This window comes from Perca flavescens, chromosome 1 (genome assembly GCF_004354835.1).
Source record: "Perca flavescens isolate YP-PL-M2 chromosome 1, PFLA_1.0, whole genome shotgun sequence".
NCBI classification, from domain to species: Eukaryota; Metazoa; Chordata; class Actinopteri; order Perciformes; family Percidae; genus Perca; species Perca flavescens.
In genome coordinates, this window is record NC_041331.1 from 34,670,576 (window position 1) to 34,742,664 (window position 72,089).

A 72,089-nucleotide genomic window follows, 5' to 3' on the forward strand; every position below is an offset into this window, starting at 1 on the left:
ATTTTTCCTATCCATGTACATTTGGTAACTGTATAGTTTTGATGGCTGTCTTCTAATTAAATAATATTTTACACAGTAAGTAGTGTAATACAACAGTGCACAATAGTGATTTAGATGCATTTACTTACTTACTATTGTAATGTATACACATGTATTGTATGTTTAAAAGCTTTACTCATTCATTAACTCAGTGTGCCAGGATGTATTTTTGTTTTGACCCTTTTTCCTCTTACAGAGTGTTGTGTTAATTTAACACAAATTAAACATAAAACTCAAAAAACCTGAGGAAATCTGAAATTATTAAAAGAAAACTGAAGCATATAATGTAATTAGCTCCCGGATTTAAGTGAACGTCAATCAAGGGCATATCTTGGAATTGCTTAATGGGATATTGAAATCCATTCCAGCATGTGGCACGGAAGGCAAACGCTAATTAGTATGAATGACGAGTGCTAAGATGACTAATGCTGCTGAGGACAGGTTTTAATTGAGAATAATATAATGAAGTGTCCTGCAGATTTGTCAGTATGCAGTCCTTGTTCCTTATTGGTCCACACAGGCCTAAGACTTGTAATAAAACAGCCAGCAGCAACAAAAAGTTAGTTTTTTCTTTACTTAGTACACATGTGTCCATTATTACACAAGCAAATCAATTTATTTTGTGTGCAACTCTTGGGGAGGGTAATCATATTTTATTTACTGACTAAATTGAACATGCGTATTGTCATGTTTCAATTCAACATAATATGAATATTAAACAGGAAGGGAGAAACTACAATACATATTACATTTGGTACAGTATACCTACCAGCAGTCTCAGAATATAACAATATGTCCATGAATTCAAAACAAACAGCAGCTGGTATTAATTGTATTACACATGTTCAGATATGATTCAACAGTGAGAATGATACCGCAATTCCAGTAAGAATAAAATGAATGTAGTTTACCTTTAATGCCTAATCTCCCTCATCATTACTGAGAAGTGTAATATAGGTAATGGCCCCTAAGGGCTTAACATAAAATGCAAACACAGTGGTTGGAAAGAGGGAATAAGGATGAGGTTAAGTGGTGGGGGCTATAACCATTGCAGGATGAGATATTATAAGATGACAGCTGCTGTATATGTAGCATGCAGAGGACTGTCAAATCCAGCAGTGTCTCAGGTTGCAATTATCACTGGTGAAGCCAGAAGAGTGGCCAGTACCCTGCTATTTGAATGGGCAACAATTCTAACCAGTGTTGGGAAGGCTACTTTCAAAACGTATTCCGTTACAGAATACAGAATACATGCCCAAAAATGTAATTTGTAACATATTCTGTTACATTACTCAATCTGAGTAACATATTCTGAATACTTGGATTACTTCCGCATTGAATTGTAGGAATTCGGCCATCAAATTCTTACTAAACAGGCCTATTCTGGTTTGTTCTTCTGTTCCAACTGGCTGAATGTGTTAGGCCCAAGTCTCCCTGAAAATGCAATATATTATAATTTGCTGTAGAGGAACAAAGACTATAAGGTTATATTTATGCAAAAGATGTTTTGCTTGGTTAAAAAAGAGAAGAATTTACCAATTTTTCTAATTTTTCCAAGCTACCACAAGCTAGTTTTAGCTAATGTTAGCTAGCATGTCAAACAGGGCTAGTCAGTCTTTCAATGGCTCTGGGGCTAGTAAATCAGCACATAGGAGAATGTAAAGTCGCACGTCAACTAAGCAGGTAGCTACCTGATACAACTATAAAATAGCAAGGTGACCAGTAAAATTACAGCAGACGACTACCCCTGGCTAATTAAAAAATAATAACTTACTTTAAGATGCTTCTTCAGGTTGGAGATGGAGTCTTTGGACGTTGAAAGGGGGTTGGTTGCTGGTTATATTTTGTTCTCCCTTCTCTTTCTTTAATGTGAAATGCTGTTTGAATTTCCAAGATAAAAACGCATTCTGGCCCTGGCTCTGTTGTGCCGGTTCCAGCTCCATCTCTACCTCTATCTCCTGCTGTTCCTCTTCCGACTCCATTGTGACTGATCACGCAAATAGCTCATTTTTTCGTTTTCATATTGGGGCTTCTGGGAAATGCTTGGAATTGCCTTAATTTATTTAGAGAGTGAATACACTCATGAAACAGAGAAGTATCGTAATGTAATCCATTGATTTCAACAATGTAACTGTATTTTAAATACGAACTATTTAAATTGTAACTGTAACGGAATACAGTTACTTATCATGTATTCCGTTACTCCCTAACACTGATTCTGACCTAGACTTTAAACTATTCAGATCTACTGCCTTGTTTTTAAAATAGAAAAGGAAATTTTGGCCACTACTGTATTGTTAGCTAGCTACCAGCAGAACAGCCCCTTTAGCAGGTTTGTTTTAGCCTCCAGAGGCAGCACAGCAGTCAGTGGCTGGACTGTGCAGTAATGGCGTCTACATTGTTTGTTATATTTGTCTTTTAAAGCAGTATTAATACATCTTTGGCTACTTGGGCAAGATGGACAAGCTGTAAATACTAGGGTTGGGGAAAAGATCGATACAATTTGAAATTGGGAAACATTTGAAGTTGGAAAAAAGGTAATAAATTGCAATATATCGCAGAACATTGTACATGACATAAGTATCGTGATGCTATCGTATCTCTGGTTTTTCCCACTCCTGGTAAATACAACATTGAAATAACATTAGTTGATAAAGCGAACATATTAGCAAATAGTTACTTATTTGCACAACCAGCAGACACAGATCAGATCTTTTTAGCTCTGTTTTACTCTCCACCAACTCCTGAAGGCAAATATATAGTTCTAAAGCTGCTAAATGCTCCACTATGTTTACTAGATAGTAGCTAACTTTGTCTGTAAGCCATTTGGTGCTAGGTAGGTAGCATACAGTGGGTTTATCAGAACATTTTCCACAAAAAAAATAGCCTGCTTTGTTGTTGATGAGAGCTGAGAGTAAAGTTTCAGGCAGTTAAACTGAAATGATCGGCTAATAGATGCTAAAATGCTCCATAGAATTGAGGGAGCAGCAGAGTCAGTTCTACTGAATATCTGTTTGAGTTCTATGTAAGTTCATCACTATGAGGGACATCTTTCATTTCACTTTCACTTAGTCATTTTCTATAATATTTATTTAATATTAATACAAGGCATTTATTATATTATTAGCTAATACTGTTTCATACAGCATATGCATACTGATACTGTATAGGTGACCCTGATTCAGCTCGCACAACTGGCCTGAACAATTTAATTGATCACATTTTGTTTCATTCTTGTGATCTATTAAAAAATATGATTCAGCTTATCACAATCTAAAATGTAACATATTTGTAAGTGAATGTCTTCAGCTATATATATATATATATATATATATACATATATAAACATTCTTATAGCTACATGGTGTATTAGACTGAGACATATCTTGGAGCAAAACTCTTCTTATAAATAGCAGAGGTCCTCTTCATGATCAAATTGTAGCTATTATCATCACCTAGGCAATCTATCCAAGAGTGCAACAGAAGGATAGAACTGATGTGTAATGGCGTAAGGCCTAAAACCCATTCTCTACAGAAAGACATGTTCTCTGAGCTACTAAACAGATTATCACACCATTGATTAGGTTTTATTGCTTTTTTCCCTTTCAACCTCACAGCCTTTAAAGATTTTCAATAAAATATGGATAATAACCGAAGAGCATAATTATTATCATATTTTATATGGGGCATGTATTCAGAACAGTGATGGAAGTTGAAAGTGAGTAGTGTCATGGTTTGCTGTGAGGTTTGGAGTGTGTTATCCCCACATGTTTTCAGTGTATCGCTGCAGGCCACTGTCTATCTCTGAGAGGGTGTCAGACTTAAATTTGTTAGTGATGAGTGTGTGTGTGTGTGTGTGTGTGTGTGTGTGTGTGTGTGTATGTGTGTGTTGTATGTCTCAGTGGAGTGGCTGTTCTCTAACACTCCACAGAAACAGCCTTGCAGTCTTGCAACTATGCCCCGTTTTTATTCTAATGGTGTGTATGATGGGGTTTTTTTTCTAAGAAGAAAACACTTCATGCTTTGAATTCAGTAACAGTTGTCTCTGTCTTGGTTATATCGTGCTTCTTGTAAGAAAAGCTTTTTTGCAATGTTTTTCTGTGGAACAAAAAAGGTAGTTAATTAACCCTTTTACATGGTTGACTGAGTAACAATAATAAGTGAATGTGCAGGGACACTGCAAGTCAAGGTAAAGTCAACTCATGTTGTCAGCAGTGCCTGAGTTGGACCAAAAAAGGTGCCAGTACCCTAATTCAGTAGTTGCATGACATGATGATTGCATGTGTGTCTTGGATATATTTATATTCATACATATATCTTGAAGGGATGACCCCAAATCGTCGACAATTCGATGATTTGATCTAAGAGTTGCCTGATCTCACAGTTAAGTCTTTGGAGTGTCTGAAAATGTGAAACATTTGTGTATGAAACAAAGGATCATTCCATTCGGGCTATATGGGGGTGCTGATATGCTGCAGAGGAGGGTCGGTCGAGTCCACACTGCATTCCGGGATAGGAGAAAAACATGCTCTGGTTTATTGGCATTTCTTTAAACCAATCACAATCATCTTGGGCGGTGCTATCCCCGGACACTATGACAGTGGCTCTGCAAAATAGTATTGTAAAGGAACTTGTTTTTGTGGAACATGTGCCCGTTCAAAAGTTGTTTTAGTTGTGCAACAGAAAACTCAGATTGGACAGATAGTCTAGCTAGTCGTCTCGATTTACCCTGCAGAGATCTGAGGAGCAGTTAATCATAGTCCTCATAAATCCACCGAAGCTTAGAATGCCAACACAAAGAAGGTAATGGACATCCGGCCTAAAAAGAGGGACATCTGGTGGAATTTCCGGCGGCACTGGAGTGTTGTCGATGTAGACTACCGTGCACGGGCGGTGCGCGATCATGTAGGATTGGGTCATATGGATGCGCCGATAGTTTTGTTGTCATTACTTAGAATTCCTCATGGGGGCGACAGAAACTACACACCATAGCTTTAACTAGTTTCAACTGCTTTCATTTCTTAGTTTCCAACTGCCAATACAACTACTTTTAGTGGTTACGCCAACGTCCACTGCTTTGCTCTCTTATTGTTTAACTGAGAGTTCATCTGCTTTCAGTGATTACACTTTAGCTGACACTCTCAGCTCAATTGATCTTGATTTCAGCTCCTGTCAGAGCTTGAACTTCAACTGAATCTTAAATTCCTTTCAGCACTTTTACCTGATACTTGACACAGCGTTTACGTTTAAATTATTACATCAACTTTATTCAGGTCTTACACTTCAACTTCAACTTCTTTCAACATGTCCTTTTTCACTTCTATTTCATCTTTTTTCACATTGTGAAATCTGTCAGCATTTCCATTATTTCAAACATTCTGGCTGCAAGCACACTTTTTTCTCCAGAGAATTTAGCCCATTCCAGTTCGAAATTGTTTATTAACCTACTTTCAATTTAACTTTATTCTACTGGCTATGGAAAACCAAATACTACACAATTAACCACTATTTGAATCCCTTCCTATATGCTTGTTGTTGTTTTTAGTAACATCACGCTACTTACTGATAACTGGGTTCAGCTTGATGTATGCATGTCACTGTCTCAATAAGTGTCTGCCCATAAATTAAACACCACTTTAAGCTGTAGCAGGCATATTTTCTCCATGGGTGCTGGTGATAGTAATTATAATAGCTCTGAGCATGACAAGTACCTGTGCAATAAATCAAACATGATTTAAAAACACAAAATTATCTTCAGTGGAACTTCAGTGACAAACATCAGACTGCCGCAATTTGTGAAGGTGCCGCACAGAATCACACTTAACATGAAGGGGATCGTACAGTAAATAAAGATTATTAGGTTAATTCATTATTTTGCATTTATTACTCTTTTGTACCTCCATATAATTACTCTGCACCACTTTAATTGAATCTGCAGGAGCAGGAGCCAGCAGAAGATAATTTGTTTTCACGTTACCAAATGGTTCCAGTGTTGCCTGTTGGCTGAGGGGAAATGACATATGGTAGAAAAGCATAATTCATCTGGCTGAGACACTGAGATCCAACCATCAGAAAAGAAATTAATTCCGCTCCCTGGCTGCACAGCCAAACAACATTACAAACAGGAATAAATACCAACAACAGCAACCGAAATACACACAGCACACTCGTGTCATATTGAAAACCAAACATCCAATAACCAGGCTGAATTGGGAATGTAGAAGAGCTTGCTTATCTGATATGTGGTGTGTGGGAGACTGTGTGGGTTTTTTATGTGTCTGCATGTGCAAGAGTGAATGAGATTTGATTGGGTGGGCGTATCAGTGTGTGTAGTATGTGAAGGCACTGCTTCGTTATGCATGCAAGAGCCACTATCAAACAGGAACATGACGACAAATGGTTTGCATATGCATCAATGTGTCCATAATTACAAAGTAGATTTCTTGGCGACTATCATGGATTGTTGACCATCTTTAAGCAAGCACTGGAGAGCGTTCAAATGAGGATTATCTCCTCCAGCACAGCACAGCAGAGTTTAGCACTGTATGTCATTGATTAAGCTTGTGTATTACATGCCAACACATATCCCACTTGCATAGTGTTTTCTTCTCTCTCATAACAAGTGCTTAAAAGCACCCTCATCTAGGAGAAATGTGCATATTATCTGAAAAAATAAAGTATGATTTATTTTATATAAAGAGAATATTATTTATATTATATATAGTATAAAAATCCATGAATTAGTATAAAAGTATAATTCATAATTATCTGGCACATGTGACATTTCTTTTGTGTCTGCTGACTTTGCATAATAATTCCCAGAGGGCAGGGTTAATTTGACCCTAAAGAAGACATATTATATACATTTTCAGGTTCATACTTGTATTTTTTGTTTCTACCAGAACATGTTTACATGATTTAATGTTCAAAAAACACTTTATTTTTCTCATACTGTCAATGGCTGTTGCACTCTGTCTGAGACGCTCTGTTGGAGCGCCTGTCTCTTTAAGCCCCCCTCCTGAAAAGCCCAGACTGCTCTGATTGGCCGGCATTCCGCATCTCCGCATCTGTGCTCTGCTGTTGCTGTCTCTCTATAGTCCATTGCAGCCGGAGACTGACTGCAACTGAGTATATAGCAGCAAAAAATCACCAATAAAGGCTTCTAAACCAAACACTACAAAACTGGACATGTTCCAGCATAAATGTGACCCGCAATTTGGTAGAAATTAAAATTTGCAGCGAAGATTACAGCTTTCCCTGGCATAGCATGTAGCTACATTTGGCAGGGTATGTAATGCAAACACTGCAGTAGATACCTGCATGGAGGCAAATTTACGAATCCCACTATGGCCACGCCAAGACCCGCCCTACGAAGCAGCTTGATTGGTTGGAGTTAGGCATTTGACCTTGAGTGGTTAAGGTTAGGATAGCCGATTGGTCAGGGAATAGGACCTGTACAAATGGGGTTACGTTACCTTGCGTAAGCATGGATGCCTGGCCACGATATTTATTTTCCCACTATGGCCACGCCAAGACCCGCCCTTCAATAGCATTCACACACTACTATTGGCCAGGCGTCTATGCTTGCATGTACAGGTCCTATCCCCAACCTTAACCACTCAAGGTCAAATGCCTAACCCCAACCAATTAAGCTGCTTTGTAGGGCGGGTCTTGGCACGGCCATGGTGGGATTCGTAATTTTGCCGCCTGGCTCAGAGTTTGTTAAACCTCCTTCCTGAAACGGACCCCTTCACATTTGAACTTTCACGAAACAGTGTGCTTGCATTACAGAGCAGGAGGTACAAAGTAATATCAAAAGCAGTCTGCCAACTGTATCCAATTAAAAAGAAGTTATTATTTTAAACCATAGACCCTGGTACTTCCTGCTGACAGTGAAGAAGAGGTGACACCGAAGTTGTAACATCACAGATTATTTTAGTGGGAGAATATATATGATTAATCAGTATGTGGGTGTTCACTTCAACGGAATGTACCGTCTTAGATTATAGCAAAAAACACATTTTGAAATATTTCAAAGCAGATGTGGAATGTTAAATAAAGAAAATCTGACATTTGCAGACAAATATGACACAACTGCAAAGCTTTGCTTATGTATTCTCAGGGCCGGTAGCATTGATTTTCATGTTTATTCTGACCTCTTATTTTCTCTCTGGAGAGCTGAATGTGACATGTTAATGAAAATACTCTTTTTGTGTGCTTACCGCACAACCAGGGGTACGGTAAGCATCAAATCCACCAATTCTCCATTTATTCATCTCTTTATTTGTGAAATTCTGGTTTCTGGCTATTTTGTATTGATAGTACAGTTGGTGTTAGAAATCAACTGTGTGCTTGGTAATAATAATGGGCCTTTTTTATTCCATTTCATTTTGACATATAGCAGGGAAAGCACATGTGTAATTAATAGCATTATGGTTATATGTTCCATTCAAGGTTGCATGTTCCAAGGTATTGGCATTGTGCATGTTGTTTCACTAACATGGCTAACTGGTAGAGCTGCTCGATTATGGAAAAAATCCCAATCACAATTATTGTGGTCAATATTACAATCACTATTATTTAACATGATTACTCATTGACTTTTGGAAATATGTTACATTTATTGAACTTAAAAAACATTGAAACAGTTAAACAAATCAAAAGTGAAAACACCTTGAACTGTGAAATTTCCATTAATACATTTCCTGTTGAACTTTTTTGAATTGCTCTTCAGACACAAGACAAAATAAGAGTTTATTTGCAAAATAATTGTTTTTCTTGATTACATTGTTTTTGTGATCATTAAGAGCCGAAAATGCTGTAAAAAGAGTTATACTATAGATTTTGGGATTTTTTTTTATAAGAAACATTCCCCACTTTAAAGGAGATTTGTTTAAAGTTCAACTAATCATCGCGTCTGGTATTCACAGTGAATGTCTTATTACAATACAAACTTGTGTACTAATTAATTTAAGTACAATTTACAATAAAAACAACTTGCTATTTCTTGGTTATGTTTCTTAAATGTAACCAGTAACATATTTCCTTCAACACTATTTCAATGTTTTTCTGCAGCCAGTTTTACTTTCTATTTTATGACTTGCTTTTTACACAAACCTTTCACCAGTAAACCATAAACTACTGTTACTTGTTTTGTTTTTTTCCCCACGCATACAATACGTCTACCTATTATCTGATCAGATAGTCTTATGGTGGACTTGGATCTGCGGTGTACACCTATTCCCCCCAGTGCTGTGAAGTAGTTCTACTCAAAAATAATATGTCTGAGTTGCTTGTCTAGAAATAATTTGCAGTCGCTGCATAAAACGTAACACTTCTACAATCTTGTTTTTGACCCAGAAACTGAGAAGAAATCGGAGAACTGTATTAGCAGAATTTTACACAGACTGCATGCACACAGTAAGCCTTTGCAGTATTAGTGGTAAAGTGCACATGTATAGCAAGTGGCCAGGGATACAAAAAAAAAAATGATGGTGGGATACTCTAGGATTTGTAATATTGGGGCAGCTGACATTGGAAGGATCCCCCATTTAATCCCATTGGGACTGGCTCTGTAGCTGTCGATGGCAGTTAGGTTAACACTATGACTCAGTGTTTTTAACGCAGCATCAATACAATGCATAATGTCTCGTTCAAAACAGTCCAAATGAAAGGTTTATAATGTAATCTTCTATTTTGGCACCACATGTTGCCCTTATGACCAATTACTTTAGTTTGCCCAAACTTAATAATACGTTAATAATAGACCTGTTAGGTCAGAAAACACTCAGTCCATTTTGGAAATGTCATAGGCTGTTGTAAAAACACTGTTGACACAGTCAAACTGACTTGCATTTTGGTATGAGTACTTAGTAGCCTACAGTAGTATAAAACACATGCGTATTATCATGAAAGTGGAAAAAAGGAAATAGTGTCAAATACAATTAGGAAAACAAGAGCCGGATGTATGTTTTCTCAGTTAATTCTGAGCACCACCATCTCTGCACATATCACATTAGAAATGGTTAAATGTTACAAATCCCTGCCATCTAGAGCACAAGGTACATAAAATTGTGAGCAACCTGTATTTCAAATGAATTCGAGATACATTCTATCTGAATGATTACACTGTACTGTAGAAAAAAGAAGTGCAGCTGAATATACAGAAAGAGTAGTAGAAGTGCAGATACTACAAGTAAACATGTACAAATTGATAACTTTTGATGATTACCACTAAATAGCTTCTATCATTTGGGCTATTTAGCTACATGTAGACCTAGACATAAAGAAATGCAGGGATAGGCTGCGGAAAAAGTTAGAATGTCTTGACTTTGAGAACCTCATCTATGGTGGTGGTCTGAAAACTAAAAATGTATTCAGGCAGAACATTAAGTGAATTTTAGAGGTGATGCAAAAGTCAAGACAAAGATGTTGGTGTCGCAAGTTTGCCTTGAGGTGAAGACGTGTCTGCCAAAGATTTAAATTTTTCAATTATTCTGGGGCATTATGACTCCAAATCATGAACAGACAGAAAAAGAGAGAAAGACTGGCGGATAACAACAAAAAGGACGAGCTTGTGGTACGTTCTGGGTCAGATTCACACACAGACACACAACTGGGCTGTAGCCTACATTGCTAGCAGCTAACCTCTAGTCGGACCATGTTTGAGGTAAATAAACATATGGACTTCAAAAACATTTGAGAGGTGAAACAAAGCTGGCAGGTGTATTCCCAGGAAATTAAACGTCTTGCATCATCAAATAGGCTGCTGTTAGTATTAGCGTTTGATGATGAAAGTGAAAATAGAAGAAATATAAAGTTATACTTGCATATCCGGTCACTGAATATGCAATAACAGCCATAAAACAAAGAACATATGATATAGATGAGCCTATAAGATACTTATTAAAAGCATGCTGTCATTCCCCATTGACATATAGACTAGAATTACTTTAAAATTGGTGCTCAGACAAAACACAGAAAAGAATGATGTGGTAATGTAGCCTATTCAAAGAATAACATTCACATAAACATGCAAACAACAACAACAAAAACTCCTGTAATTGTAATTACCGTGTTAATATGTCACATGGACTTACATGCAGTGTTATCATGGGCGTGGCTTACTGTGTTTGGGGAGTGGCTGCCGTGTTCACACATTTTGCCTTGTTCATCACTACAACAGGCAGAGCCGAGGGCTGAGCTCGATCACTCAGTGCACTACATCATATCCACTAATTGCACCATCTGTGGAGTTTTGTTTTTCCTTGTTTTACAAACCCTCCAATCGCTGTACTTAGCAGATGGGCTCGTGCGGCCAGCTAGCTTACTCAAACTACTCCACCAACTAGTTTTCTAAGTTGGAGAAAAAAAAAAAACTTCTGAGAGACACAGCGGAGGACACGGACGCACCGAGTACGGTACTGTTTTGACGTGCGGGCTTACTTCGTGGTTATCATTACCACTTTGTTACAGTTTTCATTTTTTCCCCCTTTCTTTTTTCTGCGTCTGAAGGGGGAGGAAAGGAGGTGGACCCACACGCTCCAGTCGCCGGGTCTCGTGGCTTCTTTGTATACAGGAGTAGCTGTGTGTAAATGCATGGGCAACACAGCGTCTACTGCTGCTTGACGGACAGCCTATTCGGCTCAGTCCAACCTTCACGTGGGCTTCCTCAGAGATGAAGCGGCCGAACCAGGTGTAGAAGAGGAATATCGAAACTTTACCCGAGCCTCCCCACCTCCCCCACCCCACCCCCAAAAAAACGCAGCGTCTTATTCACCCCAACAAAGCTTGGGTCAGTTTTACCGCCTCTCTTTCTCCGTCTCTCTCTGTGTGCGCTGGGATTGTAAACGGCAGAAACAAATTGATCTCCGTGCAGAGTAGGCTACAGCTACAGCTGCGCGGCTCCCTCACACATCATGGATGTACGATTTTATCCGACTGCTGGTGGGAATTCTATTCCAGGAGAACCACCAAACCTGGATTTTGCCCACTGTTTGGGCTACTACAACTTCAATAAGGTGAGAAACCCCTCTTGTGTTGTGCTGTAGTCTAGTTGTGTGCTTGTGTGACCACCCTGGTGCTGACACCATGAGTGCAACCATGAAAATCTATCTAAAATTAAGTTGAATTAAAACCAACGATTTTCATTGTCTTGCGAGCTGCCTCCACTTGTTTCACTCGGACTTAAGCCACTAATGATGACTGTCTTTCCGGAGTTGCTTCATTAATACTTCCCTCTCCTGCCACAAACTTTGCTGTTGTGTGTTAATAATGGAAATGAGAGCAGTGTAGCAAGTGTAGTGGAACAGTGGTACTTTTGTCCAGCTCAGAACGGCCACACTGCACTGCTAAACTCTCACCAGAGTGATGTGATCCACAGTCATGGGCGCTGTTGGCTATACAGTTACATGTTCCTAAACATCAGTGACACATTAGAATGTGATGAAAGTATTACACAGTGTATCAAGTGTCAAATAAAATCATGTTACAAGACCCAAATAAAGCAGTTAAACACCACGTTTTACAAACACGTGTTTACCCTTTGGCATGTCAATTTGTTAGTGAGTTACTTTTAAAAAAAATTACAACTTTATATAACTAGCTTCAGCACATCAGGGTTGCTGTTAATAGCTCTTGGAGATAGTGCTGGAAATTAACTTTACAGCTCTGCATAGAAACACAACCATACAGAAAGAGACATAGACAGCACACTTGTTATCTGTTCAGAATGAATGCATTCATTGTCACCATTGCGCTGTTGTGCACTTATCTCAAACATGGCATCAGTAAACCCCTGACTGTCATACCCAGAGAGGCAGCCACATGTACAACGCAGTTTTATCGACTTGCTCCTAGGTTAAACAGCCTATTTTTAAGCATTGTTTCACAAGTCGATTTATTCACTTCTGTATACAAGCAGCCCTGTTTCTAAGCTGTGAGTAAGACCATTGCTGAGGTATGACAAGTTTATTAACACTCTCTAACATGAGGCAGAGGTTATGTTAAAACACAGATGATAGTTTGTGATATTTTGTCAGTGATGTAACACTTGAACTATCTGGCCCATAATCTATCAGGAGCGTGACTCCCTTGTACCACTGCAAGAGGGAACATCACTATGGCAGACTAATGACACAACCGCAGCGTGCTGTTTTTACAAAGTTTAAACAATGGCAGCGCCTACATCCCCCATCTTTCTCTGACACACACACACACACACCACCCCCTTTCAAATTATTCATCCCTATAGTGCTGTTTGCCCTTGCAATCTGATGCTGCTCAAAACAGTTACCAGGTTTGTCTCACTGTTTCATCAGCTCTTTGTCATGTGGCCAAGTTGTCATTTGTGCCCAATTTCATCATGTCTTCATCAGCCTTGATACATTTTAACTAGATTGCTTTGAATTGGTGTAAGAGTCGAAGTGCGATTTTATTCCTGCTCATAAATTCTCCAGGTCAGGGGAAATTTTCCATCTGTAACAGTAATTGGCCACAATGCGAAAGGAGAAAGAGGGAGGGTGTTGAGAAGGTAGTATCGCCACCAGTTATGAGAGAGAGAGAGAGAGAGAGAGAGAGAGAGAGAGAGAAGGAGTGAGAGAGTGAGAGAGAGAGAGAGAGAGAGAGTACAAAGCATGCTTTTTATGCTAATTACAATGCCTTTCCATGGCGAACACTCTTTTGCATGCATCTTCCAAATAAGCCTCCAATTTAGTTGAATCAGCTCGCTGAAAGGTAGCACAATGCAGAGCGGTTAGTCATCCATAAGATGTGGCATTTTTTCAAGTCTCACAGAACTGAGACATTAAATCTTTAATCTATTTATAAGCAGTAACAGCCCCTTCTGCAAACAGCAAAACTTCCACTAGATTCAAAATCTCCAAATTGCTGGCACAGGACATGTTCAATTTTAATGACAACAGAGACAGAAGGGCCCAGAGGCACTTTGAGACATCAGAGATCCTTTTAAATTTACAGAAAAATCCAAACGAGTGGCACAAACTTAATTAGGTGCTGCAGTCATGACTAATGAAGCTGCCTGTTTCTTTTGGCACGGAGATGAAGGAGAAACAGCAGTGCTGAAGAGAAACATGCCACAACTTCACACAGCTGAATAATACAAAATAAATGCAAGAAAAACCACTTGATGTAATCTGGTAGAATTAAACACAACACTATCCTTACAGCACATGTAAAGGTTTATTGCTGTGAGTTTTTTACCATTAAATGAAGAGTTTTCAGGTGGGGGACAGGGCTGTCACAGCAGGGTCCAATTATTTGGTTAATACTTCAAGTTAAACTACCTTTACTTAAGCTTGAACACTTATCAGCTATGCTTAAGGGCACTGCCAAGGCCCCTACTTTTTTTCTTTTGGTTAATACTTCAAGTTGCATGGTTTTTAATGTATCTGTAATTATGACTCTTGGCTTTTTGGCTTGTTTATGAACACCTGGTTGTAGTCAGTAAAATGTATAAGAGAACAGAAAGGAAAACATCAAATGAATACATGGGCATCTAGTGCTCATTTGTCCAGTTTCTTATTTTGGTGATGCCAGCGATGCGAGACAGTTAAAGTTATGTGGTTTTTCTGGGCAAACTCCTCAAGTCATGCACAGCATCAACCAAAGACAAGGAGCTGTTTGGATTTGACCGGTTTTGGTATTTGTAAAAGTCAAATGTGATTGACTTTAATGGCTTCATGAAAGGGTCTCAGTGTTATTCTCATATTTATGACCATCTGGTCAATTTTTTTCTTTTAAGGTTTAATAATGTTTCAGATACAGTAACCATTTAGTGTGGGCTTTCATTACCTCCAGGCGCAGAGAGACTAAAATTACCAACAGATGTTAATACAAACTCTTCACCTGCACTGGTGCTAACACTTGAGGTTTATTTGCAAAACTAATACCGGCACCACTGAGACATCATAATTCTTTGAATTACATCAGTGTTTTAATGGCACTATTGCAGTAAGTAGACAAAGGTGCAAACCATCATCCTGTTTGACCTACTGTATTATTGTTGATGTTAAGCGCTGTAAGCGGACATACAACTTTTGTTAATAAATCATTTCAATATGCAAGGACGAGTTATTGTCAAGTTTCTAATCAATGTATTATTGCAAAAAAACATGGTGTGTGTGTGTTTATTTTATATATATATATAAATATAATAAAATATATATATTTTTTTTAATCAGCAAGCTGCAAACAAAAGGCTGCACATCACCAACCGTGCTGTGCTTTTGTTGAAAACTTCTCGTGCCATGTTCAGCAAGCAATCATGTTGTGGTTGTAATCATTATTGGCTGACTTCTTTTATTATAACAATGTTTAATAGTTTGTTTGGTTGGTTGCGTGGTAAACGAATGCACCAGTTGCTCTCCTGGGGTATTTCTGACAAAGTAGCTGCTCAAGGTGTTTTTGCTTTTACCACAGTGACCACGCTTGTTGCCAAATCAACCAGGTCTAAATTTTAACGATTACAACTTCAAGCACTTTATAATAAGCCAAATCCTCTACTGCTGCACATAGTTTAGCTTTTTTTTTTTTTTACTGTTTTAAACTGAACAACTTATCAGGATTTTATTGAGCCTGTAAAATAGGTGAAACAGAAGCCTGCTCATGTTTCACGTGGGCCCTACTGACCCATGCATATGTAGGGAAACTAAAAACAACAAAGATTTAAAGAACTGGGGGAAGGACCTTAAGTAATGTACTTCCACAGCAACAAACCCCTGGGCAATAACTTGTTATTGTGTCCAAACCATGGTGGGCCAGGACTCTTTGTCTTTGCTGGCTTTTCTGCTTCATCGGGAGGGAAGGGGTTAACACTCTGCTCAACCAGGGGGCCTTGTGCATCTCTCCAGTGTACACAGCTGGTGCCATTTCATCACACACATTCTAAACATATCCAAACACAGCTTTATGTGTGTGTGTGTGTGTGTGTGTGTGTGTGTGTGTGTGTGTGTGTGTGTGTGTGTGTGTGTGTGTGTGTGTGTGTGTGTGTGTGTGTGTGGTGGGGTGTAACCTCAGTGGCTGTCTGCTTTGTCAAACTCAGCAGTTGATGGATATGACTTCAAGGTGCGTGTTAAATGTTTAAAATGTCCACGAAGTGAATAGCTGATGTTTTTTGCTGAGTCTTTTAATTGTAGCTTGTCAGGAGATGTAGTTCAACAGATTTATTAAACACCTAATTTTCCCACTGAGATTAGACAGTGTTATTTTTAGTCCGCCTGCTTGAAGACACACTCTACTTGGAGTTCCTGCCTCTAAGAATGTCTGTCTGACAATCTGCACTACACATATGTCTCCACAGGGCAGATGTTAACATTTTGTTAATGCACAGCTCTCCACTGAACAAAGCGGATGATAGCATACACTGAGGAGGTATCAATAGAGACATATTAGTGGAAACTATATAATGTTTATAAAAACGGACTTGTAAGGGGTTCACAGGGATCATTTCTAAAGAAGCGACCCAAACAAGAGATGTAGCAGCCTTGTATTAAAATATGAGCCTAATAGTTTCTGATTCTTTAGGCACCACATTATCACAGCTGTCACTCTCTCTTTATTTTGTTGATCACGTTGAGATGAGGACATAATGACACACACACACACACACACACACACACACACACCAACTAAATCCCATTGAGTTTCATTTCAACTTGTTTTACCAGTACAATCTGACGATCTGAACCAACAGTCTGAACCTGTGGGGACATAAGACCAGGTTGCCTGCTTTGTTTATGAGGTGGATATGAGAGGCTCTGAAATCTTAGACAGACATAGACCATTACCCAGATCAGCTCTTATAAAGACCTTCTGTAATCCTGCCATCACTGCTCATAAATCCACTTTATTACATCCCCATGTACATTACTCAGTGTGGCTCATTTAGGTAGACCTCACACTCTTGTAGACAAAGAACATCTCGCTGTAGTGAGTTGGCCTCAGGTTGTGATCTTATAACCAGGGACAAATTGGAGCTCCAGTGTAAAACCAATCAAAAAAAAACATGCTTCAATGTTGAATTTCTTCACACAGTAGGCCAACCATTTGCATATAAGTTTATGTTTTTCCTTTAGGATTAACACTGGCAGTGAAAGTCTCCACTATTTGTAACTGCCTGGCTGTTTCAGAAACATCTATTTCAGTGATACAAAGAGGATGAATCCACAGGAGAGGCACATTTGTTATTGGATTGTGATCTTGAACACAACATCACTACATCATCCATCAAACTATGTAAGTGCCTGAGGAAAAAATGTTTATGTTGACATCCAAAGTCATGAACGAGTTGTTTTTTCAGTTGTTGTGCTTTGAGCGTATAGTTCTATAGTTCTTTTTGTCCTGTAAGTTTAAGAACACCTGTACGTCTACGCGAGCTATCCGCGTGTATGTCTACGCTGCACAGTGGACGGGTTGCAGACTGATATCAATAAGTGGTGTATGTATGACACGCCAATTCGTGTGCCATTTTAGCATGTTATCAAGACGCATAATTGCTTTTCGGATGGTTGGGTTTAGGAAAACAATAACGGGGTTGGGTTTAGGAAAAGAAGAAAGCAACGGTTGGGTTTAGGAAACGTGACACGCGGGACACGATCCCCGGTCTCCTGGGTGAAAGTCCTGCGTTGTTTGACCCATCCACCACCCCAACCAACCTCCCTATGCGGATTTTCGGGCTATCATACTACGCGCTACGGCGTAAATTGACACGCAATCGCAAGGTAATGTAAGTCAATGGAGGCCAAACAGTGTTGATAAACACGCTAAAAAGTGATTAGGCGTCTTGATAACACGCCAATAATGGCATATGAATTGGCGTGTCATACATACCCCACTTATTGAGATCAGTCTGTCCCTATAGAAGAAGAGTAGATGACACTGTTAAGGTCCGTGAGGGAGTTTTAGGATTGGGTGATCTTAAGATAAGATAAGCTACTTCTTGACTCGAGTACCAAAATCACTTAAAGTTTGGCTAAGTTGTATACTGTATTGACATGGAAGATAGTAAATCTACAGCTTGTGTTAGTAAGGTCAAAGGTCAAATTAACCTCCTATAGGAGTTTGAAAGAGTCATATTTATGTGATTACTGTGCCTCTTTGAATCAAAGCAGGCCCACACAAGATATATTTTTTTCCACCATGATAAACCTTTTTAATCTGGTTTTGGCTCACTACATCTTTGACAGCCCCAACCTTGCTGACTTATTAAAAGGAAAGAGAGAACTCCCTGCTCCCCAGAAAAGTGCTTTTACCATGAATTAAGCAGTTTTTAAAAGGACCAGTCAATCATTTCTGGTTGGCTGATTCAATAAGTGTTGTGTCCCTTTAGTGGTTAGCCTCGCTGTTTAGACACATTCATTTTTAAAGCTTTCCAGTGAGACAGACATTCCCTGTTTCATAGATAATGTCCAATTCTCTTAATGGGCTCACGGACTGTATCAAAAGATTCCGCTGTTTTCCTTTGCTTTTAACTTGCTTGACTTAAGCTCTTCTCCTAAGCTCTTTTCAAGGAGCACAGGCCAATGACAAATGTCCGTCTCAAACCGTTATGGGTAATATTTGCTAGACTGGACTAGTTGAATTCATTGCTGCTATCTCTATATTAGACATCTTTCCTCCAGCTGTTCCTACTATTTGCTTTTAAGTCAGCTTCCAATTGGGTAAATGCAGAATATAACATTTCCAAAAGAATGTTAAGAATTAAATATTAGTCCTGTAACAGTAATTAGTCCTGTCAACCAAATAAGAATTATTGTCTGGGTGTAGGATTTCTCTCTATACTCCAATTTAGCTGTGACTATTATAACTAAATTATTATAACCTGCTTATAGAAATATAAGTCACTGTTCCAACAATTGTTCATGTGTCAGGTTCATTGTGAATATATTTCTCGTTAGAGGTGAAATGGGCTGCAGGTGTTTGTAGTATTACATGTTACACAGTGCGATTAATCCACCCTTTTCACCTGCCCCCTCCTTAGTAACACATTCCCATAATGCATCGTGTTACCAGGTTGCACTAAAAGGACTGACAATAGTAGCAGGTGTGCAAATATCCCTCAGACCCGTTGAACAAAGCGCTTAAATAATGGGGGTAAATACAAGTTTTATTTGAATGGTCAAATAGATGGCACGTTGGAACCAATTGATGCAGAGTTCGAGAAGTACTTAATTTAAATGCAACCTGTTTTATCAGAACGAAGCTGTAAGCATCACTTTAAAACCTAACTTTAAAAAAATAGACTGATTTATTTGCTGCTTACGGGCACTGTTTCCTTTGTGTTCATGCGTGTATATATTCAATGATTCTAGATAGCTGTGATTGTCGAACACTCCTCAAACATAAAGTCTGTTTGTGGCAGTTGGATAATATTAATGTCTGTCTCAGCAGTTACTCTACCATAGCAATAATACCGCAGCCTATAAAGAACTGGAGAACTGCCATCTCACCCTGCCACAGTTTGATTTTATATACATGCATTAGACTGATATTCTCTGGCATGTATACTTGTGTCTTTAGCCATGATGCATGTTCATGATTATGTCAAGATCTCAATACAGTGCACTGATGGAGGATTGTCTCGATGTACCGTAAAGTTCCGGAGGGGAATAAAACCGCTGTTCTTAGAAGAATAGGTTTGCCCTTTGTCTTCATTATACTTTGTCAGAAATGTCTTTGTATCCATCGTAGAGAACAAGTTCATTTAAAGTTGAGTTTATTTTTTTTTTCAACCATTTTAAAATGTCTCACTATAAAGAACTTTTGTCTCTGTGCAGACTGGAAACCTGACTTAAAGCACGAGACAAGAAGCACTAATCTCAATATTGATCTAAAATCATAATCGTTTCCTAGCCCTCAACCAAGTGCTTTGAGTTGCCTAAACATAACCATACAAATGGAATGATGCTTTAGTTACCAAGACCTGATACTTTATGGAAGACAATAGAGAACACAATTATTAGAAATATTATTATATATATATATATATATATAATATAATATAATATATTAGAAAACACTGTTGACTCATTACATCACTCTTACATCATTCGTTTGGCTATAATTGCCCAACAATTATTTTCATTTGAATGAGCAAAGCTCTCAACATATTACTTAGGTATCACTGCTTTGAGGATTCGTAGGTCAGATTTTCAGCTGTATGAAAACCATGCAGTATTCATGAATATGTCTAGTTTTTATTAGGTAACATGATCAAAAGGAACAATGGACATGACCTCATTAAAAGCTCCAGCCATATAATAAAGGTCCAGTCCTTGAAACCTCAAATGGGATCATGAATGGGGTCCATGAAATTCTTGAGCAGACTTCAGATATTTTAAGGAGTTGAAGTCGAGGCTCATTCACAGCATGTCCTTGTTTATTGTGATGTGTGTGTGTTTCTGCTGGCTCGTGGACTCACTCACATGTGGTCACAGTGCGGGATGGCAGAAGTAGAAACAAGATTAAGGTCAGTGGGGCCTCAGCCTTGGCAGGGTTTTGCTCCCTGGACGGCCACTGACGATTCTTTCAAATGACAGTCCCTCCAGGATTTCGCGGCCTTTGTTTCTGATTTTGCCAGAGCTTTTGTAAAAAATTTCGATAAAAGTTGCAATGTCTTTTGTATGTTTTTTTTTTTTTTTTTGTTCTTTAAAAATAAAAATGAAACTTGTTTCAGGGAGAATAAAACTACTCTGGGCTGAGTTTTCTTGGTAACCTTACCAAAAAGGCTCAGGATGCTGCAAATGTTGGTATAATATGAATATGGCTGGTGGATTTAAGACAAAAAATAATAATTTATTGAATTAATCAAATTTGAACATATGTGTCAGTGGCTTGTTGATCTTTACATTGTTAATTTCCTAACCTGGCCTGGGACACACATTCATATGGTTTGATTTCGGAAACAAGCTCTCTCTCACTCCTGCTTGGTCAGTGGCACTCAGTCACATTATACTGACGTAACGTCTGCCACGTGGGACTGCTGGAATTGGTTGAAGTCGCAGGAAACTCCGGTTATTGGTCAAATTTGCGGAAAAGTTGCGGTGATTGGTCAAAATTGCGAGTCGCACCAAAGTCACGTGATTGGTTGAATTTGCGTGAATTGGTGCAATCGTGACATTGCGCAATCCTGCAGGGACTGAAATGGCCTTCCTCCCAAGGAAACTGCTGTAGTTCCTCATCTTTGGAGGTTCTGACTCCCGGTGTAACTTTTCAAATACCTGCACAGCCTAGGGAAAAGGGATTTCTCCTTTTTTTGCTCCACAATATTTGTGTCTCTCCTGCTGATAAACAAGAAGAGAAGCTGAATGATTACACTATTTCAAAGGCATAACAGGCAGCTGATTAAAGTGTGAGGTCGGAGTTAGCCAAGGTTAACCGTCCATAATGAAACACTTTGAAAATAATGATACGCTGCATGGTTTTATGAGGGCCTGTGGCTGCTCAGCTCCGCAGTGGTGACCTTCAGCAGTTCCACTAGCTAATCGTAGCGATCCTGCAGCACCCCTGTAGTTTCGAGACTCCATTACCTTCTGATACTCATCTAGGTGAGCAGACCTTGTACAAGGTCTGTCTGTAACCGTTCTTGTGTCACTGAGGTGTCTAACCATCTTCACTTTCATCTTCAGCTACTGCTCTGATTTGTCTATGTGGCACAGAAGGCCAAGATGAGGTCTTAGATCACTTTTTACATTGAAGTCATTCAGCTGACACTCATCCAGAGAAACTTAAGTAAATAAAAAGTGAAAGAAACTTGACACCATTACAAAATAAACAGCTATAGTGCTTTTCTAACCAGATTGCATTAAAAAGATGATTGTCTGAACATTATTCCATCACTTGTGAATATTTGTCATCTGTTATTGCAGGGCATGTGGCCTTTTATTACAAACAGCTGCATATTTTACACCTGGTTAGACTGGATTATACTCCTGCTAATACTTTAAATTTTTATATTGAAAACTGGCCGCTGTCCACGCTATACAATTACTGAACAAGTAATACCTATCTACAAAGAGAAACCACAATATTAGTTTTGGCTAAGTATAATACATCTGGAATGTTATAGTACATGTATGCTACATTATGATGTTCATCTATCTGAACTGTGTTTAGCTTCTCAATACTACACAAATCACTGTACAGTTATGTGGTTTTATGTGGTTTATTGTTTTGGTTTGTGCATTGTATGTCCAACCAGAAAATCATATTTACTTTATAAATAGAATAAAAGGGTGTGTTAATATCGTACCCAGATGCCTGAAAGGCATTTTTATAATTGACAAATATGTACACTTCTGCTTTAGGAATTGTTTCACAATGTTTGCTGATAATTACTCATCTAACAGCCAGAAAATTATGTTTGAATACAATCGCTATTGAAAAGCCATCCCATATTATTGCGCAAATAGTACTGCATTTTAAGCAAATTGCTGATTTGAGCTATTTGCTGCTGTATGGAGGGGGTTAGTATGGGGGCTGCATATAAATGCATGAAGAGATTTATGATCTGGTTAGCAGCTGAACACACTGAGGTAATATCCTATCAGCTGTTCTTGGTTTAGTTAGGGTTTGTCATCAAATTTAGCTGAACATGTATCAACCTGTACCCAGCATACTGTAAGATTCCTAATTTATCCAATCCTCTTTGATTGTTGTGAGCTGAGGAGATGACATGAGACAGCTCCATGTACATCCTCACTATTAGCGGGTATTGATATTTTCACAAGAATACATTCCTAAAAGGAACTAATTAACAACAAAAAAAAAGAATTGCCCAGTTCTTTCATTCATCACCACAGTCTCTCATAACAGGCAAGCTTCAAGCAGGAACAACAAAGTAGTACATAAATCAAAGTGGTTTCCTTTGCCAAGCCAGAACCCCTTGGGACATACCTTGGTGCTTAATTAAAATCCAAAAGTATCATGTTTTAGGTGAGCGAGCACTGAATAACAATGACAAATCATGCCCCAGAGCATTAGTGGTGTGTTTTAGAAAAGAATAACAGCATCTCTTTTTTTTCTGAACAATATAAATGAGATTTAATGTGGAAGAAAGCTGTTTTCAGTGCATTGTGGCACAAGGACTGTGGTAAATATAGCCTTTCCTGGCAGCAGAACCTGCCAAAACCAGCATTGACATATTAATCTCTTAATTACCCCAACAGGATTATAATGAAACAGCTCATTATTATTAGACATTATTTAATGGCTTACCCTTTTCACTGCACTATTTATCATCCATTTTTAAGCCTCATGTTGGTGCCAGCTATAGAATATAACTATATTTTTGTCAAACTGTCACAGGTCATCACTTATCAATATATATTGAGTGTGACTTGTGAAAGGATGGCAGTAATTATTTAAAGCTATTTAAAGTGATCCTATGCAACTTTTGTTAAACAGTTGCAACTGTGGCATCTAGTAAAACTGATAAAATACTGGTACATGTTAAAATGTAGTCTAACATTAGCAGAAGGAAAGGGTCATAAATGCAGCAAACTAACTTCAGTTAAATGTCTAAGTCTTGCTAACATTAATATTGTGCAGTGATGCATTTAATTGCTTTGGTTTAACTTTTGATTTGTAAGGAGTCTTACTTTAAAATATGACTGAATATGGCCTATCTATATAGCATGTTTAAGCCATCATATCTTGTAATACAAATGAATTTGCATCAATCAAGTGTATTGTGGGATGTCAGGAACAACTGTGACGTTTCTAAGGGCCATTGGTGTCCCCAATCTTTGAGTTTCTACATCTGACAGTTCTGCAGTGACCAGGCCAACTAACACTGACTGGACTCGGGGCTACAACCAGAGACACTTTGGTAAATCATCAGACGGAACACGATGTGGAATCCCATTTTCTAGTGACAGCAATCAAAATATGAACTGTCCTACATACTCCCGTTAATGCAAGCGTCGTAATTCTGATATGCACTGGCTCTTAAGAGAGGCTAAAAAAAGAAAAGTACATTAAAAAGGAGAATGTGTGTAGTTATCAGCAGAAAAAACCTCTCCCAAGTCAAATCCGCTCAATTACAGAACTCTGGAGAGCTATCCCCAAGCAACCCTTTCATTGGCTAATCAGTCACAGCAAATTGCAGTGGTGAATATTTCAGACTCGACAGATTTGAGTAAAGACATCATGATTATTTCACTGTTGTACAGTTCCCTTTAAACATTCTAGAGGCCTTCAGCTGGAGCCAGCATAAACTGCATAACTCCTGATTTAAGAAGGGGGAAAAAAAGTCGAGGTAGAAAAGCCAACACAAGGGCTGTCAGTCAATGTGGCAAGCTAATTGGGTCGATCTCTTTAGCAAAGATGAATGAAGAGATTAACTTTCACTATGTGTCCAGTGAATCTCCCTCCTCTGGCTCCAGGTGAATTAGCTGATGACAAGTTGATGGTGGGAATTCTGTTTCTCACTTTGAGTTAAAGCTGCAGTCAGTTATTTCCGGCATGGTGCCCCCTGTTGAAATCACACATTTTGTCATTACAAACTTTGTTTAAATGTTGATTCATTGGATCACTCGTGTATCTTGTATATGTATTTTAGACTATAAAATGTTTGGTTGTGTTAGTTACAAGTTATTTACATTGTGTTGTTCCTCACCTCTGCATATAAACAACATGGTACCAGGAGATTTTAGGCTACAATATCACATGTTCTGATGTTCTCTGCAGACTATACAATATATACTGGAGAATGGAGATGCAGGTCAAACATGGCCCTAATGAAGAAAAATGAAAAGTGATGGGAGAACATGTGCACGGGAAGGTGTGAGTGCAGAGCAGACTGTGCCCTGCTGTCATTTATTTATTTTAGTGAAGAAAGTCACAGCATGGTCCTAAAATAGAGGTGAATACTCGAATACAGAAAAAAAAAACACTTTGCTAACTTACCTCGTTCTCTTAAAAAAAAGAATCACTTCAATACAGAGCAGACCTCCTGGTTTCTGTGTGCCTTTGATCTCCAACCTGTCATTTCACACAGAGGAAAGGAATTATTTTTGCGTTATGACTAAAAGATGTGTAGTGTGTCTTTGTTCCAAATCTCTTTAAATGTCAGCGCAATGATATGGAATCAAAGTTGAAGCTTAGTGTTTGTAATTATTCAAAGCTGGTATCTTAAGCTCGCACTGCTTTTGAAGTAGGAAATGTTAAAGTGACATTTTGAGTTTAGATACTGTTAAAAACATTAGTGAAGCACTTAGCCTGATGGTTGCTGTCACAAGAAAAACAATGTCTGCGACTCAACAGCCGTCAGGTTTGCTAATGATGTCCTGGTGTGCTGTCAATCTACCAGATGAACGGACAATAGTATGCCAAGAAGAAAATGCATGAAATAGCTAATTGCTTTTAAGAGCCTGCTCAACCATTCTGTAACTGCTATGTGTTCACAGATGTCTTTCCCAGCTGCTGTTTCATTATGGAACTCAAAGACATTACAGGCGCAATGCACTGGCTTTCTTTATGAGCCTTTGTTGTAGCACATCAAGTCATAATGATTATAGATACATTATTGCAACCACAGGGGGAGGGGGAAGAAGCACGTGCAGAAACAGTACAAAACACATCTATGTGTGCATCTTCATTATTTCACCTAATATGCCCCCATCATTAATCGCTAATCTCTGCCAACTTGTTGATTGTCAGTTTGGAGACACATTTCTGGAGAGGAGCACAAGAGTATTTGCAGCCGGACCTCTGTCAGTAGCGCCAAGCAACACAGCCACAAATTGGAATGTGGCACAGCTCTGGGAAAGCAGCCAAGATTTAAATTAGACAATAACCTCTGCTCTCTCTATATTGCCTCTCTTTTCCAGCTGCAGGGCTAGCCATTTGTTTAATACAGTCAGCCCTGTAGTATATAATAGACTGATATATGAGTCACCGCTCAGCAGTTTGTGTTTTTCAGATTTATAGAGATTGAACAACTGTTTGTTTTAATGCTTACTGTGGGTTTATGGTACAAATATCAGAAAAGACACACCGACTTAAAAGGTTTTGTGACTGTACACACAGGAGCGTTTTAAAATCTGGAGTTTCTGATCAACACATTAACTGGAGGAAACAGAAACACTTTATATTTTAAACATCCAGATGGCTGCACACATAGCTACGGTATAGTTTTTAAGTATTTTTGTAAGGATTTCCGAAAACTATTTTAAATGTCATAGCCCCTACGGAGAGAATATTTCATGATGAAGATTGGGTTGATATCATCATCAATCTTATATCATTGAACTTGAAATAAGTTAAACAGAACCAAGCTAGTCACTAGGCCAAGTTGTCCAAAATTATGCTATACTATGTATTAAGCCTTTACTGATTTGAATATCTTGATATTGTTGCCTTAATTATTGTGATTTAAATATGTTATCTTAGCCATTGTAGCCCAACTATTTCCCTTTACTGCCATCACTAGATAAGAAATAGAGGATTGTGTTGAGCCCATCAATAAAAGCTCTTGACTGTGCACATTCCCAAAGCCGGTTATAATGAGTGTATTAGCCAGTAACAACAGTACAGGGAATAGAAAAATGCATCTGTGCTGCTAGAGCAATAAGAGAGGACTCAACTCCCTGCAGCTTTCAATAGAGCGTTATGTGAATTCAAGTACCAGAGCTCTTAGCCATCTGACAAACCAAGAGAAGTAGCACAACCATCACCATTTGCGCCACCAAGAAGAACCCGTTTCTAGTACCAGAAAGCTGCTTTTTTCTTGTATGACATTTAACCATGTAATTTTTTGTTATTAGCTTCCTTAACCCTACAGCAGCCTCTTGCTCTTTAGTGAAGAATGGAAAGCAGTGCAGAATAAGCTTGGTTAAAATCCACACCTCTGATACCATCTTGAGTTGGAGTTGCTTCAAAGCTGCTGAGAGTAAACAGCCTCAAGACATGGCTTAGCAGTAAAAGCAAGACAACCCCACCAAGCCAAGCCTTTCTCATGTTGCTTCCTCAAGAGCTATGTGTCCATGCAACAGCAGCCATTGTGCGAAAGCTACACCATGTTTCTGAGGCCCTCTCCATTGCCTAAGCTCCTTTGTGGCTGTGGGCCAATGGCTTTGCACCCCGCCAGATCAAAGATGGAACCCCATTTAGCTTGCACTTTCTTTTAGGATTTGCTCTTGAGAGTACAGAGCAGACTCAAATGCTAGACAAAAATCTGGGATGTTGGATGTTGACCTGCATATTATTGAGACTTCTGGGCTCAGACTATGGATCCATTATGACAAATGCTAAGACCATCTTTGTTTTGGCAGCATTTGCAAGTCCTAGGCCTTTGAGAAAACATAGCTATGGTGAACCTCAGTGTATTTTAGTTCCATTGTGTATGTGGCCATGCTTAAAAAGTAGATGTTTAAGTGTTACCTTATTGTCACAGTTTATTCTTAAAATCAACACGTATGCACAAAACCTGATGACCGAGAAGCCTAGGATGTTAGAATTGTAAGAAAATGGAATGGCAGTGTTGGTCCACCACTTCGGTCCATACATAAATAGCTCTATCTATGGCCAATAACTATTAGATGGATTGCCATGAAATTTTGTACAGACATCCGTGATCAAACATTACTTGCTAAACCTCAGCGCGTTTCTATGGTGAGCATGTTAACATGCTAATGTTAGCATTTAGTTCAAAGACACCTTTGCCCAAGTACAGCACAGCCTCACATAGCTGCTAGCTAGGCTGTAATTGTGCTTCTAAATTGGGAGACTATTATTAAATTACAACATATAGCTGAAGATCCCAAAATGACTTTGGTATTGTGTTCTCTTTCATTCAATGCAATAGCCAAAGTGGCAAGCCCAGCTGTGGTCAAACAATGGGTGAAAGAGTGTTTTCACAATGTACAGCATGTATTTTAACGTGTTTATATAATATATGTTGATTCGACAATGCAGCCTGTGCCAGAAGTTGACTTTTCTGTGATTCACAGCTTTTCTGCCTGAACTAATGTATGTAAACCTAGTAATCTCAATCTCAAATATTAAAAGAAAATCAAAGATCTTACAAATGCTGATTCAGGCTGTTCTGTTTGTGTCTCCATGTTATCACTCTTGTACACTGCGTCTGTGCTGAATATGAATTTAGCCCCAAGGAATATACTGGACACTCAAACTATATCTCGCCTTTTACTATCTTTCAACACTGCCATAATAACTGGGTGGCTTGGAAAACATATAATACACATTTGCTGAGCTGTGAAATCACTTTAAGTTTTTCCTTTATTTTGATAGTTAAGCTTGTCATTTTGGTTGGATATGCAAACTTAGTTTCAAGCCTCGTGACCAGTAGAGTAATTTAAAGAACAGAGGCTCTGCTTTTGCGTTTGCTCATGACAACCACCATCTATAATTTCTTGCTCACATTATTTTATAGACCTTAGTGATGATATCTTTCAAAACATAGAGGTCCAAATTTCGATCTGCATCCTAGGGCTGATTCATTATAATTCTCGTAACATGCACCAGGAAACATGGCGTTTTGTGACAGGTTTGATATCTCTGCAAGGATTTAAGCTGTTACTCCAGGACTATGTTTACTAAAGCAAAGGAAGCTGTGATGACACTAGTTCAGGCCACAGTGGTCAGTGTGGTGTAAGAGAGGAGATAATCAGCACACAGCCTGAACAAAACTGTCACCAGCTTGATTCAGATCCCAGATAAGACCTAGACCCAGACTTTTTCTCACACTGATCCTCTGCACTACTGTGATAGTACTCCACACTGAGAGGCAGAGGAAGAGTGAGATGCTTACAATGAACCTCCCCTCAATTCTACCATATGTAGTTGAGGACTAGTAGTCCTAATGGTGGAAGACAGTGCTGGGTTGGAGGAGTAATGATTTTAGCTTTAAACTGAATTACCAATCGATTTGGCCTGCAGATCAGAACACAGGTTGTGGCCGACTGCGTGGACATGCTGTGTTGTGGAGTCGCTTTACAAATGAACTGCTGCACAGAATAGGAGGATGTATATCTACATATGTCAGCTCCGCGCTGCATGCACGACGGCCTGCTGGGCGTGAATAGGCCTTGTGATCACCAGAGAGGCAGCTGCATTGAGTGTTTATGCTGAATTGGGTTGTAAATGAGCATGTATTTGGTGAGGAGGACCTTGGGAAACAGAAGATCACTTTTCCAAAGGCTACAACAGAGCCTGACCAGGTTTTGCAGGAAAGGAAACAGTGCTGCTCTTTTCAGTCTGCAATCCCCTTCACTAGTGGTAGGCCGAGCAAGGAAATTGCATAAAATAATACATAGCAAATTACCGCGGGTTTCTCTGGATTGGAGGTTGAGTTTTAACTGTGGTGTTATTGCTGTGTTTTATGGACACCACTGGAGAACATATTAGCACAAGTGTCATGTTCCAGAGAACACATGCTAGGCTGTGATTACTGAGCACAAGCTGAACTGTAAAATCGCTTGTCAGCAGTTGATATGTTTCTGGAAAAGCCTGGGCTTTTGATTGAATTAGTTTGGTGGTTTTCAGTGGGGAGGAAGAATGTGTCCAATTTAGTTACCTGCTGACAGACAGCACTGCTATTGTGACTTTTTGGATTGTACTTTATAACTAAGAACCATTCTTTTGAAGGTGATTGGAAAATGCAGAATTATCTAATTTACATGATTTTTTTATGGTAAAAAGCTTTGTCATCTTGCATCTTTCCCAGTCATTCTTTATGATGTAATCACCATTGACTAAGCAGTATTCAATGTTCAGATGAGAAGGTGTGGGCTAGTGCGTGTTTATTTTCCATTTGTATGCATACAGAGATGGCAGCTGTGCTATCAGAGGCCCTTCAGGCGTGTATTCTGTGGATCTTGGTTGTCCAGTTCATGTTTACTGATAGGATCTGTGTGGTTACTCCATCATATTGGGGATGAGATGGGTTCATGTTGGTGCAATATTGTGTTCACCCTGAGGTTGAAATAATTTTGTTAGCTATAATAGCTGTAAAACACCTTATTTCCCCCTGGACATTCTTTCATACAAATATTCCTGCACTGGGATTTAAAATGTGGAGGGGGGGGAATCAAGCATCAAAATTACACTGGTGTCTGTCAGAAATTTTGTTGTTTAGAATGTGATTGTAACTGTTTTGTCTGATAATGAATGACTGAAGCTTTCACAATGATTCAAAGAATATCCTTAAAGTATTATCTTGACTTGGAATAAAAAGAAAGGCGGTACTGTGCATTTATGGAAAAACCTAGAAATTCATATTCATCCCATTCACTGTGAGGTTGCTTGGTTTTCTGTCTGCCTGCGATGATGCAGACAGTGGAGCCTTTTCACGTTAGGATCAGGGCCCATGTAAGCTCTTAATTCTCTCCTGTTAAACAGTTATTGAAGAAATGTGCTGGTGGTGCAGAAGGAGAAATAAAAACACCCAGTGTGCCCAGTGTTTGCTCTGCCATGTAGCCATGTCTGGCTCTTAGTGCGACTCATATTACAGAGCACCTTTAACCGTAAATTCACTCTGTTAATAAAAGCCTTCTACCCCACAGCTACTTTAAAGCACTCTTTTCTACGGCTTTCCTTTGGGTCACATCTAGTAGTACATGACTACTTTTTGGAAATTTGAAGAAGTGAGATGCTGGTTTCTTGAATGCATGTAACATCACTGCCTGAGCTGTTGCTATAGTGCTTTACTAGATATTTAAGGCCAGTTTATTGTGTTTCAGAAGCATTTATTTTGCAAAAAGTCAAGTAATTCCACTCATTTCCCAAACTTCATATATGTTACATCTCTGAGTCCAAAATACTTTTCTGTGCACACACACGGTTGTTTGGCCCCTCACATGGCAGCTCTTGTCTAGCTCGTCACATCATTTTAATTACAGAGCCTTCATTGTCTGCGCTGACCCATTTTTGCTGCATGGTCCCTCCAATCACATTTAATTTCATCTGGCATTTGACTCAATCGTCACTGAACAAGAGCGGCGAATGGCTTTCCCCCAAAAAAATGAATCGGGAATAACAATAATAATCTCCACTCCCTGCTCTGGTCGTCCACTGGGGCCTCCGGTCCGGGCTGCGCTGCGACATGGTACAGCTTTTAATGGTAAAGATTGATACCGGTGGCTGGGGACATTTCTTGGGATGTTAGTCACAGTTCTCGGAGGAGATATGGACCTGATCTTAAGCGCCCTGGAAGCACAATAAAACTGACTCACAGAGACGGAGCCCAGGGAGTTTCACATCACTAATTAGCACTTGGACTTAACTTGATTGTGTTTTCTCTCTAATGGAGATAATATGATCCGCTTAATGTCTGTGCTTACAGTATGTATTTCAACCATACCTCAGTTGTGGTGTTTGTTTTAATGACACATCACTCCTTGATTTATAAACACTTAGGGCTGTACAATTAATTGAAATTGTAACCACAATTACAACTTTGGCTTCGAACAATCACAAAAACAGAGTAATCGAGAAAAACGATAATTTGTACACTAGGGCTTGGCGATATGGAGAAAATCAAATATCACGATATTTTTGACCAAATACCTCTATCGATACCGCAACGATATTGTAGTGTTGACTATCGGTGCTTTCACAAAATATTTACACAATGAGATTTTTGATAAATAATCATCAGTAATGTGGATATAATGACTAAGTGGGTGAAGGCAAATAATAGAACAACTAGAACAGTCTGGTAAGTTCAGACAATGACATCACTTTACTGTAATGCAGCCTTTAAAACCAGTTAAAGACAACACTTATGCCATATTACGATATCCAAAATCTAAGACGATATTTAGTCTCATATCACAATATTGATAGATCATTATATTACCCAGCTCTATTGCACATTCGTTTTCCAAGTCAACTCAGATTTTTAAGGGGAAAGTATTAAGGCAAATTTCACTGTTGATTTGTTTTGCTGTTTTTTAACTTCAATAATTGCAACAACTTTTCAAAAGACAATGAGTAATCCTGTTAAATAATCGTGATTTCAAGATTGACCAAAAATAATCATGATTATATTTTTTTCCATAATCAAGCAGCCTCATAAACACTTACATGGCTCGTGAAGTTGTCATCCACATGAACCAGTGAGATGCAACATGGCAGCTAATTGAGCTAAAGATGTGTGACCAAGAAGTAGCACCAAGACGTTTGCATGGAACCTGAGACAAAGCTACTCCAAACACACAAACATTTCGCGGCTCCTTTTCTTTTACACAACAGGCAGGAAAGTATACAAGCGTGTATATTAAAAGTTTGAGTAAGATTTCTGATCTGTCTGTATTCTACTGGGGTTTTCCTGAACTAGAGAACTATTTACAAAGAAGTGCAGTTGTCTGCTCACTCTTAAAAAAAAATTGTATTCACACCCAGAGTGGTACAGAGATAGAAGAAACAGAGACAGCACTGCACGAAGCCCTATCTCCCCCCACAATCGGAACAATGTTCCTAGTGCTTGAATACAGAAGGATATCTCTGAGACTTCAATTTGTTATCTAAAAGAAGAAGAGGGACGGAGTAACACTTCCAAGATAAGCCCAGCGTAAGGTTAATTACCAGCCGAGTGGCTGACTTAACCCAGCCATGTCATGTCTCAAAGTTACACAGAGCTGGAAGTGAATGAGTGCTAGCTATTGACAGATGTTTCTCACTTGAGGTGTGTGTGTGTGTGTGTGTCTTTATACATTTGTTTGAGCAAACTTGTAAACCCCCAGTGCTCCAGTCAGATATAGTTTAGTGGGGCAGCTCCAGGTAAGTCGGCACCAGAGGCCTAGACAGCACAAACCACCTGCTTCAGCAACTGCTAGCAGAGCTTGTGGCTCCCCTTCTCATTGGTGCATAACACTGTTAACATTGCTGCTGATTCCCAACTCTCTCTCCAGGGCATAGACTAATTAATGGATACCATTCGCAGTTGATTAGCAGCAGTTCTTTCGGTAATTACATTCGCATACTAACCACTCAGAAGAAAAGGAGAAGGGGAAAAAAAAAAAAAACACAAAGGGCTAGAAAATATATTAATGCACTTCTCAGTTCGCTCTGATCTTAATTTGTTTCCACTATTGTATGGCTTCTGCTAGAATAATAAGCAATTTTCTCTCTCTCTCTCTCTCTCTCTCTCTCTCTCTCTCTCTCTCTCTCTCTCTCTCGCTCTATCTCTCTCTCCGTCTATTGGAGTTCTTCATCTCATAATGTTTTAAGAGAGTGACTTTGTAATAAACACACAAAAGAGATTACTGCCGAGCTTTGTTGAAAATGTGTTCTCAGTGGAACCTCATAAAGACGCAAACGCACTGCGACTCTCCTCCGTGCCGTGTAGGCTGTGTTTTGCACTCACTCACAGAGAGGTGCATTGTGCTCCTGGGCCCAGCTGCTAGCCTATAATTCTTCATTCTATGTCCCATTGTTCCTACCTGTCAGCATGGTTGTGTCTCCAAAGAAAGGAAGTGGCTGCCATTTTGCCAGCAGGCTATGTGTTGGTTGGGAGGGCGGGGTATGTTGTGAAAAAACATGTTGTTTCTTACCAAAGTACGGGGTTTTAATATCTTATCAACTGTCTTATATACTGATGTGTCTTTAAAGTGTGTCACTCACAGTTGTATCACCACTGGTGACTCTGTTATTATTCTGATATCAACTCTGATATTAACAGGTAAATGCTTGAGTATAATACACTTTTATTTGTTGCATTTGTTGTTTAGGATAGATCCAAAATACATTTATGTTGAAATCCCATTCTTCACAAAGATGGATGAATGTCAAAATCACGTTAGTGGGATAAATTGTAAAACCAATCTCCTATTATTAATCAGAAATGTACTCCAGGCATATTAAAAACACTCTCCACCTCCTTATTTCCCCTCAGTATCTCCCCTCTCCCATAGTTTATTTGAAGTTAATAACCTGCCACTGCATCTTGATACTTGGCTTTGTGATGCAAACATATTCTTAATTGCCATCCCATTTGAGCTGAATAGCCAGACCAGATTCTCATTACCATGGTTTGAATTGGCCTGGGCCTCTCACATGCCTCTCGTCATGTCACAATAATGGCAGAGCAATAATGGCTCATGCACGTCGAGAAAGGGGTTAACTCAATGTGTAAACATTCAGAGCCAAGTGTGACAATCTATTTGAGTGACAGGTGTCCATTATGAAAGGGGAGAGCATGATTTGCACTGGATCTTATCTGGACACTAGTAGGCTGAATATGTTTTTTGTTTTTTTTCTCTCATTTGCAGTTTCAGAATAACAACAACTACATGAACATGGCGGAAGCGAACGGTGCCCTGCTTGCTGCTGGTGATGTGAGTGTACTTTTCCTTTTTTTTCCTCAAATTCTCAACATGGGAAATTCAACCAATGCAAACTTACTCTCTAATACAAATGCAATTAAATACAGTGGAGTTAATATATTTGTTATTTAGTTAGGCCTTTTCATAAGTGTCATCATGATTATTAATTATACTTCTCTTTTTTAAATATTTCTCTGTGGTTTGTCATTAAGGAAATGTAGATGGCCAAAGTTGGCAACAGTAAAAGCCAGTATCTAAAGCATAAGCCCTATATTTCGCACTGCAAAACCCTCTACAACATCCGTAATGATAAATTCCAATCATGTTTGTCATAAGCAACATTATTTTATTGCTTGAAATGCTGCCTGTTCTAATGCTACTTAACCTGAGAGCCACAAAAGACAATAAGCTTACAGAAAGATGAGCTATGCTCAACCTATATTGCCTCATAGTAACTTCTGAGAGCTGATGCTGACGTAATCTGACTGTCTTGTCTGCACTCTGTAAGATAAAACTGAGGTAAACAGCTATTTTTTTCCCTTGTTTCAAAGACATAATGAAGGAGCCCAAAGAGGTTCTATAGTTCTGTCACTTCCTATCTGCAGTCACTTACAAAAAGTGAAATGTCACCAACACTCTGAGTGTGCGGAGCTGCTGGAATAGCTCTGTGTACTGTACTGTTACATTGAAAGAAAGAAGGGAATAGTTATTTCTCTGGAGGTATATAACCGCCTCTCTGAGCCATAGTAGACCTAACAGTGTGCTAAATGTACCCGTTCTATTCCCCCTCCACCCACTCTGTTGCCCTGTCATTAGAGAGAAGTGTACCAAAAATACCCGTCATCCTCTGTGGTTCAAACAGGCCAATCTTATCCAGTTTAGCAGGGGAGATTGATCTGGCTTCAAAACCCAGAGCAAAGCCTCATTACACAGCTCCTACATAGTGAGATAGATGTCAATGTTAACCTTATTGTTTTCATTCACAGTCACTTGGGCAGTTGGGATGCAACTGTGACATTCAAGCTCAGACAGGAGTGTTGTGTTTTGAGTGCGTGACCTCATGTTCATAAAGTGGCTGCTTCACAAAGCCACAGAGTGTTATGGAACAAGTTTAATTTCCCCCCACATTTACGCTGAGTGGGCACATCCTCTGTATCCACTGGCTGCTGAGGCCCACTGCAGCGGCGAGCACATTGACACAAACTGCTTGGAGAGCATTCAGCCCCCAGCTGTGAGGGCCCACTGTGGCAGTCAGGGAACAGGGGGATGGGCTGGAGGGCTCCTTGAAAAAAAAAAAAAAACAGCCTAGCTAATTTGCATTTCATCAAAAGGAACAACTGTTTCCAGTGTTAGGGCACAGATGGTATTGTGCTCAAGACAGAGAGAAGAAGAAGTCTTAAGCATAGGGTTTTCTTTTCTTGGGGTGCCCAAAGTATTGTTTGTTGCAATCTGAGCTAAATTAGGATTAATGGGACTTCCACTTTGAGGTTTCACACTATCTCCACTGGAATTCTATATACCTAATGTGTCTGCCTTGGGCTGAGGGTACAGCGGGAAAGGAAGTGTCCATTATGAGGGCTCCATGATGAACCGCTTACTTTGACAGCAGGCTAAATTAATGCCATCACATTTGGTAAGCTATTGTTGTTAAATCAAACCAGAGGGCTATAGCATAAACACATGCACCCTCTATGCATTTTATGAAGATTCACTCCTCATTTGTGCGTAGCTACACCTCTTTCTGAAATGAGGTCTGGGAAGATTGTCATTAGCTTTATTTCACTTGCACAAATGCTTTAGCCTGACAAGCCACCAGACCCGCATCAAGATGTTGGGTCTGGGAACTCCCCATTGGCAGGGCTCAATCCAAGGGGTGGGATAAAAGGTTGTCTTTCAAATTCCCTCTGGACATAATAGGCTAGCGCTAAAACCAACCAGAGCAACACTAGTTAATAGATTAAACTTTTGCCGTTTCCGGTCGGCAAAACTCCGAACACATCTTCCTTTTTTAAGAATGACTTCAGTGCTTAACTCCAAGTCTTCCAGAGTTGCGGCCAAAGCCGATTTGAAAGACCGCTGTTCGCCAGCAGCAGCAGCCATCTTCTTTTTTTTCAAGTAGCAGGGAATTCACGCAGAACCGTCACAACTCTGCCGTCATTATGTTAAGCCCGCCCCCCCGACTCTATACCACCGTTCTCTTAATACATCCATACTCTATACATGATGTGATTGGCCTGACCAGAATTTGGTTTTTCCAGCTCACAAGCCAACAGAGAGTTGCAAGACTGACCCTTGCTGCAAATTACGTTTGCTGCCACTAGGGTGCGTCTAGATTTCTAGGCTACAAATGCTAAGTCTGTAGGTTCATTCTCAGATGTGTGCCATAGCACCGCCGTGTGAAACTGCTGTGACATCATCTTCAATGTGACACTTGCTGAATCCTTTCATCAGCAACCAAACAGAGGAACATCTGCACTTTGTCAATTGTACAGCGTAGTTTTGTGGGGCTGCCATTTCTTTTACTTTTTTTACAATCTGGGGCGAGAGAATAAAAAGTGGCGCTCGCTATTAACAGTAGCTTGACTATGTAAAAATTGCGGGTTTGAGCATGATGTCCCGTGTTACATTAGTGACGATTATCTCTGACCAATCAGTGCTCTGCAGTGTTTTAACTCCAACTTCTAGTATCGGATCAGCTGATTTGGAACCTTGACGAAAGCGGTACTTAAAAAAGTACTAGGTACTCTCCACAACTTTTGCTAATTAAAAATCAATAAGGAGTGAGTTGAGTAGAGCAGAGCGTACCATGCAGTGGAAACACAGCATAAGTTAGCATCAGTGTTTAGCTTCAATCTGGGGAAATATGACTGCTTGAACAACAGCCGACAGCTCTGCTGCAGCCCTTATGTTTTCCAACCACCTGTTGTTTCACATGAATAAATTGCAATGCGAGTGTCAAATTGTTTCACCTATCATTTAGTGAGACTATGTAACTTTTGCTAACAGCAGTCATTGCCACAAATGACAATTTTGGGATAACGGTCAATGTTAAATCATAGTGTAAACAGTAACACAAGTAGAGTCATAAAGTCAGTGAACTGACCCTCAATATCTATTTAAAGTTTGCTAATATTAGCTTACTTTAGCTACCATAAGCTACGAGTCATATCAGTACCAGGCCAAGTGAGATTGTAGCTGCAACACTATAAATGCTTTATTGCTAATGTATTATACTTTTCTTTTATAAGAGGAAGGATGTGTTATTTATTTCTTCAAAAGTAAGAAGAATAAAATGTAACTTACGTTACTTTTTGTGCTATAAGCATTAACGCAAATGCCTTTGAAGCTAAAAAACATCCAGTTATTAGTCTGCACAACACATTCTGTATATTTAAAATAGCAGTATGTATTGTCCTCAAGGCAGAATGCTTCTACATCTGAACACTAGACCTGTATTTGCTGTTTAGATGGCTGGTGTATCATTTACCTCATGCACTTAGAGGATGAGATAAGATGACCTTAGTGTGCCTGGTAAAGCATACATCCTAGCAGAGAAAGCTTGACTGCTTCCCTCAGAGAAAAGGATACTGTACACTGAGATTGTGTTCCACTCAGATGTATCACTTTACTTTCCTAATCAAATTAGAGACATGTAATGAACTATAAATATGTAGAAATGGACTACAAATGATCCAAATTAGAAATAATGTTGATTAGGGGTGCCATGGTTGATGTTGTCATTTGAGTAGCTGCACTTTGCCTGTCTATATATTTGAAACTGGATCCTCAGTCCTGTCTCTATTGATTCTGAGGCCTATTATATGCAGTAATTGCATGCTGCTGCCTTTAACAAGTCTTGGTTATTGCATCTGTGAATTGCATTACTACGTTTATTGAAGGGCTGGGAATATTGCCCGAAAAGCTTTCTCTTGCTTTTTGTCCTGATATTTAAAAGAGCGCCATGGCAGCACAAGGATAAAATATCAGAAGGGAAAATATATATACACACACACACACACACACACAACAAGATTTTGTAGACCCTTTGCACTTCAGCCACTTTTAGCCATGCTAGTGGCCTGGCTCAAGGGCTGGCAATGTTGCTCGGTCGGTAGGTCCATTACTTTGGTCCAGGCGAAAATATCTCATTTTGTGAAGACAGTAATGTTCCCCAGAGGATAAGGCATTCTTACTTTGGTGATCACCTGACTTTTCTTCTAGCGCCGCAATGAGGTTCACCTATACGGTTTTTAGTGACATCTCTTGAAAATGAAAGGTTTGCTTCCCCTAGAGTATGACTTTGGTAATTTCCCTGACTTTTCATCCAGTGCCTCCAGGATATTTCACAGGTGATTATAACGGATATGTTTTCACTTATCACTTGAAAAATGTCAACATCTGACCGATGACTTGGCAGGAAATATACTAACAGTCATGGTCCCCAGGCGATGTATATGACTTTAGTGATCCCCCAACTTGTTTCTTCTGCTGCCACCACAAGTTTAGCATTTCATTACTTAAGTGAAATGTCTCTTTAACTATTGAATGCATTATACAGACGTTCATGCCCTCCTCAGGATGAATCATAAAAATGTATTATCCCCTGACTTTTCACCTAGCACCATTAGGTCAAAATTTTAACTTTGGTTTATAACTAAATACTTCCAGAATTAATGACATTCTCATCAGCCTCCGCTATACTTTGTATTTAGTGCTAATTATCAAATGTTAGCATGCTGTTGTTGTGAGCAGGTTAGCATGCCGATGGCAGCATTTAGCTCAAAGCACTGCTGTGCAAAGAGCCACTAGTGTGGCTGTAGACTTTTAGGTTTAGAGTTTTGCATAATTTTGTCTCAGTATTTTGTAATATTTTACTGTGCATTTACTGTACTTTATCTACTGCTGTACATAATCAAGTAATTCTGATTATTATACATTATGAGCTATGATTTGTTTATCACCACATACTAGATAAAACCCACTATTTGAATTTTTTTCAGGCAGAATATCGTAACTGTAATAATTTGCAGTATAGTTTGGTCCAGGTTTACCACTGAGGACTGGTGATTTCACACACACCTGCTCATGATGCTCTTGCAGGGTACATCAGGCCTCTCTGTTACAAGCCCTGCTCTGCCCTCTCACCACTGGACCATGTGGCTGCCAATGGAAAGACACACACACACACACACACACACACACACACACACACACACACACACACACACACTATACTCTCTGTTGTACTGTCCCTTGCCCACCCTTTAACATGTACATGCCTGCACATCCCAAGCCAGCATCTGGCTTGGCACTTGGCTCTGCTTAGCCTTTCAGAACAATTTAAATGGATAATCAGGCTGGTGATGCGAAGAAAGTGGATTGTGCATCTCTTAATCTCCGATCAGAGCCCCCTAAGCTGCTCCTGGTGCAGAATTAGACTGGCTTTATGTGAAATGACACTAGACTGTGTGCAACACTGTAACACTGTGGGTTCCAGTAAAATCTGGCTCCTCTTCCCCGGGGAGAGGGCCTTTTCTTTGCAAACAGCTGATGTCTTCCATACCCCCAAATGAGACACAAACGCCATGTCTCCATTATCGGTGCCCCTGGTGCAGATGTTAAATTTCTATCATCATTAACAAAGAGAGGCGATGCACACAAGCACAGTCTTTGATACTGATCTTGCTCTAACTTCCTTACCCCACAGTATTTTCTTTTTCTATTCTCTACTTACATTCTGTTTAGCAGACACTAAACAACAGCATTCCTCTCCTCCAAGTGCATGTCTGTGTTTTGCTTAAAGGTCACAGTCATGCTTGTGCTGCTCTCCTACAAAAGTGGAGCTTTGTTAGCCAACCTTCTTCTTTGACATCTCAAATCTCTAGGTTGGCTCTGTAATTTAGGCCACAATGCAGCAGCCTATAGGATCCAGTGGCCTATTTATTTCTGCTCTGATTTACCTTACAAGGTGTAACGCCACAGGAAACCTACTTACATCAGCAAATAGTGTCCATAGTAGAGCAAGAGCAAAAAAAAATGTAAGCGATATGTTTCCCTCCTCAAAAGCATTCCTGCAAGGGCTTATGTGGATAAATGTGGTCAAAGTATCACAACCTGTGCAGTGTATCTGACTGTACTGGACAAGGAAAGACCCAAGACAGGGCTGATACCTTTTTTAAGTCAGATAAATTATAATAGTTTGACAGTTTTTTTTCAAATTGCTACATGATATGATACAGATGACACTTGGACCATAGAGCTTACGGCTAGTGTGGAGGTTGACCCTACTCCACAGGGGACGTTGAAAAAGACGAATGAAGACCGTGATGATGAACGATCTCTGATCCTTTCCATGTGCTACTGGAACTTTTTGTTCATGACTCATGACAATTTTGTTTTATATTTTCTATAAACACTTATCAACACATGCTGCTAACCTAAGTTCTGGAGGTTTTTGAGTAGACTGAAGCATAATATGACAGCAGAGGACTCAGAGTAAATGGTTCCTACTGAAGGTGCACAAGATTTATTCTGCTCTCTGCATGCCAGAGGCCAGGGCTGTGATGAATATGACCTTAGCTCCTTTTGAAAAGAGAACTGATTCTCTAGCCGTGAAACGAGCACTGAAAAGTGAAACAGTGGTAGGGAGCAGGAAGAGAGAAAGAAACGGAAGGAATGAAAACTCTATTTGCTGCCTCTGCCACTGGAATTCATCAGTGCTTGTCAAGACAGCTGCCCTGAGTAGGCAGTGAATTAGTTTCAAGTGTCTGTGTGCTAAAGCAAGGAAGGGGAACATTAATACTTCCTAATCAAGGGCTGTGTTGGCATATTCCCTCCGTTGTCTCCCTTCTGTTATTCTATCCTCTGCTGGAGACAGAAAGACAGAGCGGAGGAAGACAGGGAAGAGATGCCTGGTTAGCTTTGTTGACCATAGTGAGCCGCTGGCAGGGCATGCAACTCTTAATATCAAGTTTATAGGTTTGTGGTTAGTAGAACTTCACCTCTATTCTGGTAGGAGTTTGATTACTATGGGACAAACCATGCAGTAATACTTTACATGTGCCTAAATGCTGTAATGTTGTCACATTTTGTTAAGAGTGAACCAACAAAACGTGACAAAAACCAGCTCCCCTTTCAAAGAAGCTGGGTTTATCTCAGAAGTGAGGCATGATCATCTCCAGGACTCACAATCCCGTTGGAAATTAAATGCAGGTGTGTAAAAAGGTGAAATCTGCATGCGGGAGACTCATCGAGTGACAGTTTGATTGGTTCATTTTTTTTGTCTTCTATGCCAATTATTTTCATGCCAGGATTTCACAGCTTGATGAGATCACTGGAGCAGGTCTTAAACCATACCGTAAAAGTGATCCAATGCCAAGAAAGTAGTGTTTGAGATCAAGCAGAAGCACTTAGTTTTTAGGTTTCCTAGTAGCTTCTTGATGCAAGCAGTGTGCCATAGGGCTGTGTATTGGCAAGAATCTGGCAATACGATACGTATCACGATACATGGGTCAACGATTCAATATATTGCTATATATTTCGATACTGTGCGTAAGGCGATATATTGGGATTTTTTTTAAAGTTTAATTTTAGAAAAACTAATATTTAAAAAAAATGATGTGCATAACAGTCAAAGAAGTTTACTTTAAGTAAACAATTCAGTACACAGAAAATCAAACTGCCAGTTTGGGATTGTGGTTCACAGGTTCTTAGTGAGCAAATGTTTATATGCTAAAGTAGGGCAGAGTTCAGCCATAGCTACGTTGTTAGCTTCTAGCAAAAAGTCAGGCAATGCTAGGCACTGTTAGGCAAGGACACTAGTGGTGTGTCTCAGCATAGCCATCTAGCGATAAGGGGTTTAAACGCAACATAAACGTGAACCACTGTCTTAGATGAATATTTTTGCATGTAAACTAAAAAATAAAAAAAGTCAATAATGGGTTTTTGAAAATCGATACAGTATTGTTAAAAAAAATATTGCAATGTGCAAGTGTATCAATGTTTTTCTTACACCCCTAGTGTGCCAAGTGCAAGCAGTTAAAATCATGTCAGCGGCTAGATAGCATGCGGTTTGGCCCTGTGTTCAGCTGCGTGTATATGGACCTGCAGTGTGGTCATTGTGGGGATATGAATATGTCGGCTTTCCAGAGAGTAGCTCAATTCAGTGCGCAGCTGAAAACAAGACCCAAGTAGGTGAACCATCCCATCTCCAAGAAGGCACATAAGCAAATTAAGTGTGACCAAAAGCTTTAATTCGAAAGGCAGAAGGATTAGGCTGTTTGATGAGCAGATTTAAGGGGGCAGGCAAGGGGAACAAAAAGAAACACTTCTGGCCAAGCGTAATAATCTTTGAAAATGTTTTTAAACCCATCTCCCTGTGACGTGTATTTTCACTGCACTTCAACCCAACATCTTCCATCCCTAAGATTAAGGGCTTTTATCATGTATCCTCTCTCTCCCGTGATTGCTGCTTGATATTTTTGCTTTTGACGTCTTCCTCCTCACTCTCGCCTTTTTCCTTCTTTTTTCTGAAATTGGACTTTAATAGGTTTAGGAAATGTTACATCTTAGTGCACTTACAGACAAGTGTATTACCACTCAAATAAAACACTCCCTGTCTTAAACAAAGTTGTCTCATATAATCCCTGAAGATTTCCTTCCGGCATGTTAGATAAGGCCCACCTCAGCGAATGCTTCTCGGCTGTTTTGTGTTGCTGGATTTCATGATTTTACTCTTCCTTGCAGACTTTTCATACGCCCAGCTTGGGAGACGAGGAGTTTGAGATTCCTCCCATTACACCTCCACCTGAGACGGAGTCTGGTCTGGGTCTGTCGGAAGTGGACTCACCTTTCCCAGCAATGCCGGAGCCCCCAGTTCCTCACAGGGGTCTCTTAATCCCTCAGTTCCCCCCTCAGAGCCTGGATCTGCCCTCTATTACCATCTCACGCAACATGATGGACCAGGAAGGAGTGTCTGTCAACAACGGCCAACCCGTGGTGAGCACTGCTATGTATATACACCACTAGTAAATCAAGAAGGCCATTCATTTTCTGCGACTAGAGAAATGGTATCCTCATCTGTCAACACACAAAATACTCCAATAACGCTGCTCTACTACTTGTAGCTGCAGCTCCAGATGTGGTTTTTGATGGTGTATCCTAACTTAACATATGTTATAAGATATGATTTAGTTCACACTACTGGACACCGCTGATATCAGAAACATACAGTCCTTAAATGAGCCCTTTCACTAAACCGTAATGTCACCTTCAGAGTTTCCGTACGCCTCCTGTTGTCAGTACATCTGGCACAGCATCTGGCCTTGTTTACAACACAGGAGGTATATGATCACATTGAGTAAATGTCATGATATTATGTTATTTACTGTGAGTGTGGAAGATCCCCCTCTATAAGGTGAGCAGATGTAGATAGATCACAGGTGTTAAAGTACAAAGCACATTCAGTCCCAGAAGGACAGTGAAAATGGGACCCAAAAGTGTCACAGTTTCACATGCTCATATTTAATTCATGTTGCCTCCAGAAGCTTTTTTTTTTTTTTTTTTTTGTAAATGCTGATGCATGCTTTCTGTCCAATGTCACACGAGGTCTTCAGAAAAGACACACGCTGTGTTTGGAGTTTAGGATCGGCTTTGTCTTTGTGTTGTAGAGAATTACCCTCAAAGAAAGGACTTCATGAACCTACTTTCAGCTTAATCCTCCTTTCCTCTGATACGGATGGTCAAACATGGAACAGTAGACAAAAATAAGCACTCTCTTTATGTTGATGCTACAATGTGCTATAGATTGTGAGATAGTTGTCTTGAGGTGGAAAGGCATTTTCAAATGCCACAATCATAGAGGCATTGAGGAGGAAAAATGGAAATGTCACCGGCTGACTAGTTGTCTTACAGACCTATTACAAAAATGGAAGATTCATTTAGAAGAAAAGAAATGAAAGGACAAAGGCATGAGCGGAGACATGATGATGTTGATGCTGAATTTGCTTTGTGAGCCACAACACACATTACAATGAGAAGAGACGCCATGATCATTATAACTTTCTCTACAACACATATGTTGAATCACACTATTAGTTATTTATTTACTTTACATATCGGAAGGGAGCTATCACATTTTACTGCTCTTTTTCCTGCTTCCATGCTTCTGGCATGTAAAATAATTGCGGCTTTTAAAATATCTCGGCCGCATACAGTAAGCGAGCCCCAGAAGGCTTTTGCCTGAAGAATTTTCATTTCATGGTCAGTTAAGCTTTCTACATCTGGAAGAAGCAGAACCTTGACACAATTACATTCCTGGCTGTTCTCACGACTTGCTGGAGGATTAGATTTGATTCTCAAACATTATTCCTCTTTAACACCATTTGCATGGCTCATGTCTCTGATTGTGCGGGGACTCTATTAAAAACTGAGAGGAGAATGTGGGTTTCTGCTCCTTGCCTTGTGGCTTTGTCGGCAGCACACTACTCACTCGTTATCAGTCGTCATCACACATTGTACCGCAGGAAGGCTCGTGGTGGCCCTTCATTTTTCCTGTAAATGGGATTGATCCCCAAAAGTCTTATGACAATGCCTATAGAAATTTGATTCTGTTATCTTTGCCTTGAAAAGAGAACGCGACTTTTAAATGAGATAAGTAACAGCGCTGATTGCAGTGCATTCTATATACGGAGACAATGATTTACGAAGGCCCTAAGAGGGGTGTTTTGTCATTTTGTCAGCACACTGATAAAGGAATGACAACCTTATATACATGATTACATTCTGTGTTATTTGTTATGGCTGCAGGGGCAAACAAATAAACCGTGCACTATTGCAATTACATTTTTCATCAAGCCGCCATGCTCATATTTCCCTAACACTTGTCTTGGTTTTCTTTATTTATACAAGCTTACTGGTGGAGAATATTTAGTGTGTGTGGAAGCCTGTCTCTTATCACAACTTAATGAGATACCCAACCAGTGAATATACCTGGGCTATTTTCAAAAGCTTCTTCCATGTCATTGCCATTGCCAAGTGTTCTGCTAATTTCTCTCCCGATAATGTTCAGCGTATGTCTTGCAAATTGGCCACAGATGCGGAGCTTCTACAAAGAGAAATACATTTTCTCAGCTGCAATGTGCCTGGCAAGCCCTGAATCTGAAGTCATTATTTATTTAATCTGCTCTCCTAACAAGCTTCTGACTCTCATTTTTGTCTCCCAGCATGTGTCCTCCTGATTTGTGATTGAATCTCAATAGTGCCAAATAGTACTGGAGTAGAGCTGCCAGTATTGCTTTATTCGCAATTTCTTCTCAATTTTCTCCCCGCTGCACAGCGACGGTCTCTGGGTTCTATTTCAAAAGACACCTGGTGCCTTTACCACACTTTTCCTTGACACATGTAGGCATGTACTGAAATGTCCTCCACGATTGGATTTGAAACCTACAGTAGTCAACCAGTTGTATTTGATTTTAAAATCAATATTTAGGAGATTTGAGCACTGTTGTCTTATTACATTTACCACTATGTGGTGATGCATTATATATTTTTCATTACCAACTAGCTGTTTCACATGTCATTAGCTTTACAGCAGCAAAGATATGCTAATGGCGAACACAAACTAGTGTGCTTGGACCACATGCTAGATAAAAGTGAGGCTGAAAAAGAGATTTGCAGTTTGTTGTTCACATGATTTGAAATGCCTTGATACTGTGTAGATTGCCAGTAAGTATAATACCCTGTGTTTTGACTGGTCAAAAGCCACTCTATCCTGAATCAAAATGGAAAATGTGAGCACTGTTGCAGAAAGCATGTTTTTCTACACTTCCCTCTTATCTCCCTTCCAAGCCAAGAAACACTGACATGAGTTGTACATCAATTTAAGAGAGTGGAATTTTTTTTCTCTCTTGTTCCGTGTCTTTTTCTCCCTCGACAGACAGCTATTGTGACATATTGGGTCAGTCAGAAATGAAAGATATTCATGCAGGCATGCAATACTTATAATGAAGTCTCAGCTTGACCTTCTGCATGATTGATTCTGTAATTTACTTTTCTCAGGCAGCTCTCAAAATGAAATGATGTCATGTTTGACAAGTTTTAAATACCCATAATGCATCAGGAGAAATGGTGGAAAGGGGTATGGGTCAGTCGCTGTACAAGACCAAGGGGAGGGAACCTACTGGCCTTACGAGGGAGAGGGAGAGAGATTTGTTTGGGGCGATAGATGGACTGAGTTTGCACACCACAGAAAGCGAGAGAGAGCGAGAGAGAGAGAGAAGTGTGTTTGACTGAGACAGGGAAGGAGAAAGAAAAACAATTTATCTTCATGCTATTATAGCCTTTACCGGCATTCAAAATTCCATTTTTCTCATTTGGCTTAAGCACAGACTTCAGCAGGTTGCTGAAAATGGAGGGGAAAAAATAAAATGATGTACCCGTTTAGAAGGCGAGTAAAGGAATATGTGCAGAGCACTGATAAACTATCTTTAATAGGACTGACCTTTCATGCTGGCGAAAGTTACTGGGGGATTCATCCTTATAATTACCATATAGATGATTTTACCCCTCTCCTGCCATGGAACATTTCCAAGAGCTCTGCCATTGATTGAATGGAAATTGAACTTGTTAACATTCTTTTCAGCCTGTAACAGCTCAGTACATGGTGCCACTGTTCATAAATTCTCCCTAAATTCTGATTTCCAATATCTCAAAGAACAGACTGGAGCCTGCTTTCATTGACATCAGTGTTGAGATTGTTTATCACTTGGTGAATGCATAATGTTGCATTTTGAGTCCAGCTGCTGTGTATTGGCCTGTGTTTATTGTGGAAAGGGTTTCACACATTGTCAATAGTGTTTTTTTCTTATCTGCTAGTTTTCCGAACATGTTATGTGGCTCTGTGTGGAGTGTTTGCTGTGTTGAGTGTGGATGAGGCCAACAATAATGTACAAAACAAGCTATTTTTCTTCTTCTTGGAGCATATTGTTGACAGCTTTATGTTGTTGCCAGCTATTTCAGATTTCACATTAAAAGCAACAAGTTGTGGAATATTACTAAATGAATTTACATTAAAAAAGCCTTTATTGATTAGGGAGTAGATTTCAGCTTGTTAGTGTTGCCCCCCCCACACACACACACACACACACACACACACACACGGACCTGACTAAGGCACATCTGGCCACTGTGTACTCAAGATAAGGACTTATTTGCAGATTTACGATGGCGATCAAAATATCTAGTTAGATGTCTGCTGTGACTGCTGACAATACTGCAATCAAAATGCAAATGAGGAGGTAGAGGGACATAAACAAACATCCTAGTACCAGATTCATATTCACAATCAAGGCAACTGTTACTTAAGATGATTTCTTTCCCTGTGTTATTAGCCGTTTTCTTTTCATTCAAATCAGGCGTGCTAATGCTGGCATTTCACTGACGTAACGGTCATTGTTCTTTTGTTTCATAGAGTGACAAGCACAATTGCTGCTACTTCATTTATTGCTATAATCTCTGATAAAATAAGATATTTAGTAGGCTGTTAAATGTGATATGATTAAGTGTTTAACTGCAGTCATCAGTGCATATTTTGCACAACAACCAAACGCTATTCAGAAGAAATTACCATTTTCCTTACAAATGGCAGAATGGACCATTGCTCTTAGTCAAAACTGCATCATTGGGATTGGGCAAAAGTGTTATGATACAGATGGCCAGGACTAATGAGCTGTGTGTGTGCGTCTTTGATTTTTGCAGAGAGCAAACTGCGAGCCATCATGCTCTCCGTAATGAAGATGACAATAGCACTTGGAACATGGCGGGTTGCAGATATGTAAATCACGGTCATTTGGTCACAGGCTTGTTTATTGCAGCTTTTATTCACAAGAAAACTAAAAGCTTCCATATTTGAAGCATCACAACAATATGTTTTCAATTTCTCCCCCACCTTCGCCTCACCTTTTGCAGAATCTTCCTCGCACATGCAAATTGTATTTATGTTAAGCAGTAGGAATGGCATATGAGAAAGAAATGGATTGTAGATCCAATACGTTTCTGTCTGAAATGGTGTAATAATATTGTTTTTGAAGACGGGCATTCATAAGGTTCTTTCAATAAAGTCAGGTGTATGGGTTTTTGATTTGTTGATGTTGGGAGAGATTGAGTTTGTGCTGCTGAATACCAGATGGATGTACCCAGGGAGAACAAATCACCTTTTCTGTTGTGTTCACATCCTCTCCCCTGTTTTATGTCAGCTCTGCTGGCTCTCTGATCAGTCTTCCCTCTAGGGAGCTGGCAGTCCTTGTAATTTCATCCTCACCACAATCAATGCAAACATTTGTTGCATGCACCTTCTCTGAGACTCTTTCAAGAACCACATTTTTTACCAGGAAAAAAGTGAAAGCGATTTTTGAAAATGTTATTACATTGTACACTAGATGGAAGAAGGGAGGGGAGCTGTCCAAAGCCCTTAAGCTTCATACCTTCAGCCAGTTAATGTATGGGGTTGATTATATAGAATTATTTATTTTCCACTCTGGCAAGCATGATCTATGAAAGGCGCCTCTTTTACAGAGTTGTAACCTTAAAAGTAACATTACATCAAAGCATATAGGCTTGTGGCCCCCTCAAACTAAACTGACATGTAGGTGCATGCATACAAACCGCGACTTGAACAGTCTTTTTATTGTGGCATTTGAAGTTATGTACCCCAGCGCGAGTCCACAGTTCCCCTCCAGGGACCGGGCAGTCAAAAGCTGTGTCACAGATTTCCATACAATAGAGTTTTAAAATGAATCAACTGAGCTGTGCAGCCATCTATTACTGGCTTATAAGGTTAGCTCCTTGGGTGTCAAGATAATTTATCATGGCCTGTAATAGAGACATTTAAGACCCAGGACACAGTGACATGTGATCTGCCCATGTAACAATCCGCAGAATCCAGTGACCCGGTTTCCTCTGTGTATAGAGAAACAGCTTCATGAGCTTTGTGCGCTGGGCAGTAGGGTGTCATAGTGAGTACAGAGATATCTTTGAGCTGGAGAAATGAGGTGCAAGTCTCTGTATGCAGCCAGAACCTCACAGGCAGTTTTAAAGCATAGGGAAAGGGATCAGTACCATTTTACATTTGTTTATCATTTTCTTAACAAGCCCCCTTTGCTTTTGTGTCCATTCCTTTACAGAATGTTGGAGCGGGCCATCTTCGCCAGTACCCACCCAATCCAGCCATGGTGATGAAGTCCATCATCAGCATGAACAGCCCCAACGGGATGTTATCGCGGAATCAGCTGACCACCATCAACCAATCCCAACTCAACGCACAGCTGAGCCTAAACATGGCAGGACCCAACATCACCCATACTTCCCCATCACCGCCTGCCAGCAAGTCCGCCACGCCGTCTCCCTCCAGCTCCATCAACGAAGACGACCAGGACGAAGGCAACAGGGTGAGCAAAGTTAGAAATGATTTGGATCACTGTATTTAATGGTACTGTAATTGCAGGAAATTAGCCTGCTGATGTTAAATGCATTTTTGTAAATTTCTTTATCTCAATCATTGCAGGTCATTGGGGAGAAGCGACCAGCCCCCATAGATCCCACAAAGAAGCCCAAGACTCCTAAGAAGAAGAAGAAGAAGGATCCCAATGAGCCTCAGAAGCCGGTGTCGGCTTACGCCCTGTTCTTCAGAGACACCCAGGCCGCTATTAAGGGCCAGAATCCCAACGCCACATTTGGAGAGGTGTCCAAAATTGTGGCCTCGATGTGGGACGGTCTGGGAGAGGAGCAGAAACAGGTACTACAAAGTTTGATTATTTAGACTGGTCTAGTAACAAACAGTTACATCATCAGAGATCCAGATTCAGTATATACAGTATGGTATCTATGTAATGTACTCTATATTGTAACAGGAATTATCTCTAATTATTAAGAAGCTTTATTTGTCCATTCACACGTACCTTTGTGTCATCACAGGTTTACAAAAGCAAAACCGAAGCTGCCAAGAAAGAATATTTAAAAGCCCTCGCCGCATACCGTGCTAGCCTGGTTTCCAAGGTGAGAAACTGTTCCTTCCTTTCACCTGAAAAATGTGTGAATTTGACAGAAAAGTTAAGAATTCCTTGTTTTAGAGAAAAACTCTTTTTTTTGTAATGCCAAAAACAACTGAAGCAAAGTTATGTCTAGAAACTTTACAGTAAACCTATAGATAGATAGATTAAATGGTATTCTTCAGAGGGGAAAACTATGGCTTATCAACTTTGGATATTTTTTTTTTCCCATCCAGGCTGCAGCAGAATCAGCTGAGGCCCAGACTATCCGCTCAGTACAGCAGACCCTGGCCTCCACCAGCCTGTCCCCCGGCCTGGTGCTGCCTTCACCCCTCAACCAGCACCCCTCCATGTCCATGTCATCCGCTTCCCAGGCCCTGCAACAAGCCCTGCCACGGGCCATTGCCCCGAAGCCTCTGCAGATGAGACTAGGGGGCAATCAGATCGTGACCTCGGTTACAGTCTCCCATCAGAACATGTCCTCTGGGATGCCACCGCAGCTGCTCGGCCAGATGGGCGCCGGAGGGGGCATGGTGGCCGGGGCCCAGTCCACAGCAGTGTCTCAGATGAGCCCGCCGATGCAACCGGTGCAGCAGCATGCGATGCAGCAACTCCAGCAGCAGCAGCAGATGCAGCAGCACCTCCAGCACCATCAGATGCAGCAGCAGCAGATGCATCACCAGCAGATCCAGCAGCAGATGCAGCATCAGCATTTCCAACACCACCTCCAGCAACAGCTGCAGCAGCACCACATGCAGCAGCAGCAGCAGCAGCAGCACCAACAGCAGCAGCACCAACAGCAGCAACACCAACACCAACACCAACACCAACAACAACAACAACAACAGCAGCAGCAGCAGCAGCAGCAGCAGATGCAGCTGCAGCACATGCAGATGCAGCATCAGCTGCATCAGCAGCAGATTCAACATCTCCAGCAACAGCAGCAGCAGCAGCAGCAGCACCAGTCCCAGTGTTCCCCACCCCAGCACTCTCCCGGGACGCCCCATTCAGTGGGAGGCTCGGCATCACTCGGCAGCCCCCAGCCGGCCCCACAGCAGCAACCACACCCCTCCCAAATCCAGGCCCACGCCCAGGTCCTGTCCCAAGTCAGCATTTACTGAGCCAAATGGAAATCCTATCTCAAAGAACAGGAATAGAATAAAAGCATCAATCCACGTTGCTTTTCGAAGTTGCACTTAAGAAGTGTGTAAGATTTTAGAATGTTATACAAAGAACTTTGTCCATTGTTATAGACGGATATGCACACGCGTGTACAGGGGGTAAACATGTTAACTGGGTTTTTGTCTATAAAATAGGCTGAGCTATGATAGAAGCCTGTTAGGGCGAGCGCCCAGTGATTGTTTATTTGTTTGTTTGTGAGGTCTTTCAGTTGTCAATTTAAACTGACTGGGCACACAATATGTTGGAAGACGTGTGTCTTTCAATGTTTTATTTAACAATAAAGCTTTATTTATGAGGCCAGAGTTTTCAGTTCAGTGCAGCAAAAAGGACATTTTGAAAATGTTTCAACAAAAGGATTTCTATCAGTTCTTGCCTGGACTGAGTGACACATAGAATCCTTGCTGGAAACCAGTAACCCCCCACTCAGTCTTTGTTCCCACACTGGCCAGTATATAGCGAGACTTTCTTTACTCCAACCTTTCTCTTTCACCCATCATTCTTGCAGATGAAACTGTTCAACAATGGCATGGAGGAAATGTACGATCAAATCACATCACACATCAGAGGCCCGGCGATATTTGAACACATTTAAACCGTGTCACAAATGCAGACAATGTCTTGAAGAATAAGGGGAAGTGAAAATAAAAAGTCTAGGGACACCGATCTCTAGATGAACGACTGAACAGACTGAGAGAGAAACTGCCATAAATCATTTATTTCATCACATCATCAAACTGTAGCTGTAATCTGCTGTACATGTTTTGTAGAGTGGGAAGAGACAAGACCTCCTGTATCCAGTAATCTACCCTCCAGATGATATATCCAAAAGCGTGTAACTGGCACCTCCCCCCCGCCCCCCACCCCCAACCCCTAAATAAATCTTCTTTTAATCTATTTGTTTTTACTTCAGATCTTTAACAATTAAATTATGTTTTTATTTTGTGTAACAAAGGGGATATTTTATGGTAAATACAAATGATCGGATCAGGGCAGATGGTTTGGGGATTGATGTATTTTTACTCTGCTCCTTGATACGTCATTGTTTTAAAAAAGGAAAAAAAGGAAAACTAGCAGAGCCAGTTTGTTGCACTGCCAAAGCCAACTGAAAAGGCATCGGAGGTATTTTTGCCAGTTGTACAGAAGTCCCTGGGGGAAAAAAAAAAGAAAATGTTGTACATTTTTCATATCACCTGTTGTAAAGTTTTAATATGTGAGGCTTTAATTAAAACATTGTTAAACGACCTGTGGATTGCTATATCACATAGTGCATTTCTGCTCTTTTATACTTTTTTATGAGTTACAATAGCAGCGATTCATTTTGTTTGTATTTTGCTTACAGACCAACTGCTTTTGAAAACTGTCAATAGAATAAATGCATATCGGTATGGAGTTCTTTTGAAGGTTGTTTTCAGCTCCCAATAGGAAAAGTAATTTAATGTTTGAGTTTTTGCTCGGCCATGAAGACGAATCCAGAGACATTCCATCACTAATATGATAGTAGCCATAATTTTGTATGAAGTATTATATATTTCTTTGTGTCTCTGTTCAGAATTAAACTATCAATCACAAATATTTATTTGGAGGAATCGGTTTATTTCAAAAGCTTTATTAGCCATCATTTCTATGAGATCTTTCTTCACGCCTCCTTGTTAGCTGTTGAAAACAAATACAATTGAAAAATATCCATTTACACTCACTCAGTTCTTTATAAGATAATAAAAAATACAGTTTTATGTTTTCTATGGAATAATTCTATGAGAGAAAAAATACTTTGCAGGGGTATATGAGCATTCATGTTGGCATTATTATAGTGTGTGCTGTTTCGCAGTGACTTGAATGGAAGTCCATTGTAACTGTGTGTAAAAACAGTGTTGATACTGGACAAGGTCAGCATGTAACTGGTACTTGTCTCAATAACAGTCCCCTTCTCACACACCAGTGCATTGGATTCTGCCTCTTTCTTACTCCCTTCAAAATCGCTTCATTTCCAGGACATCCCCCAGGGGTTTGCTGAGCTCCCTTGAATAAAATGGCGAGCGGGGGAGGGAAGGCAGGCAAACAATAATTATCATATCTTCACAATAGGCTGTGAATCCACTGGCCCAGAGAAGGGCCTTTTTAATCCAAAGGCAGCTGAGACATTTTAGACATGGGTAATGTTAGTTACAAATTAGGAGAGAGAATCTGCTCCTGTGCGTCTGTGATAGCGGCTTGATAGAATTTTCAAATTTTGGTTTCTTTTCAATTAGCTAGTTTTAGGAAAGCATTTGTAATTTGGGCTGAGGCCCTGCCTTCGCTGCTGCTGCTGCCGTGATTGGCTCCTCAGCTCGGTATGGAAACGATGCCCATTTCTCTGCCGTGATTAATTGCAGCATCTGTCCTGTCAGAAGCCCCGAGTGAAGAGGTCTGCAGGAAAACTGCAAATAAGCACTGGCAACCGTCTTAAAGTGCTTATGATGAAATGAAAATTAAAAACAGCAAGTGCCGTGCATGACCTGAATCTCAACACAGGGGGAGAAGAGGAGAATGTGAGAGAGGGTGTCCATGGATACCAAACACATGCTTTAAAAACACACAGTAATGAGGCTCTGGGAAATCGCCGTTATTATTCTGAGCAGATTCACAGCAGAGCCCATTAATAATGCATGGAGCTCCTTGTTATTCCATAACCCTTCAGTACTGCGGTCACTGTGTGTACAAATATCTCACAGCTAGGGTTGGAGTTATGGGACTTTGCAATAAAAAGGTTACAGACATTTTCAAAACACTGCTATACACACACCCATAATTTACAAGGATAATACACTGTTCCTCCTATAATGGGGATTGGTTTAATTTGAGGAGGTGAATAAATAATATTCACCTGCTGTATGCTGTAGACTTTTATTTGTATCTGCAAGATAACTATTTATTTACAGAGTTGCAATATGATATGATCATAGCAGCATGAAGCAATCAATATCAGCCCTGCTCTTCTTTCTTTCTCCTCATCATTAACTAACGCTGATGAAATGCATGAAGGGCACTATGACATTAATATGTCATTTGAGTAATGCAATCATGAGGTGACCTAATTGTCCCCCTCCTCCCCACTGAGGTCAGTCGCTCGGCACTGTGCCGAGGATGACTAAGAAGTCAGATGTGGAAGCTAAGGGATTCTGTATTTTAATGATTTATTTGGCTCTTTTGTTGTTTTCCCGTTCATCGCACAGATACAATGTGAGCATAACAAAAGCCCTGCTGACACTGACCATCTGACCATCAGACCCACGCTGCAGCCAATCTCACAGTCTGGACTCAGGTCGCAGATGTAGGACCTGCCACTCTGCTCTGATACTAAACTTTGTCTCTTTAAAAAAAAAAACATGCAACCTTATTTCAGCCAATGTTAGTGTCTGATGTGGGTGTGCAGCCAATTATCCTCTTTTTGCACACTGAAGTAGTATTATCTCCTCGCATTAAACCTTTCAGTTTTTGCTTTAAGGAACATCGTGTCTCGGCCAAGTTAACTGCATCAATATTGATGACAAAAGCAAAATCAAACAGAATACTAAGGATGATCTTATCATGTTGTTGTGGCTCATTAACTCAAGGAGGTTAATAGTAGCTACAGCTAAAGTCACACCACTGTGTAACTTACAAACTGCACAAAGTAACTGTTGAATTGTTGACGTCTGGAAAACACAAAAGCTAAAATGTGTCTGTGAGAAGTGAATCGCTAAATAAGAGCTATGTTAAAGACTTGTTACTCTCACACAGGTGTTTTCAATTATTCTGGCTGGTTAGGACTGGGTTCGGGTTGCAGTTGGGTGGAGTAATGCTATGAATTACTTCAGCTCACCAAACTCGGTGTACAAATAACAATAGTAAAGGTGTATGCTGTCCTAACAGGTGCAACAAAACTAACAAACGAGGGAATGAGATGTCAATCAAACTAACTCAGTAGCCTACACACCCCCAGTGTCCTGATCAGAGGTCCAATCAGGCTGTGTGCCTGGGCCAAAACTGTGCCGGGACTTTGAGCTAAATTAACAGCAAGTTGGTTAAACTACTATAAATCAACTTGTAAGATAAGTAGCTCATTTCTCTCACCGCCTCGACATTACAATAGGTAAATCACCTAAAGGCCTGGCCTGGTAACAGCACTGAAGCTAAACTGTATCTGTAAAAAGTGAATCTCTAATACTTTGATACTTTTTAAATAAGAGCTATGTTAAAAACAAAAACAAAACCAAAAAAAGAACAGGCTAGGGAAGTGCAGAGACAGCTGACCCCACAAGTCCAATGCCTATCCTTGTTTCCAGGGAGGGGCTAGGCCTCCAGTCAAATGGCTGACTCTGTTTAAGGAATTCTTGCCCTTGCGATGATGAGCTTTGTAAAGAAAACTATTGACCTCTGAGATGAATAGTGAACTTTGTTTGGGGGGGGCTCTGTTGGCTGGCTGGACTGTTGACATCCCTGACCAATGGTAACGTTTGTTTAGAGAACTTTTGACTTGCCAGACTAAAGGAGCGCCATAGACGATGCCTCCGAGCAGAGTTAATGGTATATTCAGGGGGGGCTAGTATATATATTATGATACCCTTGCACAACCATTCTGATGATTATATCTAAATCTTTGAATTCAATTTGGTTTTTATTGTTAATTTGGTGAATTGATTTTGCACATTAATTCTAATTAAACATTTTTTCAAAAATTAGGAATTATTAAGGAAAGAAATATCAACAATAAATAAAAATGTGCTATTCTGCAGAAGATATGAGCCCACGCATGAATAACCACATATGCACTCTCCTTTCCATTACTTTCATCTCTCACAGCCACATCCATGCACACGCAACATGCAAACTGACACATACACACATTTTCCACCCTGGGATTTCTGCTCAGTGATGTTGCCTTGGTGATGCAGTGATTCAGCCATTAGGCTCAGCCCCCTCTTTTGTAGAGTTCTGTTATGGTAAGTCTGATCTGTCTTTTGACCTGTGTCAGCCTGTGCACCGCTACACTATCACAACTCTGATACGACCGTTCTCATATACTGCAAGGAGTGATGCCGCAGTTAAACATTTAATATTGCCAGAGGAAGTGGTGTGGCTGTTAATGACTGTAAATAAGCCTATTTCCTGTAATTGATTAACAGTATGTAATTATACTCAGAGGATTGACGTGTATCTACTGTATGTTAAAGCAGCGCACCTGGATTTTGCAATGAAGGAAACAACTGCTGTAGATTTTGATGCTAGCAAAGAAAGTGGTTGAGATGAAACTACCTGCCTTATGATTGTTTTCAATAGCCATTAGCTACCTGCAATCACAAACTGAAATAATAGGGTTTTTTTTTTCCCGCTAATGCTTATTCCTTTTATACCTATTTGAGTGTGTATTGTGCAGTTGATCACAAGCTATAATGTAGGCAGATAAGCTAACCACCATCATCTTCCTGCTGTCATAAAGGTCATGGAATAAACATCTAAAGCCAGGAGAAACACTGTTTATTGGAAGCAATTGTCACCGTTAACAATAGCAGCAGTGAGCATGTGGAGCAGTTTGTTTCAGAGCATTACGGTTCACTCAGAATACCATTGTCACTATTTTGCAGACAAAATACATCTGGAGCATTTATTCTCTGTTGAGTTGTACAATCGCGCTAAAAGAAATGCACAGCATGCTGTCAGTGATTTGAGAAAGCTTTCTTTATTGTGACAGATCATCATGCCCCAGAGGTTGACAGATGCCCCTGCATTGTATGGAAACGATAGCTGTCTCTTTTTATTTGGACTTGCTTGGTTTTAGAATGTAAACTCCAGCTCGCTCTTCCCCCACTGCCTCCGATTTATTTCATCAGTATTTTATAGGCTTTGTGTTCAGCAGAGGATCCCAACTCTGAAATTGCCTTTTATTGCAACTTACTTAGCCTGTTAATATACGTAGGCTATTACAGAGCCAACATGTTTCTATGGCAACAAAACGGATAAAGTGTACCAGGAGACTAGAGTGATAGATTACACGTGCACGCTGTGTCACATCCAATTAACTCAAACTGACTGTACACCACATTATGCCACGACTTGCAGGAAAATCAATAAATATGGACGGTACCCAACAAGGTTCCCCCTCTGTTTCTTTCTTTCATCCTTTACCGATGGCAGCGAAGCCAAGACAGATCATGCCACTAGGATGTCCCTGCTGCTACAAGAGGCAGGTGCTGTGTAGACACCATTCAAAACTTGGCCTATTCAGTCCCAACTCCTCTAACGCTCCATTCATGCATAGCAAAACACCATCTGCTCCTGTTTTGCCCGGAGCAATCACAGCTGACCAGAGAAAAAAAAAAAAAAAAAAAAAAAAAAAAAAAAAAATCCATGATAACAGCTGTTGCTAAACAAAAGCCAAACAAAAGGGGGTAGGAAAAGGTTAGAGACAAGTTCGACACCAGAAATTACTCATTGGAGAGGACGAAAGAAAACATTTACTCTTGGTAATAGTCAGGGAAATGGGATGCCATCCAGCAGAGCGACGGGGAGAGGGTTAAACGCGAGGCGTTCAGTCTGTGGGCCTTGGCACACTTGAAACAGTACAGGATCAGGTGATAATAGATTCTAGCTGAGGATGATTCTTTTACAGCAGTCAATTCTCAGGGTGCAGAAGCAGAGGCAAATGAGCCATAGAGTCTCCTCTCAGTGTATGACTGCTGTCTGAAGTACATGCAGATGCAGGTATAGATACACACAGCATATACGTACTATTCTTTATACTGTACACACCTGTCTGCATGAGAGGGTTACTATATTATTTTACTTACGTTTATTTTATAACCAATTAATCTGCAGATTATTTCCTCAATTATTATTTGGTCTTTGAAATGTCAGAAAATAGTAATATAATGCCCATCACAATCTCAGAGCCCAGATTAATTTATTTACATCGCTTACTACAGTGGTAGAAGAAGTGCCTGCAGTACCTTCACTTATGTACTGTAGATGTAGTAACACCATATAAACATTGCATAATTGGGCTATTATCAGTGATGCATTTACACATAAACAGTGTTAAAGAATTGTAAGAATAAAATGCATCACATGTTATGAATTGATCATATGTTTGGTATGTACAGTGTTAATGTGCAAAGTCAGGAATATCTGTGAAATAGACCAAAAAAATATATAAAATTTAAATACCCAAGAAAAGTACAAGTACCTCTAAAGTACAGGTACTTTCCACCGCTGGTTTTATATCATAGACGACTAAGAAAGCCAGCCAATATTTACTTTTAAGGAAGCTGTAACCAGTCAATTTTATTCAATGAATTGGTTGCCAATCAATTTTCTAACAAGTGGATGATCTATTTATCGACTAATTATTACAGCTAGACTGTTTTTTATGCTCGAGTATGTTGACATCAGACAGTTTATTAAGTCCACAAATGCATGCGAGCAATAATACAAAGTAGGACCTGTGTAGGCTAAGTGCATGTAGGCTAAGTAATTAAATCAAAGCAGATTATACACATAATCTGAAATAATCACTTGAAAACAGAACAAACTGATTAATTATTAATTAACTGAATCATTTCCAACAACTACAGCCAATATTAGAAAAAAATACATTGAAATAGAAATACATGTGGCATTGCTTTAGCAAGGCTTATAGTTTCCGCCCACCCCTGCTTTTTGCTACATTGTGATGTGATTGGCACCGGTCCCTCGACCCTGTGAGGCCTAGCTTGATCTAATGTATGGCCGCTGACCTGGGGGAGGGGCTGCGAGCGAAGGTGAAAGACCGAACAGCTTGCATGCCTCCAGACCTCAGCTGCCCATACACACTCTGAGCCGTAAAACCACTGTTTGAGCCACATAGAAGGGTCCCGACATACCATACAAAGCCGGCAGGAAGTCAAATACACCTGATATCCAACGCTCAGTGGTTAAACAGCGGTCTGAGGAGAAACCAAATAAAAGTAGAGGAAGAAGAAGAGGAAGAGTAAATAGTGATGATGATTTTACGCATTGTCCCCATGGGGATAATTAACTTTTATCTCATTGTACCTTATGCTGACTATAAACAGACCTGGTTCTAATTGCATTTTGGCATTTATCATTACATTAAAATAATTCCTTAACCTCACAGTACCAGATGGTTGTGTGTGTTTTGCAGGAATTAAACAAGTGGATCTGCACGATAAGCTTCAGACAATCACAGGGAAAGCAGTGGAAAATAAATTCTTCATGTTTTTGTGATGTGATTGAAACCCTGAGTGACATTACCGGAATTTCCAGATGCTATGACACTCCAGGAAGGAGCAGTATAATAAATGCTGAAGATGATTTGCAAATGTATTTTTTTTAAACCAATTTGACTATGAAGCATGCAAATCTTTGGGTTGGACCTTGACCCTGTGAGAGATTTCATAGGGGGAGCTTTTAATTATAAACAGAAGCTCCTGTGGCAGTTGATCAGTCAATTTGCCTAACAAATAACTCACCAACACATTTTCAGTTGGCTGCACACGATGGCCTCTTTGTTTGTGACACGTTTTTATTTTATTTATTTTTTAAGATAATTCTTTTGGGCATTTTAAGGCCTTTATTTGTGACAGGACAGCTTAGACATGAAAGGGGAGAGAGAGGGGGAATAACATGCAGCAAAGGGCCGCAGGTCGTAATCGAACGCACGGCCGTTGGGTCGCCGACTGAGCCTCTGTACATCGGCGTGCGCTCTACAAGGTGAGCTACCCAGGCGCCCCATTTCAAACAATCTTGAGCAAAAAACAAGAAAAGAAAAAATGAGCAATGCTTGGTGAAAGAGCAGACAGCTGCTCTTTAAGGTCATGTCCTAAGCTATGAACTCTGTTGAGCAGCTTAACATGGCTGTGTGGATGCCTGGACAGTGTACAGTAGACTTGTAATGAAGAAGGGAGAGGCAGGACAGAAGACAGGCTCCAGCCTCACGCCATTAGAGGTGATTTGTCTGCCAAACTGATCCCAGTCCCAGTAGTTTTATCAGTTTAATGCCCAGGCAGCGTTCATTATGTCTTTGCCGGGAGGGTCAGCCTCTCTTCAGCAGAAAAAGTGTGCGTTGTGTTTCTGTCAAAGAGGGAGGGGGGGTTAGTGCTTGACCCGCAAAGCCATTCAGCTCTCAGAGTGATCCATTGTTTGGGTCCTCTCTTTGTTCAATGCCTGCAGAGAGAGAAGGGGCCAGCTAAAGGGGAGTGAAGGAGAAGAGCTGGGGTCTCGCTGGGTGCCAGGGGTCTGCACTTGCCCTCAACACATTCTCACCTCCAGTCCTTTTAGTCCTAAAAGGCCATGAAACCTTATTTGTATGTATGTGTACCAGTGTTTTGGCACATACTGAAGACACTGCACTTTAGACTTACACTACAGGTCAGGGTTTGCTATATGCAACTGAAATATTTAAAATAATGTGCATCCAGGCAGGCACAATAGAAAAGAACAGGTCAGCTTTGTGTTGTTTTTTTTATTGTGAGTGTAAAAGCAGGCTAGTGTCACTGATGGAAAAGCTTCATATAAAAAGCTAGAAAATAACACAGAGTAAAGAATACCACACAACCAAACAGTAGATTAAAAAGGTGAATCTGCAGAGAGCAAAAGGTAACTTCTCAGCGATCAATGTGATGAATTAAAGGATGATGCAATGTTTACAAGCTTTGGGAGTTTTCAATTCATCTGGCATTGGGTGTTTTTAGTCCATATGCAATATGCGTGAAGCACTGAGAGGTTGCACGGTGACTCAGTAGAGAAGTTTTCACAGTGGCACCTTCTCCTGGTGTTAATGTAGGTTTGCTTCCACATACATAACCCATGAACCTGAATGTTTGTATGCACATTTTCAATTTGAGCATTAAAAGCACCTGAGTGGAAACAGAGGAAATTTTTGTGTAAAGTGTAAATATTGCAAAGTTTGTACACTTGGCTGAAGTGGTAATGTTGGTGTATGGATTAACATAAAATGTGACGATGCAATGGAGACCGCAACGTTATTTCAGCCAATGTCAGTGTCTGATGTGGGTATGCAGCAAATTATCCTCTTTTTGCACACTGAAGTAGTATTATGTCCTCTCGTAAAACCTTTTGCTTTAAGGAACAGCGTGTCTCGACCAAGTTAACTGCATCAATATTGATGACAATATCAAAATCAGACAGAATACTAAGGATGATCTTATCATGTTGTTGTGGCTCATTACCTCAAGGAGGTTAATAGTAGCTACAGCTACAGTAACACCACTATGTAATTTACGAACTGCACAAAGTAACTGTTGAATTGTTGACGTCTGGAAAACACAAAAGCTAAACTGTGTCTGTGAGAAGTGAATCGCTAATACTTTTATACTTTTTAAATAAGAGCTATGTTAAAGACTTGCTACTCTCACACAGGTGTTTTCAATTATTCTGGCTGGTTAGGACTGGGCTCGGGTTGCAGTTGGGTGGAGTAATGCTATGAATTACTTCAGCTCACCAAACTCGGTGTACAAATAACAATAGTAAAGGTGTATGCTGTCCTAACAGGTGCAACAAAACTAACAAACGAGGGAATGAGATGTCAATCAAACTAACTCAGTAGCCTACACACCCCCAGTGTCCTGATCAGAGGTCCAATCAGGCTGTGTGCCTGGGCCAAAACTGTGCCGGGACTTTGAGCTAAATTAACAGCAAGTTGGTTAAACTACTATAAATCAACTTGTAAGATAAGTAGCTCATTTCTCTCACCACCTCGACATTACAATAGGTAAATCACCTAAAGGCCTGGCCTGGTAACAGCACTGTACCTTTGGAGCTAACAGTTTAACCCGCTAGCCAGCTAGGAAATGATAGAGCTAATATTCACAATAGATCTCAGAGCATTTTCTCTGTACTTGTTTTGTTGATAAGTAGTCTATTGGATTCATGTTTTTGTCCATTATTTGAGTATTGTAAATTTCTTCTCTCTGTATCATTGTCTTTCATGCTCTAAGATGCTGTAACATTAAAGTCTACTGCTGGGATTAGTAAAGTACTCCATCTATCTAATCTAATCTAATCTAATTTAGAGTTTGGTTAAAGAGTTTTACTGACAAGAGAAACTGCATTAAAGCTGCTATAAAATTGCTAAATGCTTGCTGTCAGTTGTTAGCTTGGTTACTAATGGAACAATAAATTCATGCAGTTTATTCAAAAGATGTATTTCTACCAGAGCTTTCTGTCATATACCTTTCTGTAAACAATTACGCTTTTGTAAGGGTGTATACTTAGAGAGAGGAGGGTTAAATAAAAGTGGTACAACACTGAAAATTTTGATATCAGTTCGCTAAAAGGTCAGCATTGTCAATATGGCTAAAGTTGAACTTAAAAATACTTGCATGAATTTACTCTGCCCCCTCTAATCACGAATCGCGGCCACTGTCACAAGCCATATAGAGTAATATTGTATGCAGTTAGGTGAACCTAATTCCTTACCTTTGACTCTGCAGACAGTTGGGCAACCCTGATAACTGAGCTAGAGATTCTATGCAAACACACGCTGCTGAAATTAGCTTTAGCGGTGGGTGCGGTCAAAGTGTCTAGCTGCTCTTTTACGTGATTTGGGAACTGACTGGTGGTTGGTCTATTTATCATACAAGTCCTAATGTGCTAATTCTGTGTTCATAATCTGAGGCAGCATCATCGATCAACATAGCTTTGACAGGCCCCAACCCCCACCTCCTCTCTGTTCTCATGCATAAAGGGGTCATTTCTTCACAGTGTCCTAAATTCACAATTTCACTCAGGAACAACACAAATGAGCTTGCTCTGCCATTATTGATTAATGGAAAATCACATCCCCCTCAACCTTTTTTTGTTATTAAAAGACACATCTGTGGTTTTGCATAGATGCACCTCTCTGTAGTTCTTGTATGTCTATTATACCCACTGAAAGAAGTGGATTGTGATACAGAATTACTTTTTTTGGTGATTTGGTCATTTCGATACAAACATCTTAATATATGTGAGCTTGTATTCATTCACAGTTTTGAGGGGGAATATAAGTATGAAATTAAGATATTTTGGTATTATTCATATTCATAAATGAAGCACAATCACGTGTAATACCGCATGAATACTGAACACACGCTATAATCAAATGAGACCCGGCAAAGTGGTGAGGTCTGATTCTGGAGAAATTAAAGGTGACACAGCTAATTCAGCAGGCAGACATCAGACATGAGTTATTTCTTTGACCTTTTCTATGACTATGAGAACAGAGTAACTCACAAGGGGAAGTGTATTAGAAAATAAATGAAAGGTCTTGGTGGAAAGGTCGGGACACATGTTTCTGTGATGTGGAATAAAGTCTGTTCACGCGATGTTTTGGCTGACTCCACTTCAATACAAAAATCCTCAACAAATCAAGTCTTTTTCAGCCTCATTGAAATATTTGCATATTATTTATGTGATTGACTAGTTAAGGTTGAAAATATTGTCTTACTTAGCTGAAATATAAGCATTTACTCTTGACTTTATTTTATATTTCCTCATATACGTCCAACATCGTGGATTTATAATCATCAAAGATGGCAGAACGGATAGGATCCTACTGTTTACCTGCATGCTTTACATTTCACATACCAATGAAGTACTCCATAGACAACTATTAGTGCAGACCAGCCAAAACCAGATGTTAGCCTGTGTGTGTATGCTGTAAGGCTGTAATCAGTGGTGGAAGAAGTACTTAGACCTTTTACTTAAAAGTCCTGCATTCAAACTCTTAATCAAGTAAAAGTACATAAGTATTAGCATCACTATATACTGAACGTACCAAAAATCAAATGTGTCAATATGCAGAATGGCCAATTTCAGAATAATATTGTCACTGGATTCTATTACATCACTTTTTTTTGTAGCCGGTAAAGGTGAAACTAATTTGAATTACTTTATATACTGCTGGGTAGCTTAATCTATGATAATACATTGATTTATATATATATATTTTTTTTCTTCTTCTTTTTTTTTTATTTATAATCCAAATCTGCAATGTATCTAAAGGTGTCATATTACAGAAGAGGATTAGGGCCACATGTGAAAAATGTATTTGAGTGGTGAGTTGAAAGTCAAAATTTTGAGAACAAAGTCAGAATTCTGACTTTAAACTCAGAACTCATGACAATTTTTTCACATGTGGCCCTTATCCTCCTCCGTATCAGATAGATGCAGTGGAGTAAAAAGTATGATACTTACCTCTGAGATGTAGTGAAGTAGAAGTAGCAGAAAATGGAAATACTCAAGTAAAGTAGAAGCACCTCATAATTGTTCTTAAGTAGACTACAGTAGGCTACTTGAGTAAATGTACTTAGACATATTCCACCACAGGCTGTAATACTGTCTAGTGAAAACATTATTAGGCAAAAAGGCAATAGATGGGCCAGGAAATAATTGCAGAAGTGTCTGCAAAACACCTGCTTATTTAGTGTGCGATGATAAAATAAGCAAGATTAGCAAGATTATGCCCAGCACAACAATCAGGGTATATCATGCTAATATCAGACACACAGAAAAAAACAACTGTTACTTACAGCAGAAGTGATTTAATTTGATAATTATAGAGGCATTGTAATAGGCAACAGTGTATTTGACTAACCTGATTTGGCATAAGGAAACTGAGCTATCAATAATGACTGTGCATCCTCACACAGGGAAGGACAGTGCATCCGCTCACAGGGAAGGACAGTGCATCCGCACACAGGGAAGGACAGTGCAGACACATCCCTTAGTGGAGAGAAGCCTGATTATTTCTACCTGCTGTAACTCAGACAGAACAAAATTGATTCAGGACCGGTTCATTTGATTCATCTATTTATAAATGTCAATGTTGCAGCTTACAGCTAGCCCTAACAGCAACATCATCATAGAACAAGATGAACAGTGTAGTTCATATGTTTTGTTGTAGAACAAAAACATTTATTTTCAGCGTCTCTCTCTGTAAAAATGATTGTTTAGCTTGACATTTCTTTTTCAACCTAGACAATGTAAAATAGTCATGACGGCGTTAAAAGTACACTGTGTGTTTTAGGGTCAGGTAAGCCTTGTTAAGATACAAATACTGTGTGTAATCAACTGCAATGAGAGGAACACATGGTCAGATCTTTATTGAATCATATAAAAATTATTTGGGAGGATTGAGGTGTCTAGATTAGCTGTACCCCAAAAAAACTGAGACCCATGAAAGAAGACACCATGTGAATGTGGGTTTGTGTTGTAACTGTTGCAGTAGTTCACACCACTGCGGCACAGTGTTTGGCACAAATGGAAATTGGGCCCTGTCTTATGTACTGATAGCCGAGGGAAGGGGATAAAAATATCAGCCAAGGTTTCCTGCCTTTGATCAATCGTGTTCCAAAATTATACATGTACCATTTTCAATAAGTTGACACCTATTTTACACAGTGGTTTACTGCATATTAAAAACCGATTTTTGGCAGTAGAACCAGTTGTAAACACAGCTATGATATATAGCCTATGAAGAACTTGTTGGCAAACAGTGCCTAATTTACTCATGGAGCAGAGACAAAGAAACATTTGCACGAATTTGAAGTTGTTTTTCTGGCCACGTGATGAAAGTCCAATATTCGCTTTCTCTGTTTTGGTCTCCACCAACTTATGTGGAAATGATCAGCTTCACAGAGAAGCTGAAGTCTATCGTAGCATAGAAGAGAGACCCCTACACATTTCACACAATTATTGTTATGTTATTATAATAATTATAATTATTATAATAATAATAATAATTATTATTATTATTATGTTTATTATACAAATAATAATTACAGCAGCATTATCTGATAATAAACAAATCAAGTGCTCAGTGCTTATATCAAGAATAATTTTCTTGAACATTTCCGCCTTGAATTTTGTAAATATGCTTCTATTCCTTTACTCCTATTGATCATCTCATGTAGGTTCATAATTGTCGGTCTTGCTTAGGGATTTATTACCTAATGTTCTTTTCTGCAATCTGTCTGGTCCCCTGACAATATGTAGCAGTTACACAGAGGTGGTTTTGTTGTGATTATAATGGCTGAAGGTAAACTATGTGTTATGATGAGTTATGATGATGATTGCATTCAAAAATCTCTTAGAACACAAATGGAAATATCTTTTTGCCGGTCATAAAAAAACCAGTCATAATGTTATAATGTCATCACTAAAACCCATTCTTCAACTTGCCAAAATCTACTCACTAACTGAATGGAAACTATTCACTAACCTACTGCACCTACCTGCCAAATTAGAAAAACGTTGGACGACTGCATAGCAACAAATCTCTGAAGAAGGAAAGGTCATGCGGGCTATATATCCACTGCCTCAGTAAAATGAGATTCCTTCAATTGTTGTCCAGTCTTTAATATTTTTTTTCTCCCTCTCTCTGCCTCTTTCTCTCTCTCTCAGTCGTGAATAGTGATTCACTGCTCTGATTCTGACCAAGCTGATGATTTTAATTTTCTGTTTTCAGAGTAATAAACACTGACATGAGAATGAGCCTCAGGCAGAGACTTCTAATGAGAAAATGAAATTAGTTTTTCAGCTGACTGATCAGAAACATTTCATACATTATAATCAAGCATTTATTTGACATGATTTGTTTGGTGTGTGCGTGCGTGCACGCATGCGTGTACTGTAATGTGTGTGTGTGTGTGTGTGTGTGTGTGTGTGTGTGTGTGTGTGTGTGTGTGTGTGTGTGTGTGTGTGTGTGAGGGGCATATGTGCACACATGTAAATACATTATTCTTGATTCTGTTTGTGCTGTGCTACTGCTTGTTATTGCTACACCAAGACGCAGCTTATGACATTTTCCAACCTTTTGTACCAGAACTAGCTAGCTGGCTGTCTCAGTATATGTAATTTTATGCCTCATCTTTCACAGTTGCATCCATCACAGTCCATCTCAGGTATACTACAGCGGTCAAATAACCAATTACACCTGGCTCTCCTGTTACAGGGACTGTGGTGGGAGGCAGGGGTGGTCAAGTCCCTATAATAATGGACAAAACTCTGACACTTGACATCATGTCAGAAAACCAGGTGGATAAATAAGAAACAGTACTTAGTCACAGTCTTTTAATGCACTGATTAAAAGACATTCTTTTACACATCCACAATTGATTTGTTGATGCAACAAATTTGTATTTTCTATTTATTTAAATGTATTTATTTATATATGTTTTCTATCTAGTTTCTCAAGACTAAAGACAAAGCATCATGTAGTGATCATTAGAAACGCATTAGTTTATGTCCTTGATGGGAATTCATGGGGAAAATAAACTCATTGACATTGCTTGCGACCTTAAATATTTTTCCTTTTGTCTATATTCACTGATTGACCTCAAAAGCATAATTGCATGCCGGAATACTATATTTATTTTACATATTTACTGAAATTCATTATTGTGAAAAAAGTTATTAAGGAAAATAATTTTCTTGGTTATACTAACCAGGCCAAATATGAATCATCATCAGTACAGTATTTTCGGTGTTTGTCCTTGCTCGTATGGATATCTTATTCTCCACACTTCCCTTTTTAAATGTTTGAATCCTGTTGCCAGAGGCCTGTACTAGAACATCATGTTCATTAGCATCTGTTTTGTGTTCCTGCAGAGTTCAAAGTGATTCATTTCCCCCTCCTTACATGTGGATAAGAGCTTGAATTACAGCAACACAACCTCTAGTCTCCCTAGGTGCCATTTGACAAAAGTAGGGCAGCAAGAAAAACAAAGGGTACATGAGGCAATGTCTTTATTGTCATGTTACATCACTCATTTGATCCATTGCAAGAATGTTCTGTTGTGATCTGGTTAGTTTGATGAAGAATGAGCGCTGTAGAGAGCCATTTAATTGACACAGACAAACACAATGCCAATTTACACTAGTCCTGTATGACATCCGGGCATGTTAATAAAACCCTCATTTTGTGAGATTAAATAACCCCTGTTGATAAATTTTATTATCTGCACATCCTCATGTGAAAATGCTGATGTTTGATCAAATTTAAAGGAAAATCTGGCGCAAAAAGGGTTAATACCTAGGGGTTAATAACACATGTACCGAGTTCACCGTTCTCTGTGATTTGTTTTCATGCTAATGGAATGTGACCAGTTTTATCGCAAATCGCTAATAATCTTATAACGGTAGTCATCAGGGCACAAGTACAAAGAAATCGTTATTTACATGCGAACGTGAGCTGAATGTACAGTATGTTGCACGGCGTTCGTTGTTCGACCGGTCGTGACTGTTTTCCCAAGATGGTGCCCGCCTGTATACGTGAACGGTACTGTCTTTATAAACTTCTTCTTTTTAATAAACTGCCTGTACAGTTACAAAGTTCTCAATGCTTCGGTTTACATGTAGGGACCCTCATTATGCTACCGTGGAAGTGTGATGCTATTTTGAGCCTTGTTAGTGGTATAGAAATAGCAATTTCTTTTTACTTTACCCGTGCCCCGACAACTAGCGTTATCGCCTAGATGACGTCAACTCAGCGGCTCCTCCTCATTTGGCTCTAGTCTCTCTTTGTCACACCCCAATATTTACATAGGCTACACAACTGACCTGAGATCAGCTAGCCTTCAGAATCTAGGTCTTGCAGATCTCATAAATTGTATTCATTGTTCATCAGCTATTTTACCATTAAATTCACTTCTGAGACTTTTTTATGCGAGAAATCAACTATGTAGAGGTCAAATATGGGCCATTTTACAAAAAATTATGTCTAATTGCAAATTTTGTCCGACTGTGTGTCGGAGTTCAGCAGCCGGTGCTGCCTGTGTTGCTGCCTCGCCGCCTGGCCTGCCTTCCTTCACAGACCCCGGCCTGCTGTGAGGTAGATTGAGCTCCGTCACGGCTGGCAGCCCATGGCACTCCATACCCACGCAAAGTCACAGTTTTTTGGGTCAATGGACTACCAAACACCGCTGCCTGGACAGAGCTCCAGGGCCTGCAGCTACCCTCTTCCTGCTAAATGGCCGGTGTGTGTGAGAGTGAGAGCGCGGTCAGCGAGCTTGTTACGCCAGCAATCTCTTACCACAGGTTCCAGTTAATCTTATAATGTGTGTGTAATTATAATGTGTTGAGTTATTTACAAACAAATGATCTGGGAAATAAACGCCTCTTGTCTGCGAGTCTCATTGATAGAACCTGCGGCTGGATGGAGCTCTATCTATGAGAGCTAGCTAGCCTCCTCTTAGAATTCCCCTGAAATTCACAAAAATTTATAAAATTGAAATCGGACACCATTGTTAGCATTATAAGACTTTGGGGTAGAGGTTATATATGTGGCGTGACAAAATTTCAACTGTAAATATACGCCGAAAATGAAGCTAACTAGCCGCAATCTGTACACATAGGATTGAAGGGAGAGTTGCAGCTAACGAAAGCCCTAGTGTTCACAAGAAATCATTAAATTTAAATCTGACACCGTTGTTAGCTTTATAAGACCTTGGGGTAGAGGTTATATAAGTGGCGTGACAAAATTCAAACTGTAAATATTAGTGCTGTCAAATGATTAAAATATTTAATTGCGATTAATCGCATTAACGTCATAGTTAACTCGCAATTAATCGCACATTTTTATCTATTTTAAATGTCCCTTGATTTCTTTTGGTCCCATTATTTTTTTCTCATTTTAATGCTCTTATCAACATGATACGATACTTTTAAAACGGTGCCTGAACCGAAAGATATATATATATATATATATTTAAAAAGGAGCACCTTGTTCAATTGTATTTGTCTGTTCTGTATGTTCAAAAATATAAAACAATAAAAAGCACAAAACGGTGAAAACAACCACTGGATGGAAAAAGGGTATTTTACAATTACAGTGAATGCACCACGAGGCTGGCGAGGCGAGCAACATGACATCATGACTGTGTTTTTCAGACAACGGGAGCTACAGTCCGGTGTTGGACACCATTTAGCTGTAAACATTTTAACTGTGTTTAATCCAGCTGCTAGCTAATGGTAGGCTAACTTTACCTGCTACTAAGTGTAGTGTTGACTGGCCTCCTGTGCGTCAACGTTTCAGTTCCCTCTAACGTCCGTTTTTGGATCATCAGAGAGAAGCGCAGGCATTTAAGTGGTACCTAAATAAGGCATACCAAAATCCACGTTGCTATTCAGTCCGGTAGATAACGGTTGTTAAAGGTCCAATATGTAATATTCGTACTGTAATAAATCCAAAAATGACACCAATGCCTCATCAGATATTAAGGAAACATGATAAACTGAAATAATATCTTTTCTGACAACAATGCTAATGTCAGTACTTTTTCTTTTTGAAATTTACATTCCGTGACGGAATTTATGTTTATGTTTTGATCTGTGTGTTGTTATCAACGGCCCAGTTTGACAGGCAGGCCGGGTTGCCAGATATACCTGTAAAAACGTAAACCCAGCGCGCTACAGCTGTAACGGTAGTACAGCCATGAAAGCAGCAAACAAACAAACAGGATCAACGGAGATAGATTCTACATGACATAAAAAAAGAAAACAGCATGTTTCTAACAGTTGCGTGACCAGAGACGTAACAACCCCCTGGTAAATATTGGAGATGTATTTGAAAGATGGAGACAGCTTAGATCCCAAAAGGACGCAGAGTTGGCTTATTTTCTCCTGAACAGGTAAGCATTAGCTTCAGGCTAATTTATCACAGCTACTAGGGATGGGCATTTTTTGTCATTTCAACATTTGTGTACTCACATTGAATTATATAGCTAGAGTACCCGAGTTGGTTACTCGCAAACAATTGAGACAGCCAGTAAAGTGATCCCGACTGGTCCTGGCTAACGCCACCATGCTAACCCTGCTAACTGTTAACGTTACCGGGAGGACCAGGCATGCAGCCCATGGCTGTTTACAACGTGTAGTTCAGCAGCTGGAGCCGACAACGGTGAGTTATTTTAAGCCACGAGAGGGGGGCTGTAAATCGGAAAGAGAGGACTGTGAGTTTGCAGTGTGTTTAGCGATTGTTGCCGTAATTCTAAGCCAATGAAGTGTGTTCCGTCGGCAAGGTAGTGGTATTTTTAGCGTTTCGTATTGTAATTCTAAGCCAAGGAAGTGTGCCTGACTGGCGTGTGGAGAGGACAGTGAGGTTGTTGTGTTTTTAGCGGTTCATACTGTAATTTTAAGCCGAAAAAGTGTGTCTGTCAGTTGGTTACAGAGCTCCGCGTGAGCACGGGCTTTTATGACTGTCAATATAGCCAGCATCTACCGTTAGCTACTCCGCTGTGCTGTGGAGTAATGTCTGCGTGAGAGCGTCTAGCAACATTGTTGTGAATGCTGCGGTCTCAGCCTGGCAACCTCCGTGAACTTCGAGTCTGGGCAGGAGGGGGCGGGGGAGACGACTCTCCAGTATTTTGGATTGGTAGTGCAGTAACTATTTTAACCACTAGTTGCCAGTATGACATACAATATTATATATTGCACCTTTAAGGCACTCTCGGACCCCATTCAAAACAGCGATTTTCGTCAAAAAGCGACTAGTTTGCAGGTATGT

At 39.8% G+C, this 72,089-nt stretch overlaps 1 protein-coding gene across 1 annotated transcript; it reads left to right on the forward strand.

Annotated features, from left to right (window-relative positions):
- Nucleotides 1-11,800: 11,800 nt before the first annotated feature.
- Nucleotides 11,801-52,419, forward strand: tox3 (TOX high mobility group box family member 3). Its single transcript, XM_028580757.1, has 8 exons — nucleotides 11,801-12,059; nucleotides 34,290-34,355; nucleotides 43,089-43,340; nucleotides 49,523-49,786; nucleotides 49,903-50,133; nucleotides 50,313-50,393; nucleotides 50,623-51,132; nucleotides 51,214-52,419. The coding sequence occupies exons 1-8, from the start codon at nucleotides 11,958-11,960 to the stop codon at nucleotides 51,505-51,507; spliced, it is 1,800 nt and encodes a 599-aa protein (XP_028436558.1). The 5' UTR covers nucleotides 11,801-11,957; the 3' UTR covers nucleotides 51,508-52,419.
- The last annotated feature ends 19,670 nt before the right edge of the window (nucleotides 52,420-72,089 follow it).

Excerpts from the sequence above, each read along its gene's own strand:
- tox3 (XM_028580757.1), top strand. The coding sequence starts at position 11,958 with ATGGATGTACGATTTTATCCGACTGCTGGTGGGAATTCTATTCCAGGA. Across the intron at positions 43,341-49,522 it reads TCAACAACGGCCAACCCGTG|AATGTTGGAGCGGGCCATCT; the intron begins GTGAGCACTGCT and ends ATTCCTTTACAG. Across the intron at positions 51,133-51,213 it reads TCCAGCAACAGCTGCAGCAG|CAACAACAACAACAACAACA; the intron begins CACCACATGCAG and ends CAACACCAACAC.